General features: G+C 37.1%; 1 protein-coding gene across 1 annotated transcript; it reads right to left on the reverse strand.

Moving 5' to 3' along the window:
- Positions 1–22,430: 22,430 nt before the first annotated feature.
- On the reverse strand, positions 22,431–23,945 carry LOC149166767 (uncharacterized). The gene has a single exon (XM_089430244.1). The coding sequence runs from the start codon at positions 23,943–23,945 to the stop codon at positions 22,431–22,433; it is 1,515 nt and encodes a 504-aa protein (XP_089286370.1).
- Positions 23,946–72,089: the final 48,144 nt, after the last annotated feature.

The following is a 72,089-nucleotide window of genomic DNA, read 5'->3' on the forward strand; positions in this document are numbered from 1 at the left end:
AAGCAATTTATAGCAAGGTACACCCCACAGCAAAATGGAGTTGCTGAAAGGAAGAACAGGACCATCATGGATATGGCGAGGAGCATGTTGAAGGCAAAGCATTTGCTAAATGATTATTGGGCTGAAGCTGTAAATTGTGCTGTATATATCTTGAACAGGTGTCCTACAAAAGCTGTGATGAACAAAGTGCCGGAAGAAGCATGGAGTGGAAGAAAGCAAGGAGTCACCCACACGAGAGTTTTTGGATGTGTGGCTTATGCACACATTCCAGATCAGCTAAGGAAGAAGTTGGACAACAAAGGGGAGAAATGTGTCTTCATTGGATACAGTGAGGAATCAAAAGCTTACAGGTTGTATATCCCATCTACCAAGAAGTTCTTTGTGAGCAGAGATGTTCAGTTCATTGAGGAAGAAGCTTGGGATGGAAGCATAGAGAAAACAGTGAATGTTAAAAACTGTTTGTCTCATGATGAAGATGAGGAGGAGATGGTTGAAATACATCCCCAAACAGCAGCGCCAACACAAGGACAACAAGGAACACTCTTGAGGATAAATGAAAGTACTTCTCCAAGTACACCACAAGGAGGAGATTCAAGTGCATCTTCAAGCACTTGCACACCAAGTGAAAGAGGTAAGAAGTTTAGGAATCTAAGTGACATTTATAATGAAGGAATGAATTCCTTATTTGCGTTGTATTGTCATGTTGATGATCCTATTCATTTCGAAGATGCAATTAAAGATAAGAAATGGATAGAAGCTATGGATGAGGAGATGAATGCCATAGAAAGAAACAAGACATGGGATTTGGTAGAGCTACCAAAAGGCAAAGAGGTCATTGGAGTCAAATGGGTTTACAAGACTAAGAGCAATGCTGAAGGTAAAATAGAAAGACACAAGTCAAGGTTGGTTGTCAAAGGATACAAGCAGTAGTATGGAAGAGATTATGAGGAGACTTTCGCACCGGTTGCAAGAATGGAAACCGTGAGAGAAGTGCTGTCCATAGCAGCACAAAACAAATGGAAAGTCTACCAAATGGACGTGAAGTTAGCATTCCTAAATGGAGTGTTAAAGGAAGAGGTCTACATTGAGCAGCCTCTAGGCTATGAGAAAAAAGGCCAAGAACACAAGGTTTGCAAATTGAAGAAAGCTCTTTATGGGCTAAAGCAAGCGCCAAGAGCATGGTACAACAGGATAGATTCTTATCTATTGGATAATGAATTTGACAAGTGTGAAGGAGAACCCACCGTCTACATCAAAGAAAAGGATGGTAAAATTTTAATTGTTGTCTTGTATGTTGATGATGTGATTTTTACAGGTAATGATGACTACCTCATTGAAAATTTTAAATCAGTCATGAAAGAAGAGTTTGAGATGACTGACATGGGTTTGTTGAGATACTTCTTAGGAATAGAAGTAGATCAAAATGAAAAAGGAATCTTTATCACTCAAGCAAGATATGTAAATGAAGTATTGGAAAGATTCCACATGCAAGAATGCAAAGCAGCAACCACTCCCACGGTAATGGGATTAAAACTCAGCAAAGAGGACAGCAGCAAGGATTTTGATCCTAGTTTGTACAAGAGTATAGTTGGCAGCCTTATGTATTTAAATGCAACTAGGCCTGATATAATGTTTTCTGTTAGTTTAATTTCCAGATTCATGGAGAGGCCAAAGGAGGCACATTGGCAAGCAGCAAAGAGAATTCTGAGGTATGTCAAAGGTACAAAAAGATTTGGCATCTTATATACTTTTTCAGAAAGCTCAGATTTAGTTGGGTACACTGATAGCGATTGGGCTGGAAGTGTGGATGATCGGAAAAGCACATCCGGTTATCTTTTTCACATGGGTTCAGGAGCCACCTCATGGGCTTCCAAGAAACAGCCAATTGTGGCATTGTCTACAGCAGAGGCAGAGTACGTGGCAGCTACAGCAGCAGCATGTCAAGCAGTGTGGATGAGAAGAATGTTGAGGAGCTTAGGCCAAGAGCAGGGAAAAACAACAGTGATTTATTGTGACAATAGCTCTGCTATTGCCCTGTCCAAGAATTCTGTGTTTCACAAACGAACGAAACACATTGATACAAGGTTTCATTATATCAGAGAATTGGTAAGCAATGGAGAAATTAATTTGCAACATTGCAGGACTCAGGAACAGGTAGCAGATATTTTAACAAAGCCTTTGGATCAGAAAAGCTTCGAATTTTTGAGGAAGTGTTTGGGTATGATTGAATGCCCAACAGTTGAAATTAAAGGGGAGTGTTGAAAATATAATTTCAACTGTGCAACAGTTGAGCCATGCGGCAGCATGAGGACAATAAACCGTGCGTATCACCAAGGATCGGGAGAAAAATCGCTTCAAAAATAAATTTGCAGGCTTAAAGATCCGCTTTAACCTCAGCCGTCAGATCTAACTGATCAACGGTCTAGATCGTATCGGCGTATCGGCAAGTCGGCATATCGGTGGGTTGGAGCATCGGAGGCAGGCAACGGCAACAATATGAAATATTGCCGATGAGCGATCGCCGATATCGCATCGGCGAAGTTGCAGCGGAGGACTTACAAAGTGGTTTTGTTATTGTGCGATGAACGATCGCCGATATCGCATCGGCACATCGCTATCGGCAATGTCATAGGGTCGGGGCTTTTAACATGAGTAATGTTGCGATGCGACGGAGCGGACCCGACAACATTACAAATAGTCTTTGATAAACTTACAAGTCCACGCTCAGAGCATTTTCAATGTATTTTATGTATGTTTTCAAATATATGGAGAAACAGAGAATTGGCGCGGAGGCAGTTAAAGTGAGCATGGAACAGTACAGCATAGCAGGCAGAAGCTTTCAATTTATAGCATGGCTGAGAAGGAAGCAGGTTGCGTTCAAGCTCCTGCACATTGAATTTCCAGCGACCACAGTTAATGCTCAATTCAGCCGAGGACGAGAAGGACAGCCTCGAATAGTTCCCAGTATGGGACTCCATTTTTGTTCATTAAAACTATTCAGATTTTGCATGTAAGGAAGGTGTGTGCATTGTAGTTTTTAGTAGTGATAGTGTGTGACACAGGCGTAGCTCAGCAGCGCAAGTGAATGTTTTACGCAGCAGCGTAGACTGTAATGTAGTGTGTGTGTGTTTTTTCGGTGAATCCCTCTGAGCAGAAGAGGAAGAATATTGTATCAGGTTTTTCATTTTTTTTAATATAGATCTCTGTTTATGCATGCTGTACTCTGTTCTCAGAAACAATCTTTTAAACTTCCGCTGTGTTAAAGAACCTGTGTGTGAAGAACAGAGCATTGTTCTCTGTTCTGTGATTTTATATTGTGTTTTTGGGATTTTGACAGAAAAATCCCCAACAACCCTTTCGAGCTTGCGACCATGACAGAGATTGTGAAACCTTTTCACGAATTGCCTCAGAGATCTTAGGATGCAATCTCAAAGTACGTGTCACTTCCTCTATCTCGTTGTCTTCAATTTTGAAAAAGGTGGCCAGTTTGACGAAGATGCGTTCATTGATACGAAGGACCCCAGTGGTACAGACAGAGACTGATCCTAGTGCGCCGCAGATCAGTTTAGCTGCTAATTTCCTTGATTCTGAGAGATCAACCAACGTCCTGCTTAACTCGTCCAAAGACCATAGAACTGATGCCAAGAAGTGCCATAGGATTCCACAAGAACGTTCTTCATATAAAAAATACAAGACATTAAGGCAGTGTAGAAGAAAAGTAAATGGGCCAGGTGGTGGAAAACCTGGTAGAGCTTCTATTATTAGCTGACGAAGTGCCCCGACGTTCCTGAATTCGCTATTTGTTAAATAGTTCTTCAGAGTACAGACGAAATATAGAGGCCTTGCCTGCGACAGATCAGAGAAAGGATGCAATACCATGGATTTCTCGGTCGCCATGTGTTTTTAATTCATGTGAAAACTTTTCTATCACTGCTCCCACGTATGGCGTCTTGTGTTTTTAATTCAGGTGAAAACTTTTCTATCACTGCTCCCAACCTAATCTTGGTATACGTATGGCGTCTTGTGTTTTTAATTCAGGTGAAAACTTTTCTATCACTGCTCCCAACCTAATCTTGGTATAAGTATCGTCAGATGCCCCTCTTATGGTCTCTGCCCAGAGGAGAGGAGAGAGATAAGTCACAAACCAACACAGGAAAGAGGTATCGCAATTACTGTCGAACTGAAAGACACAGCCACAAAGGAAAGAAACAGCTGGTTCGTTTTTGAATAAATGTATTATTTAAATATTATTAATTATATGGTCAAGTCAAGAGGAGTTTTCTAGAAGGGTAACTTTTAACATTTTTTCCAAAAATAAATCTATATAAAAAATAAATAAAAATAATTAATGTAATTTAAAAGTAAAAATAAATAAAATATTAATAAAAATAAAAATAATTCATGGTATTAAAAATTCATAGAATCGATCCATGTTATTGATGTGAAAAATTCATAGTATCGACCTGGTATTGGTAATAACTAACGCACTTATTAAGAATATCAATATCATCCTTAAAAACAAGAAAAAATACTAGGATGAATTTGTTTATTATAAATATGATTTACTTGGAATATTATTTTAGGCATAAGACCCTATAACTATGAGGTAAGTCAAAGCCTTGTAACTCGCCATGTAATGAGAATATTATCCTTAAAACAAGGGGAAATTCCACGTATTTACTAGGAACACCATCCTTAAAACAAGGAAAATTGCCACCCATTTACTATGAATATCATCCTTAAACCATGGAAAAGTACATAAAACAAGGAAAAGTGTTGTAATGGACCAATTTATTCTAGATACCCAATATACTTTGAATACCATCTTTAATGATATATAATAATTAATAGATTGTTTATTTGTAAATACCTAACGTTACTTTGAATACCATCTTTATCCAATTCTAATTAACAACATATAGAGAATTATGTTAGTAAATAATTTATTACTGTAATGTTTAACATTTAACATTTTTAATCTAATGTCGGCCCTATTTAAAAATCAATAAATAAATAAAATATAAATATAAATAAACTAGAGATACGGGCCAAATACCATGGGACAAATAATTATTAATACCATGGGCCAAATACCATATTTATAAATGAGGTATGGTAAATAAATAAATATAAAAGAGCTATAAAGAGATATGATAAATAAATTATAATATATCAAATAGGATTAGAAATCAACATCTAATTATATTCCAAGCCTATGGGCCAAATACTATGGTAAATAAAAGAGATATGATAAATAAATATAAATATAAATAAACCACGCGTATGGTAAATAAATAAAACCTCTTTTTATATTTACTCCATAAACCTCTTTATACTTCCTAACACTCAAAAAATATGTTTTATTTATGTGATGCCTAAGGGCCAAATTATTATTAATACCATACCAAAAAAATATTATTAACCCTAACATTAATATTAAAATATTAATATTATTTTTATTGTTAAATATAATAATCATATTAATATATTATAATATTATTATTACTAGATTTAATAACTTTCGATTAATACAATATTAAATTTGTTATATTATAATATATATTAATATATCATGATATATATTAACTCTAGATATATATGGGAGGGATACAGGTGGAGAGATACGGGTAGTCACAAGGGAGAGATGGACATAAACTTAAGGATAGGGGAGAGGAGGAATGAAGAGAGAGAGAGAGAGAGGGAGATGAGTGAGAGATGTAGAGAAGGGTAAGAGAGGGAGAGGGAGACATAGAGATGGACGGGGAGAGAGAACGAGAGAGGAAGGGGGATAATGAGAGGATTGGAGGGCGGAGAGAGAGAGAGAGAGAGATGGGGGAGGAGAGAGGAAGGTAGGAGACAAAGGGAGAGAGAGGAATTGCAAGAGAGGAGGAGAGAGGGAGGGAAGAAGAAAGACATAGAGAGTGAGAATTGGAGAGAGAGTGAGTGACAAGGGAGAGATGGAGAGATAGAGAGTATGCTTAGGGGTGAGATAAATAGACAAAGAAAGAGGAATAGAGAGAAGCGGGGCAGAGAAGGAGAGAGGGAGGGATGTAGTAACATAGAGAGAGAGAGAGAGAGAGAGAGAGAGAGAGAGAAGAGAGAGGATTGTAGGGCAAAGAGAGAGAGTGATGGGGAAGAGAGAGGGAGGTAAGTGAGAAAGGGAGAGAGAGGAAGTACGAGAGAGTGGACTTGAGAGAGAGGAGGAGAGGGGGAGGGAAAAGAAATACGTAGAGAGTGAGAAGTGGAGAGAGAGAAGGAGAGAGGGAGGGAAGAAGAAATACATAGAGAGTGAGAAGTGGAGAGAGAGAGGGAGTGACAAGGTAGAGATGGAGAGAGAGTGTTTATGTTTGGGTTGAGATAAAGAGACAAAGAAGGTGAGATGGAGAGAATGGGGGAGAGGAGGAGAGAGGGAAGGATATAGTAACAGAGTTGGGGGGTGAAGAGAGTGAGAGAGAGAGAGAGAGAGAGAGAGAGAGAGAGGGAGGGAAAGAGAGATGGAGTTGGAGGGGGAGAAAGGGAGATAATGATCTCAAATGAGGGTTTGACATCTTGTTATACTTACAATAACCTCTCACTCCAAAGCTTAACAATTATTTGATCTAGCTTATGTTGACAATTGTGGAATTAAGTACTTGAAACAGGTGTATGTCTTTGTTTCCTTTTAACTGTTTAAGTGCTTTAAGTTGATTTGTTTCTACTGACATTAGACACACATAATATCCATATAATGCTGAAAATAAACATCAACACATAACCAGGACCCAATATTTAGGCCTTTGCTCAACCATTATTGGCTTAACAATACCCTGTGCATGTTTTCCCATTCCTTTTCCTTCATAGCCCATTTTGGACATTAACTTGGACCCTATGCCTCTTGTATGTTTTTCAAAATAACTAACATAAACATTCTTAGAGGAAATTGAAGACAAACTAGAATTGTTTACCTCTTCTTCAAGATGATACTTGTCTCTCCATTTCATGCAATTTTTAAGAAAGCAACTGATTGTCTTCCTTCATGGAATTCAATTGCTCTCGAAGTTCGGTGCTCATTTCTCTCACCATATCCATCATGATGAACAAGTCTTGCTTCAAGTCTTCATCAAAGAATCTTGTGAAAGAGAAGGATTTGGAAAACTAACTTGTAGAAGTTGTCATTATCAAAATGAACAAAATCACTTCAACAAAATTCTCAAATCTTTCAAAGAACTAATGACAAATTTCTGAACTAAATGATAGTAGAATCAAATCTTTATTCAAGCAGCCTTTTGTAAACAAACGATCTTATGCTTCAAGGATTGTGTTGAGGTCCTTTTGGGTAAGGTGAATGCCTTCACCCCTTCTTCCTTCTTGTCCTCTCCTGGACCTAGCTTATTAGTAGCTTTCCCTTCACCTTTGCAAACTCAAACAATAGTCAGTTTACAAATAATCAAACACTAGAATCCTTTGTACTGTTTAAACACCTATCAAGTCAAACAGGCAAATAGATTGCTCTGTCAATCAAGCATCCTGCTCTGATACCACCTGATCTGAAATGAGGGTTTAACATCTTGTTATGCTTACAACAACCTCTCACTCCAAAGCTTAACAATTATTTTATCTAGCTTATGTTGACAATTGCAGAATTAAGTACTTGAAACAGGTGTATGTCTTTGTTTTCTTTTAACTGTTTAAGTGCTTTAAGTTGATTTGTTTATGCTTATATTAGACACACATAACAACCATATAATGCAACAAATAAAGATCAATTTAATCTAGGAGTTCACTCGAATATTGTGGGCTACGTCTCCTTGAGCTTCTGTCAAATTGACTTGGCTCTTTGGGATTATGGCTTCAATTCTTTTACAAGTTCCACACTTAACTCCAATGATTATTCACTGAACCAATGGTCTTAGAAAACCATCTGAATCCCTGTCATGGCTGTCATCATTCTGCAAACAGATCTAAGATCCCTTAGACTTGATTCCTTCAATCGATGCACTAAGCTTCCCTGAGCTTCTTGATGGCACAAACTCCTTTAGAATTCTTCAAATGTCTCTGAAACCTCTTCTACCATCTCCAGCACATATCAAACATCAATAATAGACTATTCATTTTCTCAAATGGAGCACTGCATCCCCGATCTAAGCCCTCCTCCACGGATGGCACTTTGCTGCCTTAAACTTCCCTATAGCATCTCGACCTTTAGAAGTCTTTAGATGCTTCTTTAAACCCTTGCAATGGATTAATAAGGCTCATTACAGTTAAGAATGACTATTGGTTCATTGAGAGCGGATACTGGTAGCTCCTGCAACTGCCTCCAACCCCTGGTGGCCCTGAGCTCCAAAATCTCCCTAGATGAAAATCTCCTTGAAGATGGCTTCTTCAACTTCTCTAGACTATTCCATTGGCTTCAAAAGGCCTCAATTAGCCTAGCTAGCCTCTTGGTTCACTCTCTTAGGTCGAAAATCACTTATGGAGTGCATTTAATCATTAACTCCTAGTGATCCTCCACTAAATTTGGCTAACTGGAGTTAACTGTAAATAAATTTGGCATAACCACCCTTTTTTGGCGCTCTGCCAAGCTTGACCACCAAGGCTGACCGTAACTATCGGCTTCGGGCATGCATGTGACAGGTATCTCTTGGCGATTAGGGATAAGGCCAACGGTTTACACGCAACCGCGTGGTTTGAACTGTTGTAATAATGTGTGACATGTGACCGGTATTACTGTCAGCTCTTAGGGATATGTTTAGGCTCCATGGTCAAGATGAAAACCATGTGGTTTATGTCAATCGGCGGGCATGTGACCAAACTTATGGGGACCACTGTCGAGTAAGACTACTGGCGGTCCCAACCCCCAAACTGCTGAGCGTTAAATCTTAAATAAAACATTTGACTATTATGTGTTAAGAAACATGGTAGCAGAGGTGGTAGCGTGCGGTCCTGTCTTGCCGTAGGTCATGGGTTTGATCCCCTTGAACCCCAAACATAATTTTACAACACCATTCCAGGGCCACGTGGCAGCCTCCGGGCTTGCCACGTGTTAGCTCTTGATTGGTCACCCGAAAGGAATATTCTAGGGAATATTCCAAGGAATATTCTAGGGAATATTCCAAGGAATATTATTTTTTTAATATTTTCCAAAAATCAATTTATCATTGGAAATTGCAGTTTATTGGACTTTTTAAAATGGCGATAACTTCTTCATATGGTGTTAATTTTTTGAACTATTCACGGCACTGGAATCAGGAAGATGAGATCTATCCGGTCATTCAGGTTTGACACTCTTTCAAACACTTTCAAATTTGAGCTATCGTTAAAGTCTTGGATCAATATCTGATCAGGTAAGAATAAAGAAGTAGAGAAAGAAAGGTGGAGAGAGAGAGGGAGTGATAAGAAATATGGAGAGAAAGGGAGAGAGGAAAACAAGAGGGTAGAGAGATGAAAGTGGGGGAGAGGGAGAGAAGGGGAAGAGACAGGGAGGGAGGGAGGGAGGAGGGAGAGATAGAAAGATAGATTGAAGAAAGAGAGTGTATGTTTTGGGGGTGATATAGAGAGACAAAGGGAGATAGATATATAGATGGAAAGTGAAGAGAGGGAAGAAGAGAGGGAAGAAGAGAGAGGGGGAGGGATAGAGAGATTGATAGATATGGAGTGAGAGAGCATGTGTGTTTGGGGGGTTGAGATAGAGAGACAAAGAAGAAGAGATGGAGGGATATATATATAGATGGAGGGGGGAGAGAGGCAAGAATATTAATTGCACTAGATGTATTTATTTAAGTTTAGATGGTGATTTCTAATTCTATTTCATTGCTTGAACTAGATGCATTGATTTTAGTGTAGTTGTTGATTTCTAATTATATTTGATTGCTTTAATAGGATGCATTGATTTCAATGTAGATGATTTGTAATCCTATTTGGTTACTTTCACTAAATGCATTGATTTCAGTGTAGATGGAAATTTCTAATCATATTTGATAGCTTGCACTAGATGAAATCAATTTATCTAGTGCAAGGTATTAAATAGGATTATAAATTAACATCTATGCTAAAATCAATGCATCTAGTGTAAGAAATCAAATAAGATTAGAAATCAATATCTACACTGAAACCAATACATCATGTGGAAGCAATCAAATAGGATTATAAATCAACATCGACAAAGAAATCAATGCATCTGGTGTAAGGTATTAAATAGGATTATAAATCGACATCTACACTGAAATCAATGCATATAGGGCATGTGATCAAATAGGATTATAAACAAACAACTACATTGAAATCCATACATCTATTTTAGTGGAAATCCAAAATATTCATGACTTTCTAGATCTAACTTCTATGTTTGTATTTCACTCTGTGTATTTCTTTTTTCTTCCCTCTTTCTCCACCTTCTACTCTATGTCTATCTCCCTCCCACTCTCCTTCTATTTCTTCCCCTCCATCTCTCCCCGTCTCTCTCTATTTGCCCCTCACTCCCTTTCTCTATCTTTCTCTTCTTCCCTTTCTCCCATTTCCATTTATATCTATACCTCCCTCCATATTTGTTTATTTGTATCTCTATCTATTGGGTGTGGAGCCTGATTATATTTTGTATTCAAAGGTTTCAGCCGAATGTATGCCCCAGGAAGACTGTACACCCCTCCATGCGGGAGGGGGTGCAGGGGCCAGCGGTCCCCCGGTGGGGGTTCGGGTGTAGCACCCCCAAAGCTAAAAATAGATGTAAAATTGCCTTGTAAAAGTCTAGTAATTTCTAGTCAATCTGGGCCGTTCATTAGGCGGATGATCTAACAATAGAGGTTATATTTAATTTAGGTTTTTTTTTCCCTAGAAGGCAACCCCTCACTATATATGAGGGAATTGTATTGTGTCTATGGATATCTGGATTCTGAGTGAGGAAGAGAGAGGAGATTGAGAGCGAAGAGGGTGTTATAGCGGATCTACTGTAGGTTGTATCTCTTATATTTGTTAGATAATATAAAAGGAAGGACTGGTTGTTTCTCCGTGGACGTAGCCCAAACTGGGTGAACCACATATATCTGTGTCTCTCTTGTTTTATGAGTTTTCTGTATTTATATTTCTGCAATATTTTATGTGTTCCATTGCTCTGTAATATATAATTTTGTAACAACTGGTATCAGAGCCGAGGGTCTATTTGGATGATAAACTCGCAGGAGAGAAGGGTTCCTGGTTCAGTGGGAGCAATGGCGGAAGATGGTAGGTTTAGGGTCGAAAAAATCAACGACCAAAACTAATAGCTGTGGAAGATGCAGATGGAAGATTATTTGTATCAGAGAGATCTGTACCTACCATTGAGCGGAAAGACAAATAAGCCAACGAGTATGATAGACACAGAATGGGATAGTCTCGACAGAAAGCCACTTGAAACAATACCACTGTGCCTAGCGGCGTCAGTAACATTTAATATTTCAAAGGAAAAGACAACATAGGGTTTAATGTCAGCATTGGCCAACAGAGGGGGTGCAGGGGCCAGCGGTCCCCGGTGGGGGTTCGGGTGTAGCACCCCCAAAGCTAAAAATAGATGTAAAATTGCCTTGTAAAAGTCTAGTAATTTCTAGTCAATCTGGGCCGTTCATTAGGCGGATGATCTAACAATAGAGGTTATATTTAATTTAGGTTTTTTTTTCCCTAGAAGGCAACCCCTCACTATATATGAGGGAATTGTATTGTGTCTATGGATATCTGGATTCTGAGTGAGGAAGAGAGAGGAGATTGAGAGCGAAGAGGGTGTTATAGCGGATCTACTGTAGGTTGTATCTCTTATATTTGTTAGATAATATAAAAGGAAGGACTGGTTGTTTCTCCGTGGACGTAGCCCAAACTGGGTGAACCACATATATCTGTGTCTCTCTTGTTTTATGAGTTTTCTGTATTTATATTTCTGCAATATTTTATGTGTTCCATTGCTCTGTAATATATAATTTTGTAACAACTGGTATCAGAGCCGAGGGTCTATTTGGATGATAAACTCGCAGGAGAGAAGGGTTCCTGGTTCAGTGGGAGCAATGGCGGAAGATGGTAGGTTTAGGGTCGAAAAAATCAACGACCAAAACTAATAGCTGTGGAAGATGCAGATGGAAGATTATTTGTATCAGAGAGATCTGTACCTACCATTGAGCGGAAAGACAAATAAGCCAACGAGTATGATAGACACAGAATGGGATAGTCTCGACAGAAAGCCACTTGAAACAATACCACTGTGCCTAGCGGCGTCAGTAACATTTAATATTTCAAAGGAAAAGACAACATAGGGTTTAATGTCAGCATTGGCCAAACTATATGAAAAACCCTTGGCCTCAAATAAGGTATTTCTTATGAAGCATTTATTTAATATGAAGATGTCAGAAGGTGGATCTGTTGCAAGTCATTTAAATGCTTTTAATACAGTTACAAGTTAGTTAAGTTCTGTAGGGGTAAATTTTGATGATGAAGTTAGGGCTCTATTATTTCTTTGCTCATTGCCAGAAAGTTGGAATGGCTTAGTTATGGCCATTAGTAACTCTATCTCTGGATCTAGTACTTTAAAGTTTGATGATGTTGTCAATGCAATCCTTAGCGAGGAAATGCGACGGAAAAGCTTTGGTGAGGCATCAGATAATGCTTTGACTGCAGAGACTAGGGGAAGAAAAATGGAAAGAGGAAAGAGCCAAAGATATCGCAGTAAGTCAAGAAAAGGTAGATCCAAGTCCAGATCGGGGATAGTGTTATGGAAATGCGGGAAGAAAGGACACCTGAAGAAACATTGCAAGTCTCGGAAGGGAAAAGAAGGAGATGTGCAACAAGAAACTAATCATGAAGCGAATGTAACAGGTGATGTGTTGCAAGATGCTTTGATTATTTCATTAGAAAATATTATTGATGCCTGGGTGGTAGATTCAGGGGCCTCATTCCATGCCACACCTAATAGGAAGCATTTTCATGATTGTGTTCAAGGAGATTTTGGACAGGTTCGATTGGGTGATGATAAATCCTGTAAAATCGTTGGAATGGGTACAGTTTTCATAAAACAACAGAATGGAAATCAATGGCTATTGAAGGAGGTAAGGCATGTTCCAGATCTGAAGAAAAATATGATTTCAATAAGGCAGTTTGGAGGTGAAGGTTGCGTAAGTACTTTCGCTAATAAAACCTGGAAAATCACTAAAGGGTCCTTGGAAATAGCGAAAGGAGAAAAGGTTGGTACATTGTATTTATGCAATGGTATTTCTAACTCTGTTAATGCTTTAACTTCCAAAGGAGCAAATGCAGCATTATGGCATCATAGGCTCGGACACATGAGTGAGAAGGGGATTAAGATCCTTCGCTCAAGGAATTTGTTGCCAGGTTTGAAGAATGTTGATTTGGACTTCTGTGAGAATTGCATTTATGGAAAATAGAAGAGAGTCAAATTTCTCAGAGTTGGGAAAGAAAAGAAGAGTGAAAAATTAGAGCTTGTGCATACAGATGTATGGGGAGCTGCTCAGGTATCATCTCTCGGTGGCTCTCATTATTATGTTACTTTATTAATGATGCAACTATAAAAACTTGGATTTATTGTATTAAGAATAAATCTGATGTATTTGATACTTTCAAGAAATGGAAAGCTTTGGTTGAGATTGAGACAGGGAAGAAATTGAAGTGTCTTAGATCAGAAAATGGAGGTGAATATTGCAACAACGATTTTGATAGGTACTGTTCAGAGCATGGAATTCGCAGAGAGAAGACAGTTCCAAGAACACCACAAGAGAATGGTGTGTGAGAAAGGATGAACAGAACAATCATGGAGTGTGCAAGGTGCATGAGATTGCATGCAAGATTGCCTTTACAATTTTGGGCAGATGTTGTAGATACTGTTGTTTATCTAATAAACAGAGGGCCTTCAAGTTCCTTGGATGGTGGTATTCCATAGGAGGCATGGACAGGTAAAAAGGTAAACTACTCATTTTTGAAGACTTTTTGTTGTGAAGCCTTTGTCCACTTTAACAAAGAAAATAGAACAAAGGTTGAGGCAAAATCAAAGAAATGTACCTTTATTGGATATGGTGTTAATGATTTTGGTTATCGCTCCTATGATTATGAAAATCACAAAATCATTAGGAGCAGAGACGTAATATTCAATGAAAAGGTCTTGTATAAGAATCAGTTGCAGGAAAAGAAACTGGAAAAAGAAAATAGAGAATACATAGTGCTTGATGATATCATAGGAAAAGTGATGGTGCCTGAAAATCATAATGATCAACAACCAGAACAACAATCACGACAGCAACAAGCACTTCAAACACCTGAAAGTGGTGTTCGAAGATCTACGAGGATAAGTAGACCCCCTGAACGATACTCTCCTTCATTATATTCTGTATTGTTGACTGATTCTGGTGAACCAAAATGTTATGAAGAAGCAGTGCAGGTAGAAAACATTAAGAAGTGGGAGCACACCATGAAAGAAGAGATGGAATTCTTAGCACATAACAAGACTTAGGACTTAGTCAGGTTGCCTGCAGGTAAAACAACATTGTATAATAAATGGGTTTACAGGTTGAAGGAAGAAGATGGAGGAAAACAGAGGTACAAAGCTAGACTTGTGGTGAAGGGGTTTGCACAGAAGAAAGGTATTGATTTTGATGAAATATTTTCTCCTGTTGTTAAAATGACTTCAATCAGAACTATTTTAAGTCTAGTAGCAGCTGAAGATTTTCATCTTGAGCAGTTAGATGGAAAAACAACCTTTATCCATGGGGATTTGTAGGAAGAGATATATATGCAGCAACCATAAGGATATGAGGTAAAAGGGAAGGAGAAACTAGTGTGTAGGTTGAAAAATAGCTTGTATGGCTTAAAACAGGCTTCAAGGCAGTGGTATCTAAAATTTAACAGGTTTATGTCTGAACAAGGTTATACTAGATGTCACTCTAATCATTGTGTTTATCTCAAAAGGAAAAATGATGGTAGCTATATTATATTGTTATTGTATGTAGATGATATGCTTGTTGCAGGTTCTAACATGCAGGAAATAAATCTGCTCAAAAGGAAATTGGCAAACTCATTTGCAATGAAGGATTTGGGTGCTACAAAACAAATCCTTGGTATGAGAATAACTAGAGACAAGAAGAATCGAAAATTAACATTGTCTCAAAGTGAGTACATAGAAAAGGTGTTGAAAAGGTTTAATATGAAGAATGAAAAACTAGTTAGTATACCTTTGGCTAGCCATTTCAAATTAAGTAAGGAGGCATGTCCCAAGACTCAGGAAGAAATGGCTCATATGTCTAAAATTCCATATGCATCAGCAGTTGGAAGCTTAATGTATGAAATGGTCTGCACAAAGATTGTTATTGCACATGCAGTGGGAGTTGTAAGAAGGTACATGAACAATCTAGGAAAAGAACATTGGATGGTAGTGAAGTGGATTCTCAGGTATTTGAGAGGTACCACAAATCAATCATTATGCTTTGGCGGTTCAAACATCTCTCTACAGGGATATGTTGATGCAGATATGGTAGGTGACAGAGATAGAAGGAGGAGCACTATAGGATATGTATTCACTGTAGGTGGAACAACTGTCAGTTGGGTTTCAAAAATCGAAAGTGTTTTTGTACTTTTAACAATAGAAGCAGAGTATGTTGATGCTATAGAGGCTAGTAAAGAAATGATTTGGTTACAAAGGTTTCTGGATAAATTGGGTAAGAAGCAGGAATTGAGCAGGTTATATAGTGATAGCCAGAGTGTCATACATCTTGCAAAGAACTCTAAATTTCATTCCAAGACTAAACATATACAACTCAAGTACCATTTCATACTGTCAACATTGGAAGATGGACAGTTGAAGCTAGAAAAGATACACACTAGCCAAAATCCTGCAGATATGCTAACAAAAGTTGTAACCAGGGAGAAACTGAGAACCTACTTAGTTTCAATTGGTCTTCAAGTATGATGAAAAAGATGAGAAACATCCAGGTCCAAAGTGGAGTCATTGTCTAGCAAATGAGGCAGCGGTGGAGTTGCTATAATCAGTTTCCAAGTGGGAAATTGTTGGGTGTGGAGCCTGATTGTGAGTGATTTTTACATATTTAGATGAGGATATTCTATTACATAGGTTATTAGTGTTATTTTTCACCAAACAATTACCAATGCATAAACAATAAAGAGGCAAGAGACACATAATGTAGGCTATCCACCAGGGTCAAAACCTCTTCCACTTGAGAGGAAAACCTGAAAAAATTCTTATTCTTATAGAGCCTTCAATTGATGAATACCAAGACCAAGACCCTTGACCTATTTTATACTCAAAGACCAAGCCACAAAGCCCTTTTCCTCTTCCTTGGGTCAAAGATTCAAACCCTTTGCTTCTCCTTCTTCTTGAATTTCCTTCAAAATTTCAACCCCTTCGTTTCAGTCTACAAATTTTGTTTCCAAATCAGAAACCCTATTTTTTATAGACGACCAACTTTGAACCTTAAGTAGCCTCTCTCTAGAAAGAGTCTCCTTCCTTTTAATACAGAAAGAGTCTCCTTCCTTTTAATACAGCTTCCATTTGAGTACATGTCCTTCACCCAACTTGGTTACCTTTAGGTGACTGTATCCTTCTCGACCTCCTTTCTACAATAGACAAGTATGCAACTTCACACGTGTGGAAAATACTTAGCCCAAAATAGTCCCAAAACAATGTTGAAATACTTCTCTCTTTATTTGATCATATCGGCCAAAATAAAAATTTAAAGAAGTATAACAATAAAAATAATTTATTTAAATAATTTATATAGTTATTAAAATTCAACGTATATGCCAAAATAGCTATTAAACGCATAAGATAATTGTATTGCAATACAATTATCTTATGCCTTTAATAGTTATTTAATCATATACATTGAATTTGAATGGATAATAAGGTGTCTATAAGTTCTCAACAATAATAAATTTACCTTCAACAAACATTTTACAAAGATTCAAACCTTCACAATTTTAACCTCTTGATATCGGCCTACAACTTTTGGTTCCAAATCTGAAACCCTAGTTTGTATAGATGAACAACTTTGAACATTAACTAGCCTCTCTTTAGAAAGAGACTCCTTCCTTTTAATTCAGCTTCTCTTTGACATGTCCTTCACTCAACTTGGTTACCTTTAGATGACTGTAACCTTCTCACCTCCTTGCTACAATAGACAAGTTTGCAACTTCGAACTGTGGAGATTACTTAGCTCAAAACAGTCCCAAACAATGTTGGAACACTTGGCCTCCTTGCTACAATAAGTCTACAACTTTGCATGTGTGGAGATTACTTAACCATCAACAGTGCAACTTCACACGTGTGGAGATTACTTAGCCCACAACAGTCCGAAAATAGTGCTGAAACACTTCGCTCTCTCTCACTCTCTCCTCGCTGGTTATAGGTCTTCTTCTTGTTGCAAAAAGAGGCACATTCTATATCCCAATATGATGTGTAAGCGAGTTCATCCATCATTAAAGTTGAAATATTTCTCATGTCCGCCAAAATAAAATTTTTAAAAAATATAAAAATAAAAATAATTAATTTAAATGTTTTATATAGCTATTCAAATTCAAAGTATATGATAAAATAACTATTAAACAAACAAGATAATTGTATCACAATACAATTATTTATCTTAAACAAACATTTTACCACATTAAAATTCCAAATCACTTAAAATTTTAAGATTTACTGTTTACTAAAGTCAATAACATTTCAACACAAAGAATCCAAAATCTTGCTACAAAATCGTTTAATATTTCTTTTAATTAAATATTTGTAAAATGAATCAAGGAATATTAAAATTTGTAAAGACATAAATATTAATTGTAATATTTGAAAATTTTGTTATTATGCTATGTAAAAATATCATTAAATTTAATATTAGTATTAATATACTATAAATTTAGTAACTTAGGATTAATTGAATATTAAATTTGTTATATTATAATATATATTAATATATCATGATATATATTAACTAGAGATATATATGGGAGGGAAGAACAAAGATAGAGCAATAGAGGTGGAAAGATAGAGGGAGTGAGAGGAACAGATAGAAATAGAGAGAGGGGAAGGATGAGAGAGGACTTGAGAGGAAGGAGTAGAGAGGGATGGATAGATAAATGGAGTTTGAAGCAAAGAGAGGGAGGGAAGAAGAATCAGAGAGAGAGAGAGAGAAGTGGAGAGAGAGGAAGAGGGAGTGACAAGGGAGAGATTGAGAGAGAGTGTATATGTTTGGGGGTGATATAGAGAGAAGAGGGGGAGTGAAGAAGATATAATGATGGAGTTGAAGGGAGAGAGAGAGAAAGATAAAGAGATAAGGGGGAGTGACAAAGGGAGGTAGGAGATGAAGGGAGAGAGAGGAAGGAAGATAGCTAATTTTCTTAAGATTGACCTACATAAAGCCTTTGATAGCATTGATGGGGAGTTTCTGCGAATGATTCTTCATAAGGTCAGCATTCCCAATATTAGCTAGATCATGGCATGTTCTGAGTCTACTAATTTCGCGATGATCATTAATGGATATTTGACGAATTTCTTCAGGGCCCATAGGGGAACTCGGAAAGGCTGTACCTTATCGCCTTTGGTCTTCTTGCTGGTCATGGACTGTCTCAGCTGTAGGATTGGTACTAAAAGGGTTGCTTGTAAGTTCCATGGTGTAAAGATTAACATAAAAATTCATATTTATCACCTCATGTTTGTAGACGACCTGCTTTTCGGTGACATGAACATCATCGAGGAATGGGTGGTCTTACATAACATCATTAACACTTTTAGTGTGGCCTCAAGGTTATATATGAACAAAACCAAATCTATGGTGATTTCGAGTGACATAGAGGAGCCTAGATGCAGGGAAATCTATTTGCTTTTGGATATTACTGTTGTAACTCTCGACGAGGGATTTACTTACCTTGGTTTTCATCTCAAACCCAACAATTACGACAATAAGGATTGGGGCTCGCTGATTGAAAAATTCAAAAATAAATTCATTGGATGGTCAAACAGGTGGTTAAGTATTGGAGGTAGGTCGACTCTCATCAAATCTAATTTGCAGAACATCTTTGTCTTTTGGATGCAAATTTTTATGTTTCCCATGGATATTTGTCATAAATTGGATGCCATTAAGACTAATTTCATTTGTCCAGGGTCGAGTTTAAAGGGCAAGCTCGACCTAGTGAGATGGAAAGTCATTGCCAGGCCAATTGATGATGGTGATTAGGGTATATTGGACACCCACATCTAATAGGGCATTGCTTATTAATAATTTGTGTAGGACAGTGACAGAAGACAACATTTGGGTTCCCCTAATCAAGGAGAAATATATGTAGGGAAGGCCATTCACTCTATGGCTTAGGGATGAGGCAAGGAGGACCAACATTTCTTCTTACATATGGCGGGGCATGACAAAAAACAGAAAATTAATGTTGGGTTTCATGAGATGGGAGGTGGTGGATGGAAGAGAGGTGGAGATCGATCTGGATGCTCTCAAATCCTTTTAGGGTAACCATACATTATCAATTGACCTCATAACCACCTTGCACAACATGGGCATTCGCCATTTTTCTCAGATAAGTAGGAATAATGACAATACACCTCTGCTACAATACTCGGTAAAGGCAAACGTGCTTGGATTAATCAGTCAGAATGCTATTGACTGGGATGTCTACCTCACACATCTTTTTGATGCCGACATCTCCATCTATGAAGGGGATGATATATTGTTGTGGGAGGGTAACATGAAGAAAGGAAAGCCAAGTGTCAAAGACATATACAACAAGATTCCATTAGCAGAGCGAGATTTTGATAATAAAAATTGGTTCCAAGCTGCATGGAGACGGGTGATCCCATCCAAACTCATTTTCTTTTGCTGGCTAGCATTACACAACAAGGTTGTTACTTGGAATATTTTGAAGTGTAGGGGATTCCATGGCCCCGGCATTTTCCCCCTCTACTGGAATCACAACGAAGAGATTAGCCACCTCTTGCTGCATTTCCCCTTCGCTAACAAGGTATGGGCAGGTGTATTGGAATGCCTGCATCTAGGTCCTCCAAGTGCAAAACAAGCTCTGTATTCATGCCTACGTTTTTTGCTCAGGAAAGGTAATAAGTATCATGCATTACCCTTCTACATCATTTGGTGTATTGGGAGGTTATTATGAAGGCTATTAAATATTTTTCAGAGATCGGTCCCATAAAGAGATAATGAAAAGAAAGATAACAATAAAGGAAATAAAGGGAAAATATCCAATTCGTCTTTTCGATGGGGCATGGCAACGAAGGAGTTGTGGTTTTGGAGTTGTCATCATACTGGAACTTGGGAGACTTTATGACTTCTGGTGGAAGGGATGACAGGGCCGAGATCATAACACTTTGGGGCGCTCTTTAGTTTGCAAAATGGTTAAGACAAGAACAAATTTACATTCATGGATATGCCAAAAGCATCATAGAATGGGTCAGGGATCACTCCTCTTTCAACCCTCCTATCCTCTCCAATTGGATGGGGAGTATTAGGAGACTGACTAAAACTTTCATAACATTACATATGCCCACATCTATAGAGAGCAGAATTGGCAGACCTGCTCTCAAAGGGGTTTTCACTCCGATCCAAGTAGGTTTTTTTTACATCTTACGTACATGACGAGCTCTTGAACTCCGGGTCCTTCTCCTCTTTATAGTGTACATGCTCTATGGACACATCATTCTGGGCTTATTTTAACTCTGTTATTCCATGGAGAATTTATGTAACAGCTCCTAGATTTTATGCTCACTAGCTACATCTTTTTGTAATTTTTCACTGTGCTCTATTGTTGTAAAACTACTATTTGTAGACTTTTCTGTAGCTCACTGCTATTTGTGGACTTTTGTATCTCTATCAAACATATATGATTGTAAAACAAGAGAACAAAAATGGAACAAGAGAGCAAAGATAGAAAAACATGGAAAAAAATGAAAAACCAAAAAATAAAAGAAAAACTCCAAAAATATATTCTGTTTTTTAATAATACAAAAAAAAAGTTTTTCTTCATTAAAAAAAACACTTCTAGGATTAACATCACCCTGGGATCAAACTTGTCATAATCCATTTTCTGCTGCTTTCCTCAAAACTTAACATGCAATTTAGACCCTTTAACCAAACAAAACCATATGTCTGGTCAGCAAACACAGGGGACATTAATGACAAAGCTTTTGTAAATCGAATTCCATGAATCGCAGGAATTTGGTGTTCTGTTATTTTTATCAACAATTAATTCTCCGATAATTCAACAATTCAACGTATTTATAAGATAGAAGTAAGAATTTCAGACGGCCAAGAAAATATTGGTTTTCGATCTTGAATATTTTCAATTGCCAGAGCTATAGCTGGTTTGGTCTGAATTCAATCCAGGGTTTGATAATTCAATTTCTTTATACCATTTATATAAATATGATTTTCATGTTGATTTTAGAATCAATGTGTCTTTATATTTTTTTGAAATTTTTTTTGGTGGTTATACCGATTTAATTTTCTTAAAATCTAGCAGAAATTTATTGAAATAAAAAATTTGATAAGTAATCCTGCACAATCCAAGTGTCTTAAGAGTTTTTCAACGTGTTTAACCTATATATAATCCAAATCAAGATTTCACCTCAAAATTATTCAGACACTAGAAAATCCAAAAAATCACACTAAAACCAACTCTTTTTAGAATTAGAAGTTACAGTATTTTTAATCATTAAAATATTTGTAACTAAGAAGATTTTATCACAGTTACTAGATAATTGGTAATAAAATTGATTCTTCACAATAAGATTTATTGTGACAATGAGCCAATCTAAAGCTGGCATTATAAAATTCCTCGATTTTGCCAAAAAAAAGAAAATTTATTAGAATTTTATGTCTTTAAATAGATTATATTATATAAAAATATCATGAAAAAACTATAAATTATAAAAATTCTAATTTAAAAAGCCAAAATATTTACCAAACAAAACATTACAACATTCCATAACCCTAAATTATAAAAGTCATAACTCAAAAACTCAAAATAATATATAACACACAAAACATTACAACATCTATTCCATAATGAGCTCAATACTACTCACTCCCTTTCTTTCCTTTCATCATCCAAAACTAAATTTACTCAGTGAAAAAAAAATATCAAAAACCTAAATCTAAATGCTACTTCTAATTCAAACATATTTAATGAAAATTCCTATGCAAAATAATAACTAAATTTACTCAGTGAAAAAAAATATCAAAAACCTAAATCTAAATGCTACCTCTAATTCAAACATATTTAATGAAAATTCCTATGCAAAATAATATTTGTGCAGATAATGTACGCTATATAACTCCATGCTGCCTATAAGTGACGAAGTAACAGTACGTAGTAATTCCGTGAAAATAACCTGAAAGTCTTTATTATGGAAGTTTATATGAAATCAAAAAGAAGCTATGCAATTTTGAGTCTGGATTAACTTGCTAACAATACCAGGATCTGAGTTTGGATTTCACGCTATCCTTGCCCAGTTTCTTCAGAGCTATTTTGAACATAGCAATCTGAACGACAGCATCAAGAGCTGCGTACTGCATCTGACTGCGGCTCAAGGGACGTTGCCCCCAGTCACTCATTTGATATGATTTGTCTAAACGCCCATTCAAAAGCTGTTCCGCTACGCCAGAAAGGGCCCCTCGAAGGTGTGCGTAAATCCTTTGAAAGTCTAAAGTGGGTTTACACAAGCTAAAACACTCCAGATGTTCATAGGAACCGTAAAGTTGGTTCATATCGTTGTTGAGAGCATAACCCACCTTCCAAACCCTAGGAGAATGGAACATTGGTTTGAGGCAGTCACTCAAGGCATCTGGTTCTGTCCGTGATAGCCTTAACATGTCAAATATGAACACCTTTTCCTCCGTGGCAATCTGCAAAATTGAAACCTTATATTGCTGACGCGACTCAGAAGTTTCTATCCACTCGCTATCTATTCCAACTACCTCAACCTCACCAAAATGCATTTTAGCCCCTGTGAGTACATCTTTTCTGTCAACCCATATAACGTTTTCTTCTGAAACAAATTCTTCCAATTCTAAATTTCGACTCTCAGAAACACGGGCAGGCATTTTTGGGACTGTAACAGGACAAAAACTTCTTGTTGAACGGGCAGGCATTTTAGGGACTGCAACAGTACAAAAGCTTGTTGAACCGGCAGGCATTTTAGGGACTGCAACAGTACAAAAGCTTGTTGAACCGGCAGGCATTTGCCGGACTGTAGCGGCAGAAAAAGTAGTTTTGCAACAACATGTGCATATCTCCGCTGCCTTTTCTGCATTGCCCATTTCAAGTGCCAGATTAACCAGGAAATCAACAAGCTCAGGAATATTCTGAGCTATATTCACTACAATATTCCAACATCCTTTCCCTGCATTTATCCTCAGTTTGTTTTCCATATCACCATTTCGAGCTTGCGACCATGACAGAGATCGTGAAACTTTTTCACGAATTGCCTCAGAGATCTTAGGATGCAATCTCAAAGTACGTGTCACTTCCTCTATCTCGTTGTCTTCAATTTTGAAAAAGGTGGCCAGTTTGACGAAGATGCGTTCATTGATACGAAGGACCCCAGTGGTACAGACAGAGACTGATCCTAGTGCGCCGCGGATCAGTTTAGCTGCTAATTTCCTTGATTCTGAGAGATCAACCAACGTCCTGCTTAACTCGTCCAAAGACCATAGAACTGATGCCAAGAAGTGCCATAGGATTCCACAAGAACGTTCTTCATATAAAAAATACAAGACATTAAGGCAGTGCAGAAGAAAAGTAAATGGGCCAGGTGGTGGAACACCTGGTAGAGCTTCTATTATTAGCTGACGAAGTGCCCCGACGTTCCTGAATTCGCTGTTTGTTAAATAGTTCTTCAGAGTACAGACGAAATATAGAGGCCTTGCCTGCGACAGATCAGAGAAAGGATGCAATACCATGGATTTCTCGGTAGCCATGTGTTTTTAATTCACGTGAAAACTTTTCTATCACTGCTCCCACGTATGGCGTCTTGTGTTTTTAGTTCAGGTGAAAACTTTTCTATCACTGCTCCCAACCTAATCTTGGTATAAGTATCGTCAGATGCCCCTCTTATGGTCTCTGCCAACCAACCAACACAGGAAAGAGGTATCGCAATTACGGTCGAACTGAAAGACACAGCCACAAAGGAAAGAAACAGCTGGTTCGTTTTTGAATAAATGTATTATTTAAATATTATTAATTATATGGTCAAGTCAAGAGGAGTTTTCTTGAAGGGTAACTTTTAACATTTTTTCCAAAAATAAATCTATATAAAAAATAAATAAAAATAATTAATGTAATTTAAAAGTAAAAATAAATAAAATATTAATAAAAATAAAAATAATTCATGGTATTAAAAATTCATAGAATCGATCCATGTTATTGATGTGAAAAATTCATAGTATCGACCATGGTATTGGGAATAACTAACGCACTTACTAAGAATATCAATATCATCCTTAAAAACAAGAAAAAATACTAGGATGAATTTGTTTATTATAAATATGATTTACTTGGAATATCATTTTAGGCATAAGACCCTATAACTATGAGGTAAGTCAAACCCTTGTAACTGGCCCATGTAATGAGAATATTATACTTAAAACAAGGGGAAATTCCACCTATTTACTACCAACACCATCCTTAAAACAAGGAAAATTGCCACCCATTTACTATGAATATCATCCTTAAACCATGGAAAAGTACATAAAACAAGGAAAAGTGTTGTAATGGACCAATTTATTCTAGATACCCAATATACTTTGAATACCATCTTTAATGACATATACTAATTAATAGATTGTTTATTTGTAAATACCTAAAGTTAATTTGAATACCATCTTTATCCAATTCTAATTAACAACATATAGAGAATTATGTTAGTAAATAATTTATTACTGTAATGTTTAACATTTAACATTTTTAATCTAATGTGGGCCCTATTTAAAAATCAATAAATAAATAAAATATAAATATAAATAAACTAGAGATACGGGCCAAATACCATGGGACAAATAATTATTAATACCATGGGCCAAATACCATATTTATAAATGAGGTATGGTAAATAAATAAATATAAAAGAGCTATAAAGAGATATGATAAATAAATTATAATATATCCAATAGGATTAGAAATCAACATCTAATTATATTCTAAACCTATGGGCCAAATACCATGGTAAATAAGAGAGATATGATAAATAAATATAAATATAAATAAACCACGCGTATGGTAAATAAATAAAACCTCTTTTTATATTTACTCCATAAACCTCTTTATACTTCCTAACACTCAAAAAATATGTTTTATTTATGTGATGCCTAAGGGCCAAATTATTATTAATACCATACCAAAAAAATATTATTAACCCTAACATTAATATTAAAATATTAATATTATTTTTATTGTTAAATATAATAATCATATTAATATATTATAATATTATTATTACTAGATTTAATAACTTTCGATTAATACAATATTAAATTTGTTATATTATAATATATATTAATATTTCATGATATATATTAACTCTAGATATATATGGGAGGGATATAGGTGGAGAGATGCGGGTAGTCACAAGGGAGAGATGGACATAAACTTAAGGATAGGGGAGAGGAGGAATGAAGAGAGAGAGAGAGAGGGAGATGAGTGAGAGATGTAGAGAAGGGTAAGAGAGGGAGAGGGAGACATAGAGATGGAGGGGGAGAGAGAACGAGAGAGGAAGGGGGATAATGAGAGGATTGGAGGGCGGAGAGAGAGAGAGAGAGAGATGGGGGAGGAGAGAGGAAGGTAGGAGACAAAGGGAGAGAGAGGAATTGCAAGAGAGGAGGAGAGAGGGAGGGAAGAAGAAAGACATAGAGAGTGAGAAGTGGAGAGAGAGTGAGTGACAAGGGAGAGATGGAGAGATAGAGAGTATGCTTAGGGGTGAGATAAAGAGACAAAGAAAGAGGAATAGAGAGAAGCGGGGCAGAGAAGGAGAGAGGGAGGGATGTAGTAACATAGAGAGAGAGAGAGAGAGAGAGAGAGGAGGAGAGTGATGGAGAAGAGAGAGGATTGTAGGGCAAAGAGAGAGAGTGATGGGGAAGAGAGAGGGAGGTAGGAGAGAAAGGGAGAGAGAGGAAGTACGAGAGAGTGGACTTGAGAGAGAGGAGGAGAGGGGGAGGGAAAAAGAAATACGTAGAGAGTGAGAAGTGGAGAGAGAGAAGGAGAGAGTAAGGGAAGAAGAAATACATAGAGAGTGAGAAGTGGAGAGAGAGAGGGAGTGACAAGGTAGAGATGGAGAGAGAGTGTTTATGTTTGGGTTGAGATAAAGAGACAAAGAAGGTGAGATGGAGAGAATGGGGGAGAGGAGGAGAGAGGGAAGGATATAGTAACAGAGTTGGAGGGTGAAGAGAGTGAGTGAGAGAGAGAGAGAGAGAGAGAGAGAGGATGTGAGAGAGTGGAGAGAGGGAGGGAAAGAGAGATGGAGTTGGAGGGGGAGAAAGGGAGATAATGATCTGAAATGAGGGTTTAACATCTTGTTATACTTACAATAACCTCTCACTCCAAAGCTTAACAATTATTTGATGTAGCTTATGTTGACAATTGTGGAATTAAGTACTTGAAACAGGTGTATGTCTTTGTTTCCTTTTAACTGTTTAAGTGCTTTAAGTTGATTTGTTTCTGCGGACATTAGACACACATAATATCCATATAATGCAGAAAATAAACATCAACACATAACCAGGACCCAAATATTTAGGCCTTTCCTCAACCATTATTGGCTTAACAATACCCTGTGCATGTTTTCCCATTCCTTTTCCTTCATAGCCCATTTTGGACATTAACTTGGACCCTATGCCTCTTGTATGTTTTTCAAAATAACCAACATAAACATTCTTAGAGGAAATTGAAGATAAACTAGAATTGTTTACCTCTTCTTCAAGCTGATACTTGACTAAGGCTTCTTTGGCAGCAAGGAGTTGTGTCTCCAACTCATGCATCCTTTCTAGATCCATATTTGCAATATGAAGTTGTCTCTCCATTTCCTGCAATTTTTCAGAAAGCAACTGCTTCTCTTCCTTCATGGAATTCAATTGCTCTCGAAGTTCGGTGCTCATTTCTCTCACCATATCCATCATGATGAACAAGTCTTGCTTCAAGTCTTCATCAAAGAATCTTGAGAAAGAGGAGGATTTGGAAAACTCACTTGTAGAAGTTGACATTATCAAAATGAACAAAATCACTTCAACAAAATTCTCAAATCTTTCAAAGAACTAATGACAAATTTTTGAACTAAATGATAGTAGAATCAAATCTTTATTCAAGCAGCCTTTTGTAAACAAATGATCTTATGCTTCAAGGATTTTGTTGAGGTCCTTTTGGGTAAGGTGAATGCCTTCACCCCTTCTTCCTTCTTGTCCTCTCCTGGACTTATCTTATTAGTAGCTTTCCCTTCACCTTTGCAAACTCAAACAATAGTCAGTTTACAAATAATAAAACACTAGAATCCTTTGTACATTTTAAACACCTATCAAGTCAAACAGGCAAATAGATTGCTCTGTCAATCAATCATCCTGCTCTGATACCACCTGATCTGAAATGAGGGTTTAACATCTTGTTATGCTTACAAGAACCTCTCACTCCAAAGCTTAACAATTATTTGATCTAGCTTATGTTGACAATTGCAAAATTAAGTACTTGAAACAGGTGTATGTCTTTGTTTTCTTTTAACTGTTTAAGTGCTTTAAGTTGATTTGTTTATGCTTATATTAGAAACACATAAAAACCATATAATGCAACAAATAAAGATCAACACATAACAACAAATTTAATCTAGGAGTTCACTCGAATATTGTGGGCTACGTCTCCTTGAGCTTCTGTCAAATTGACTTGGCTCTTTGGGATCATGGCTTCAATTCTTTTACAAGTTCCACACTTAACTCCAATGGTTATTCACTGAACCAATGGTCTTAGAAAACCATCTCAATCCCTGTCATGGCTGTCATCATTCTGCAAACAGATCTAAGATCCCTTAGACTTGATTGCTTCAATCGATTCACTAAGCTTCCCTGAGCTTCTTGATGGCACAAACTCCTTTAGAATTCTTCAAATGTCTCTGAAACCTCTTCTACCATCTCCAGCACATATCAAACATCAATAATAGACTATTCATTTTCTGAAATGGAGCACTGCATCCCCAATCTACTCCCTCCTCTTTAGATGCTTCTTTAAACCCTTGCAATGGATTAATAAGGCTTATTACAGTTAAGAATGACTATTGGTTCACTGAGAGCGGATACTGGTAGCTCCTGCAACTGCCTCCAACCCCTGGTGGCCCTGAGCTCCAAAATCTCCCTAGATGAAAATCTCCTTGAAGATGGCTTCTTCAACTTCTCTGAACTTTTCCATTGGCTTCAAAAGGCCTCAATTAGCCTGGCTAGCCTCTTGGTTCACTCTCTTAGGTCGAAAATCACTTATGGAGTGCATTTAATCATTAACTCCTAGTGACCCTCCATTAAATTTGGCTAACTGGAGTTAACTGTAACTAAATTTGGCATAACCACCCTTTTTTGGCGCTCTGCCAAGCTCGACCACCAAGGCTGACCGTAACTATCGGCTTCGGGCATGCATGTGACAGGTATCTCCTGGCGATTAGGGATAAGGCCAACGGTTTACACGCAACCGCGTGGTTTGAACTGTTGTAATAATGTGTGACATGTGACCGGTATTACTGTCAGCTCTTAGGGATATGGTTAGGCTCCATGGTCAAGATGAAAACCTTGTGGTTTATGTCAATCGACGGGCATGTGACCAAAGTTATGGGGACCGCTGTCGAGTAAGACTACTGGCGGTCCCAACCCCCAAACTGCCGAGTGTTAAATCTTAAATAAAACATTTGACTGTTATGTGTTAAGAAACATGGTAGTAGAGGTGGTAGCGTGCGGTCCTGTCTTGCCGTAGGTCATGGGTTTGATCCCCTTGAACCCCAAACATAATTTTACAACACCATTCCAGGGCCACATGGCAGCCTCCGGGCTTGCCACGTGTTAGCTCTTGATTGGTCACCCGAAAGGAATATTCCAAGGAATATTATTTTTTTAATATTTTCCAAAAATCAATTTATCATTGGAAAAATTCAGTTTATTGGACCTTTTCAAATGGTGATAACTTCTTCATACGGTGTCAATTTTTTGAACTATTCACGGCACTGGAATCAGGAAGATGAGATCTATCCGGTCATTCAGGTTTGACACTCTTTTAAACACTTTGAAATTTGAGCTATCGTTAAAGTCTTGGATCAATATCTGATCAGGTAAGAATAAAGAAGTAGAGAAAGAAAGGTGGAGAGAGAGAGGGAGTGATAAGAAATATGGAGAGAGAGGGAGAGAGGAAAACAAGAGGGTAGAGAGATGAAAGTGGGGGAGAGGGAGAGAAGGGGAAGAGAGAGGGAGGGAGGGAGAGGAGGAGGGAGAGATAGAAAGATAGATTGAAGAAAGAGAGTGTATGTTTTGGGGGTGATATAGAGAGACAAAGGGAGATAGAGATATAGATGGAAAGTGAAGAGAGGGTAGAAGAGAGGGAAGAAGAGGGAGGGGGAGGGATAGAGAGATTGATAGATATGGAGTGAGAGAGCATGTGTGTTTGGGGGGTTGAGATAGAGAGACAAAGAAGAAGAGATGGAGGGATATATATATAGATGGAGGGGGGAGAGAGGCAAGAATATTAATTGCACTAGATGTATTTATTTAAGTTTAGATGGTGATTTCTAATTCTATTTCATTGCTTGCACTAGATGCATTGATTTTAGTGTAGTTGTTTATTTCTAATTATATTTGATTGCTTTAACAGGATGCATTGATTTCAATGTAGATGATTTGTAATCCTATTTGGTTACTTTCACTAAATGCATTGATTTCAGTGTAGATGGAAATTTCTAATCATATTTGATAGCTTGCACTAGATGAAATCAATTTATCTAGTGCAAGGTATTAAATAGGATTATAAATTAACATCTACGCTTAAATCAATGCATCTAGTGTAAGAAATCAAATAAGATTAGAAATCAATATCTACACTGAAACCAATACATCATGTGGAAGCAATCAAATAGGATTATAAATCAACATCGACAAAGAAATCAATGCATCTGGTGTAAGGTATTAAATAGGATTATAAATCGACATCTACACTGAAATCAATGCATATAGGGCATGTGATCAAATAGGATTATAAACAAACAACTACATTGAAATCCATACATCTATTTTAGTGGAAATCCAAAATATTCATGACTTTCTAGATCTAACTTCTATGTTTGTATTTCACTCTGTGTATTTCTTTTTACTTCCCTCTTTCTCCACCTTCTACTCTATGTCTATCTCCCTCCCACTCTCCTTCTATTTCTTCCCCTCCATCTCTCCCCTGTCTCTCTCTATTTGCCCCTCACTCCCTTTCTCTATCTTTCTCTTCTTCCCTTTCTCCCATTTCCATTTATATCTATACCTCCCTCCATATTTGTTTATTTGTATCTCTATCTGTTGGGTGTGGAGCCTGATTATATTTTGTATTCAAAGGTTTCAGCCGAATGTATGCCCCAGGAAGACTGTACAACCCTCCATGCGGGAGGGGGTGCAGGGGCCAGCGGTCCCCCGGTGGGGGTTCGGGTGTAGCGCCCCCAAAGCTAAAAATAGATGTAAAATTGCCTTGTAAAAGTCTAGTAATTTCTAGTCAATCTGGGCCGTTCATTAGGTGGATGATCTAACAGTAGAGGTTATGTTTAATTTAGGTTTTTTTTTTCCCTAGAAGGCAACCCCTCACTATATATGAGGGAATTGTATTGTGTCTATGGATATCTGGATTCTGAGTGAGGAAGAGAGAGGAGATTGCGAGCGAAGAGGGTGTTATAGCGGATCTACTGTAGGTTGTATCTCTTCAATTTGCTAGATAATATAAAAGGAAGGACTGGTTGTTTCTCCGTGGACGTAGCCCAAACTGGGTGAACCACATATATCTGTGTCTCTCTTGTTTTATGAGTTTTCTGTATTTATATTTCTGCAATATTTTATGTGTTCCATTGCTCTGTAATATATAATTTTCTAACGACTGGTATCAGAGCCGAGGGTCTATTTGGATGATAAACTCGCAGGAGAGAAGGGTTCCTGGTTCGAGTGGGAGCAATGGCGGAAGATGGTAGGTTTAGGGTCGAAAAAATCAACGACCAAAACTACTAGCTGTGGAAGATGCAGATGGAAGATTATTTGTATCAGAGAGATCTGTACCTACCATTGAGCGGAAAGACAAATAAGCCGACGAGTATGATAGACACAGAATGGGATATTCTGGACAGAAAGCCACTTGAAACAACACCACTGTGCGTGGTGGCGTCAGTAACATTTAATATTTCAAAGGAAAAGACAACACAGGGTTTAATGTCAGCATTGGCCAAACTATATGAAAAACCCTTGGCCTCAAATAAGGTATTTCTTATGAAGCGTTTATTTAATATGAAGATGTCAAAAGGTGGATCTGTTGCAGGTCATTTAAATGATTTTAATACAGTTACAAGTTAGTTAAGTTCTGTAGGGTAAATTTTGATGATGAAGTTAGGGCTCTATTACTTCTTTGCTCATTGCCAGAAAGTTGGAATTGCTTAGTTATGGCCTTTAGTAACTCTATCTCTGGATCTAGTACTTTAAAGTTTGATGATGTTGTCAATGCAATCCTTAGCGAGGAAATGCGACGGAAAAGCTTTGGTGAGGCATCAGATAATGCTTTGACTGCAGAGACTAGGGGAAGAAAAATGGAAAGAGGAAAGAGCCCAAGATATCGCAGTAAGTCAAGAAAAGGTAGATCCAAGTCCAGATCAGGGATAGTGTGCTGGAAATGCGGGAAGAAAGGACACCTGAAGAAAAATTGCAAGTCTCGGAAGGGAAAAGAAGGAGATGCGCAACAAGAAACTAATCATGAAGCGAATGTAACAGGTGATGTGTTGCAAGATGCTTTGATTATTTCATTAGAAAATATTATTGATGCCTGGGTGGTAGATTCAGGGGCCTCATTCCATGCCACACCTAATAGGAAGCATTTTCATGATTGTGTTCAAGGAGATTTTGGACAAGTTCGATTGGGTGATGATAAATCCTGTAAAATCGTTGGAATGGGTACAGTTTTCATAAAACAACAGAATGGAAATCAATGGCTATTGAAGGAGGTAAGGCATGTTCCAGATCTGAAGAAAAATATGATTTCAACAAGGCAGTTGGGTGGTGAAGGTTGCGTAAGTACTTTCGCTGATAAAACCTGGAAAGTCACTAAAGGGTCCTTGGAAATAACGAAAGGAGAAAAGGTTGGTACATTGTATTTATGCAATGGTATTTCTAACTCTGTTAATGCTTTAACTTCCAAAGGAGCAAATGCAGCATTATGGCATCATAGGCTCGGACACATGAGTGAGAAGGGGATGAAGATCCTTCGCTCAAGGAATTTGTTGTCGGGTTTGAAGAATGTTGATTTGGACTTCTGTGAGAATTGCATTTATGGAAAATAGAAGAGAGTCAGATTTCTCAGAGTTGGGAAAGAAAAGAAGAGTGAAAAATTAGAGCTTGTGCATACAGATGTATGGGGAGCTGCTCAGGTATCATCTCTCGGTGGCTCTCATTATTATGTTACTTTTATTGATGATGCAACTATAAAAACTTGGATTTATTGTATTAAGAATAAATCTGATGTATTTGATACTTTCAAGAAATGGAAATCTTTGGTTGAGATTGAGATAGGGAAGAAATTGAAGTGTCTTAGATGAAAAAATGGAGGTGAATATTGCAGCAACGATTTTGATAGGTACTGTTCAGAGCATGGAATTCGCAGAGAGAAGACAGTTCCAAGAACACCACAAGAGAATGGTGTGTCAGAAAAGATGAACAGAACAATTATGGAGTGTGCGAGGTGCATCAGATTGCATGCAAGATTGCCTTTACAATTTTGGGCAGATGTTGTAGATACTGTTGTTTATCTAATAAACATAGGGCTTTCAAATTCCTTGGATGGTGGTATTCCATAGGAGGCATGGACAGGTAAAAAGGTAAACTACTCATTTTTGAAGACTTTTGGTTGTGAAGCCTTTGTCCACATTAACAAAGAAAATAGAACAAAGGTTGAGGCAAAATCAAAGAAATGTACCTTTATTGGATATGGTGTTAATGATTTTGGTTATCGCTTATATGATTATGAAAATCACAAAATCATTAGGAGCAGAGACGTAATATTCAATGAAAAGGTCTTGTATAAGAATCAGTTGCAGGAAAAGAAATAGGAAAAAGAAAATAGAGAATACATAGTGCTTGATGATATCATAGGAAAAGTGATGGTGCCTGAAAATCATAATGATCAACAACCAGAACAACAATCGCGACAACAACAAGCACTTCAAAGACCTGAAAGTGGTGTTAGAAGATCTACGAGGATAAGTAGACCCCCTGAACGATACTCTCCTTCATTATATTATGTATTGTTGACTGATTCTGGTGAACCAGAATGTTATGAAGAAGCAGTGCAGGTAGAAAACAGTAAGAAGTGGGAGCACACCATGAAAGAAGAGATGGAATTCTTTGCACATAACAAGACTTAGGACTTAGTCAGGTTGCCTGCAGGTAAAACAACATTGTAGAATAAATGGGTTTACAGGTTGAAGCAAGAAGATGGAGGAAAACAGAGGTACAAAGCTAGACTTGTGGTGAAGGGGTTTGCACAGAAGAAAGGTATTGATTTTGATGAAATATTTTCTCCTGTTGTTAAAATGACTTCAATCAGAACTATTTTAAGTCTAGTAGCAGCTGAAGGTTTTCATCTTGAGCAGTTAGATATAAAAACAACCTTTATCCATGGGGATTTGTAGGAAGAGATATATATGCAGCAGCCATAAGGATATGAGGTAAAAGGGAAGGAGAAATTAGTGTGTAGGTTGAAAAATAGCTTGTATGGCTTGAAACAGGCTTCAAGGCAGTGGTATCTAAAATTTAACAGGTTTATGTCTGAACAAGGTTATACTAGATGTCACTCTGATCATTGTGTTTATCTCAAAAGGAAAAATGATGGCAGCTATATTATATTGTTATTGTATGTAGATGATATGCTTGTTGCAGGTTCTAACATGCAGGAAATAAATGTGCTCAAAAGGAAATTGGCAAACTCATTTGCAATGAAGGATTTGGGTGCTACAAAACAAATCCTTGGTATGAGAATAACTAGAGACAAGAAGAATCGAAAATTAACATTGTCTCAAAGTGAGTACATAGAAAAGGTGTTGAAAAGGTTTAATATGCAGAATGAAAAACCAATTAGTGTACCTTTGGCTAGCCATTTCAAATTAAGTAAGGAGGCATGTCCCAAGGCTCAGGAAGAAACGGCTCATATGTCTAAAGTTCCATATGCATCAGCAGTTGGAAGCTTAATGTATGAAATGGTCTGCACAAAGATTGATATTGCAAATGCAGTGGGAGTTGTAAGAAGGTACATGAACAATCCAGGAAAAGAACATTGGATGGTAGTGAAGTGGATTCTCAGGTATTTGAGAGGTACCACAAATCAATCATTATGCTTTGGCGGTTCAAACATCTCTCTACAGGGATATGTTGATGCAGATATGGTAGGTGACAGAGATAGAAGGAGGAGCACTATAGGATATGTATTCACTGTAGGTGGAACAACTGTCAGTTGGGTTTCAAAAATCCAAAGTGTTTTTGTACTTTTAACAATAGAAGCAGAGTATGTTGATGCTATAGAGGCTAGTAAAGAAATGATTTGGTTACAAAGGTTTCTGGATAAATTGGGTAAGAAGCAGGAGTTGAGCAGGTTATATAGTGATAGCCAGAGTGTCATACATCTTGCAAAGAACTCTACATTTCATTCCAAGACTAAACATTTACAACTCAAGTACCATTTCATACTGTCAACATTGGAAGATGGACAGTTGAAGCTGGAAAAGATACACACTAGCCAAAATCCTGCAGATATGCTAACAAAAGTTGTAACCAGGGAGAAACTGAGAACCTGCTTAGTTTCAATTGGTCTTCAAGTATGATGAAAAAGATGAGGAACATCCAGGTCCAAAGTGGAGTCATTTTCTAGCAAATGAGGCAGTGGTGGAGTTGCTATCATCAGTGTCCAAGTGGGAAATTGTTGGGTGTGGAGCCTAATTGTGAGTGATTTTTACATATTTAGATGAGGATATTCTATTGCATAGGTTATTAGTGTTATTTTTCACCAAACAATTATCAATGCATAAACAATAAAGAGGCAAGAGACACATAATGTAGGCTATCCACCAGGGTCAAAAACTCTTCCACTTGAGAGGAAAACCTGAAAAAATTCTTATTCTTATAGAGCCTTCAATTGATGAATACCAAGACCAAGACCCTTGACCTATTTTATACTCAAAGACCAAGCCACAAAGCCCTTTACCTCTTCCTTGGGTCAAAGATTCAAACCCTTTGCTTCTCCTTATTCTTGAATTTCCATCAAAATTTCAACCCCTTCGTTTCAGTCTACAAATTTTGTTTCCAAATCAGAAACCCTATTTTTTATAGACGACCAACTTTGAACCTTAAGTAGCCTCTCTCTAGAAAGAGTCTCCTTCCTTTTAATACAGAAAGAGTCTCCTTCCTTTTAATACAGCTTCCATTTGAGTACATGTCCTTCACCCAACTTGGTTACCTTTAGGTGACTGTATCCTTCTCGGCCTCCTTTCTACAATAGACAAGTATGCAACTTCACACGTGTGGAAATTACTTAGCCCAAAATAGTCCCAAAACAATGTTGAAAGACTTCTCTCTTTATTTGATCATATCGGCCAAAATAAAAATTTAAAAAAGTATAATAATAAAAATAATTTATTTAAATAATTTATATAGTTATTAAAATTCAACGTATATGCCAAAATAACTATTAAACGCATAAGATAATTGTATTGCAATACAATTATCTTATGCCTTTAATAGTTATTTAATCATATACATTGAATTTGAATGGATAATAAGGTGTCTATAAGTCCTCAACAATAATAAATTTACCTTCAACAAACATTTTACAAAGATTCAAACCTTCACAATTTTAACCTCTTGATATCGGCCTACAACTTTTGGTTCCAAATCAGAAACCCTATTTTGTATAGATGACCAACTTTGAACATTAACTAGCCTCTCTTTAGAAAGAGACTCCTTCCTTTTAATTCAGCTTCTCTTTGACATGTCCTTCACTCAACTTGGTTACCTTTAGATGACTGTAACCTTCTCGCCTCCTTGCTACAATAGACAAGTTTGCAACTTCGAACGTGTGGAGATTACTTAGCTCAAAACAGTCCCAAACAGTGTTGGAACACTTGGCCTCCTTGCTACAATAAGTCTACAACTTTGCATGTGTGGAGATTACTTAACCATCAACAGTGCAACTTCACACGTGTGGAGATTACTTAGCCCACAACAGTCCGAAAATAGTGCTGAAACACTTCGCTCTCTCTCACTCTCTCCTCGCTGGTTATAGGTCTTCTTCTTGTTGCAAAAAGAGGCACATTCTATATCCCAATATGATGTGTAAGCGAGTTCATCCATCATTAAAGTTGAAATATTTCTCATGTCCGCCAAAATAAAATTTTTAAAAAATATAAAAATAAAAATAATTAATTTAAATGTTTTATATAGCTATTCAAATTCAAAGTATATGATAAAATAACTATTAAACGAACAAGATAATTGTATCACAATACAATTATTTATCTTAAACAAACATTTTACCACATTAGAATTCCAAATCACTTAAAATTTTAACATTTACTCTTTACTAAAGTCAATAACATTTCAACACAAAGAATCCAAAATCTTGCTACAAAATCGTTTAATATTTCTTTTAATTAAATATTTGTAAATTGAATCAAGGAATATTAAAATTTGTAAAGACATAAATATTAATTGTAATATTTGAAAATTTTGTTATTATGCTATGTAAAAATATCATTAAATCTAATATTAGTATTAATATACTATAAATTTATTAACTTAGGATTAATAGAATATTAAATTTGTTATATTATAATATATATTAATATATCATGATATATATTAACTAGAGATATATATGGGAGGGAAGAACAAAGATAGAGCAATAGAGGTGGAAAGATAGAGGGAGTGAGAGGAACAGATAGAAATAGAGAGAGAGGAAGGATGAGAGAGGACTTGAGAGGAAGGAGGAGAGAGGGATGGATAGATAAATGGAGTTTGAAGCAAAGAGAGGGAGGGAAGAAGAATCAGAGAGAGAGAGAGAGAAGTGGAGACAGAGGAAGAGGGAGTGACAAAGGAGAGATTGAGAGAGAGTGTATATGTTTGGGGGTGATATAGAGAGATAAAGGAAATATAGAGAGAAGAGGGGGAGAGAAGAAGATATAATGATGGAGTTGAAGGGGGGAGAGAGAGAAAGATAAAGAGATAAGGGGGAGTGACAAAGGGAGGTAGGAGATAAAGGGAGAGAGAGTAAGGAAGATAGCTAGTTTTCTTAAGATTGACCTACATAAAGCCTTTGATAGCATTGATGGGGAGTTTCTGCGAATGATTCTTCATAAGGTCAACATTCCCAATATTAGCTGGATCATGGCATGTTCTGAGTCTACTAATTTTGCGATGATCATTTATGGATATTTGACGAATTTCTTCAGGGCCCATAGGGGACCTCGGAAAGGCTGCACCTTATCGCCTTTGGTCTTCTTGCTGGTCATGGACTGTCTCAGCTGTAGGATTGGTACTGAAAGGGTTGCTTGTAAGTTCCATGGTGTAAAGATTAACATAAAAATTCATATTTATCACCTCATGTTTGTAGACGACCTGCTTTTCGGTGACATGAACATCATCGAGGAATGGGTGGTCTTACATAACATCATTAACACTTTTAGTGTGGCCTCAAGGTTATATATGAACAAAACCAAATCTATGGTGATTTCGAGTGACATAGAGGAGCCTAGATGCAGGGAAATCTGTTTGCTTTTGGATATTACTGTTGTAACTCTCGACGAGGGATTTACTTACCTTGGTTTTCATCTCAAACCCAACAATTACGACAATAAGGATTGGGGCTCGCTGATTGAAAAATTCAAAAATAAATTCATTGGATGGTCAAACAGGTGCTTAAATATTGGAGGTAGGTCGACTCTCATCAAATCTAATTTGCAGAACATCTTTCTCTTTTGGATGCAACTTTTTATGTTTCCCATGGATATTTGTCATAAATTGGATGCCATTAAGACTAATTTCATTTGTCCAGAGTCGAGTTTAAAGGGCAAGCTCCACCTAGTGAGATGGAAAGTCATTGCCAGGCCAATTGATGATGGTGATTAGGGTATATTGGACACCCACTCATCTAATAGGGCATTGCTTATTAATAATTTGTGTAGGACAGTGCCAGAAGACAACATTTGGGTTCACCTAATCAAGGAGAAATATATGCAGGGAAGGCCATTCACTCTATGGCTTAGGGATGAGGCAAGGAGGACCAACATTTCTTCTTACATATGGTGGGGCATGACAAGAAACAGAAAATTAATGTTGGGTTTCATGAGATGGGAGGTGGTGGATGGAAGAGAGGTGGAGATCGATCTGGATGCCTTGAAATCCTTTTAGGGTAACCATACATTATCAATTGACCTCATAACCACCTTGCACAACATGGGCATTCGCCATTTTTCTCAGATAAGTAGGAATAATGACAATACACCTCTGCTACAATACTCGGTAAAGGCAAACGTGCTTGGATTAATCAGTCAGAATGCTATTGAATGGGATGTCTACCTCACACATCTTTTTGATGCTGACATCTCCATCCATGAAGGGGATGATATACTGTTGTGGGAGGGTAACATGAAGAAAGGAAAGCCAAGTGTCAAAGACATATACAACAAGATTCCATTAGCAGAGCGAGATTTTGATAATAAAAATTGGTTCAAGCTGCATGGAGACGGGTGATCCCATCCAAACTCATTTTCTTTTGCTGGCTAGCATTACACAACAAGGTTGTTACTTGGAATATTTTGAAGTGTAGGGGATTCCATGGCCCGGGCATTTTCCCCCTCTACTGGAATCACAACGAAGAGATTAGCCACCTCTTGCTGCATTGCCCCTTCGCTAACAAGGTATGGGCAGGTGTATTGGAATGCCTGCATCTGGGTCCTCCAGGTGCAAAACAAGCTCTGTATTCATGCCTACGTTTTTTGCTCAGGAAAGGTAATAAGTATCATGCATTACCCTTCTACATCATTTGGTGTATTGGGAGGTTATTATGAAGGCTATTAAATATTTTTCAGAGATCGGTCCCATAAAGAGATAAAGAAAAGAAAGATAACAATAAAGGAAATAAAGGGAAAATATCCAATTCGTCTTTTCGATGGGGCAAGGCAACGAAGGAGTTGTGGTTGTGGAGTTGTCATCATACTGGAACTTGGGAGACTTTATGACTTCTGGTGGAAGGGAGGACAGGGCCGAGATCATAACACTATGGGGCGCTCTTTAGTTTGCAAAATGGTTAAGACAAGAACAAATTTACATTCATGGATATGCCAAAATCATCATAGAATGGGTCAGGGATCACTCCTCTTTCAACCCTCCTATCCTCTCCAATTGGATGGGGAATATTAGGAGACTGACTAAAACTTTCATAACATTACATATGCCCACATCTATAGAGAGCAGAATCAAGTGGCAGACCTGCTCTCAAAGGGGTTTTCACTCCGATCCAAGTAAGTTTTTTTTACATCTTACGTACATGACGAGCTCTTGAACTCCGGGTCCTTCTCCTCTTTATAGTGTACATGCTCTATGGACACATCATTCTGGGCTTATTTTAACTCTGTTATTCCAGGGAGAATTTATGTAATAGCTCCTAGATTTTATGCTCACTAGCTACATCTTTTTGTAATTTTTCACTGTGCTCTATTGTTGTAAAACTACTATTTGTAGACTTTTCTGTAGCTCACTGCTATTTGTGGACTTTTGTATAACTCTATCAAACATATATGATTGTAAAACAAGAGAACAAAAATGGAACAAGAGAGCAAAGATAGAAAAACATGGAAAAAAATGAAAAACCAAAAAAGAAAAGAAAAACTCCAAAAATATATTCTGTTTTTTAATAATACAAAAAAAATTGTTTTTCTTCCTTAAAAAAAACACTTCTAGGATTAACATCACCATGGGATCAAACTTGTCATAATCCATTTTCTGCTGCTTTCCTCAAAACTTAACATGCAATTTCAACCCTTTAACCAAACAAAACCATATGTCTGGTCCGCAAACACAGGGGACATTAATGACAAAGCTTTTGTAAATCGAATTCCATGAATCATAGGAATTTGGTCTTCTGTTATTTCTACCAACAATTAATTCTCCGATAATTCAACAATTCAACGTATTTATAAGATAGAAGTAAGAATTTCAGACGGCCAGGAAAATATTGGTTTTCGATCTTGAATATTTTCAATTGCCAGAGCTATAGCTGTTTTGGTCTGAATTCAATCCAGGGTTTGATAATTCAATTTATTTATACCATTTATTTAAATATGATTTTCATGCTGATTTTAGAATCAATGTGTCTTTATATTTTTTTGAATTTTTTTTTTGGTGGTTATTCCAATTTAATTTTCTTAAAATCTAGCAGAAATTTATTGAAATCAAAAATTTGATAAGTAATCATGCACAATCCAAGTGTCTTAAGAGTTTTTCAAGGTGTTTAACCTATATATAATCCAAATCAAGATTTCACCTCAAAATCAAAATTATTCAGACACTAGAAAATCCAAAAAATCACACTAAAACCATCTCTTTTTAGAATTAGAAGTTACAGTATTTTTAAACATTAAAATATTTGTAACTAAGAAGATTTTATCACAGTTACGAGATAATTGGTAATAAAATTGATTCTTGGTAATAAGATTTATTGTGACAATGAGCCAATCTATAGCTGGCATTATAAAATTCCTCGATTTTGCCAAAAAAAAGAAAATTTATTAGAATTTTATGTCTTTAAATAGATTATATTATATAAAAATATCATGAAAAAACTATAAATTATAAAAATTCTAATTTAAAAAGCCAAAATATTTACCAAACAAAACATTACAACATTCCATAACCCTAAATTATAAAAGTCATAACTCAAAAACTCAAAATAATATATAACACACAAAACATTACAACATCTATTCCATAATGAGCTCAATACTACTCACTCCCTTCCTTTCCTTTCATCATCCAAAACTAAATTTACTCAGTGAAAAAAAAATATCAAAAACCTAAATCTAAATGCTACTTCTAATTCAAACATATTTAATGAAAATTCCTATGCAAAATAATAACTAAATTTACTCAGTGAAAAAAAATATCAAAAACCTAAATCTAAATGCTACCTCTAATTCAAACATATTTAATGAAAATTCCTATGAAAAATAATATTTGTGCAGATAATGTACGCTATATAACTCCATGCTGCCTATAAGTGACGAAGTAACAGTACGTAGTAATTCCGTGAAAATAACCTGAAAGTCTTTATTATGGAAGTTTATATGAAATCAAAAAGCTTACAAAATGTCAGCCAATAATAACCATTCAGAAACAATATATAGTAGTGCCCAGAGAAATTGTAAAAGAAGCTATGCAATTTTGAGTCTGGATTAACTTGCTAACAATACCAGGATCTGAGTTTGGATTTCAAGCTATCCTTGCCCAGTTTCTTCAGAGCTATTTTGAACATAGCAATCAGAACGACAGCATCAAGAGCTGCGTACTGCATCTGACTGCGGCTCAAGGGACGTTGCCCCCAGTCACTCATTTGATATGATTTGTCTAAACGCCCATTCAAAAGCTCTTCCGCTACGCCAGAAAGGCCCCCTCGAAGGTACAAAGCTAGACTTGTGGTGAAGGGGTTTGCACAGAAGAAAGGTATTGATTTTGATGAAATATTTTCTCCTGTTGTTAAAATGACTTCAATCAGAACTATTTTAAGTCTAGTAACAGCTGAAGATTTTCATCTTGAGCAGTTAGATGTAAAAAAAACCTTTATCCATGGGGATTTGTAAGAAGAGATATATATGCAGCAACCATAAGGATATGAGGTAAAAGGGAAGGAGAAACTAGTGTGTAGGTCGAAAAATAGCTTGTATGGCTTAAAACAGGCTTCAAGGCAGTGGTATCTAAAATTTAACAGGTTTATGTCTGAACAAGGTTATACTAGATGTCACTCTGATCATTGTGTTTATCTCAAAAGGAAAAATGATGGCAGCTATATTATATTGTTATTGTATGTAGATGATATGCTTGTTGCAGGTTCTAACATGCAGGAAATAAATCTGCTCAAAAGGAAATTGGCAAACTCATTTGCAATGAAGGATTTGGGTGCTACAAAACAAATCCTTGGTATGAGAATAACTAGAGACAAGAAGAATCGAAAATTAACATTGTCTCAAAGTGAGTACATAGAAAAGGTGTTGAAAAGGTTTAATATGCAGAATGAAAAACCAGTTAGTATAACTTTGGCTAGCCATTTCAAATTAAGTAAGGAGGCATGTCCCAAGACTCAGGAAGAAATGGCTCATATGTCTAAAGTTCCATATGCATCAGCAGTTGGAAGCTTAATGTATGAAATGGTTTGCACAAAGATTGATATTGCAAATGCAGTGGGAGTTGTAAGAAGGTACATGAACAATCCAGGAAAAGAACATTGGATGGTAGTGAAGTGGATTCTCAGGTATTTGAGAGGTACCATAAATCAATCATTATGCTTTGGCGGTTCAAACATCTCTCTACAGGGATATGTTGATGCAGATATGGTAGGTGACAGAGATAGAAGGAGGAGCACTATAGGATATGTATTCACTGTAGGTGGAACAACTGTCAGTTGGGTTTCAAAAATCCAAAGTGTTTTTGTACTTTTAACAATAGAAGCAGAGTATGTTGATGCTATAGAGGCTAGTAAAGAAATGATTTGGTTACAAAGGTTTCTGGATAAATTGGGTAAGAAGCAGGAGTTGAGCAGGTTATATAGTGATAGCCAGAGTGTCATACATCTTGCAAAGAACTCTACATTTCATTCCAAGACTAAACATATACAGCTCAAGTACCATTTCATACTGTCAACATTGGAAGATGGACAGTTGAAGGTGGAAAAGATACACACTAGCCAAAATCCTGCAGATATGCTAACAAAAGTTGTAACCAGGGAGAAACTGAGAACCTGCTTAGTTTCAATTGGTCTTCAAGTATGATGAAAAAGATGAGAAACATCCAGGTCCAAAGTGGACTCATTGTCTAGCAAATGAGGCAGCGGTGGAGTTGCTATCATCAGTGTCCAAGTGGGAATTTGTTGGGTGTGGAGCCTGATTGTGAGTGATTTTTACATATTTAGATGAGGATATTCTATTACATAGGTTATTAGTGTTATTTTTCACCAAACAATTACCAATGCATAAACAATAAAGAGGCAAGAGACACATAATGTAGGCTATCCACCAGGGTCAAAACCTCTTCCACTTGAGAGGAAAACCTGAAAAAATTCTTATTCTTATAGAGCCTTCAATTGATGAATACCAAGACCAAGACCCTTGACCTATTTTATACTCAAAGACCAAGCCACAAAGCCCTTTTCCTCTTCCTTGGGTCAAAGATTCAAACCCTTTGCTTCTCCTTATTCTTGAATTTCCTTCAAAATTTCAACCCCTTTGTTTCAGTCTACAAATTTTGTTTCCAAATCAGAAACCCTATTTTTTATAGACGACCAACTTTGAACCTTAAGTAGCCTCTCTCTAGAAAGAGTCTCCTTCCTTTTAATACAGAAAGAGTCTCCTTCCTTTTAATACAGCTTCCATTTGAGTACATGTCCTTCACCCAACTTGGTTACCTTTAGGTGACTGTATCCTTCTCGGCCTCCTTTCTACAATAGACAAGTATGCAACTTCACACGTGTGGAAATTACTTAGCCCAAAATAGTCCCAAAACAATGTTGAAAGACTTCTCTCTTTATTTGATCATATCGGCCAAAATAAAAATTTAAAGAAGTATAATAATAAAAATAATTTATTTAAATAATTTATATAGTTATTAAAATTCAACGTATATGCCAAAATAGCTATTAAACGCATAAGATAATTGTATTGCAATACAATTATCTTATGCCTTTAATAGTTATTTAATCATATACATTGAATTTGAATGGATAATAAGGTGTCTATAAGTTCTCAACAATAATAAATTTACCTTCAACAAACATTTTACAAAGATTCAAACCTTCACAATTTTAACCTCTTGATATCGGCCTACAACTTTTGGTTCCAAATCAGAAACCCTAGTTTGTATATATGACCAAATTTGAACATTAACTAGCCTCTCTTTAGAAAGAGACTCCTTCCTTTTAATTCAGCTTCTCTTTGACATGTCCTTCACTCAACTTGGTTACCTTTAGATGACTGTAACCTTCTCGCCTCCTTGCTACAATAGACAAGTTTGCAACTTCGAACGTGTGGAGATTGCTTAGCTCAAAACAGTCCCAAACAGTGTTGGAACACTTGGCCTCCTTGCTACAATAAGTCTACAACTTTGCATGTGTGGAGATTACTTAACCATCAACAGTGCAACTTCACACGTGTGGAGATTACTTAGCCCACAACAGTCCGAAAATAGTGCTGAAACACTTCGCTCTCTCTCACTCTCTCCTCGCTGGTTATAGGTCTTCTTCTTGTTGCAAAAAGAGGCACATTCTATATCCCAATATGATGTGTAAGCGAGTTCATCCATCATTAAAGTTGAAATATTTCTCATGTCCGCCAAAATAAAATTTTTAAAAAATATAAAAATAAAAATAATTAATTTAAATGTTTTATATAGCTATTCAAATTCAAAGTATATGATAAAATAACTATTAAACGAACAAGATAATTGTATCACAATACAATTATTTATCTTAAACAAACATTTTACCACATTAAAATTCCAAATCACTTAAAATTTTAACATTTACTCTTTACTAAAGTCAATAACATTTCAACACAAAGAATCCAAAATCTTGCTACAAAATCGTTTAATATTTCTTTTAATTAAATATTTGTAAAATGAATCAAGGAATATTAAATTTTGTAAAGACATAAATATTAATTGTAATATTTGAAAATTTTGTTATTATGCTATTTAAAAATATCATTAAATTTAATGTTAGTATTAATATACTATAAATTTAGTAACTTAGGATTAATAGAATATTAAATTTGTTATATTATAATATATATTAATTTATCATGATATATATTAACTAGAGATATATATAGGAGGGAAGAACAAAGATAGAGCAATAGAGGTGGAAAGATAGAGGGAGTGAGAGGAACATATAGAAATAGAGAGAGAGGAAGGAAGAGAGAGGACTTGAGAGGAAGGAGGAGAGAGGGATGGATAGATAAATGGAGTTTGAAGCAAAGAGAGGGAGGGAAGAAGAATCAGAGAGAGAGAGAGAGAAGTGGAGAGAGAGGAAGAGGGAGTGACAAGGGAGAGATTGAGAGAGAGTGTATATGTTTGGGGGTGATATAGAGAGATAAAGGAAATATAGAGAGAAGAGGGGGAGAGAAGAAGATATAATGATGGAGTTGAAGGGGGGAGAGAGAGAAAGGAAGATAGCTAGTTTTCTTAAGATTGACCTACATAAAGCCTTTGATAGCATTGATGGGGAGTTTCTGCGAATGATTCTTCATAAGGTCAGCATTCCCAATATTAGCTGGATCATGGCATGTTCTGAGTCTACTAATTTCGCGATGATCATTAATGGATATTTGACGAATTTCTTCAGGGCCCATAGGGGACCTCAGAAAGGCTGCACCTTATCGCCTTTGGTCTTCTTGCTGGTCATGGACTGTCTCAGCTGTAGGATTGGTACTGAAAGGGTTGCTTGTAAGTTCCATGGTGTAAAGATTAACATAAAAATTCATATTTATCACCTCATGTTTGTAGATGACGTGCTTTTCGGTGACATGAACATCATCGAGGAATGGGTGGTCTTACATAACATCATTAACACTTTTAGTGTGGCCTCAAGGTTATATATGAACAAAACCAAATTTATGGTGATTTCGAGTGACATAGAGGAGCCTAGATGCAGGGAAATCTGTTTGCTTTTGGATATTACTATTGTAACTCTCGACGAGGGATTTACTTACCTTGGTTTTCATCTCAAACCCAACAATTACGACAATAAGGATTGGGGCTCGCTGATTGAAAAATTCAAAAATAAATTCATTGGATGGTTAAACAGGTGGTTAAGTATTGGAGGTAGGTCGACTCTCATCAAATCTAATTTGCAGAACATCTTTGTCTTTTGGATGCAACTTTTTATGTTTCCCATGGATATTTGTCATAAATTGGATGCCATTAAGACTAATTTCATTTGTCCAGGGTCGAGTTTAAAGGGCAAGCTCCACCTAGTGAGATGGAAAGTCATTGCCAGGCCAATTGATGATGGTGATTAGGGTATATTGGACACCCACTCATCTAATAGGGCATTGCTTATTAATAAATTGTGTAGGACAGTGACAGAAGACAACATTTGGGTTCACCTAATCAAGGAGAAATATATGCAGGGAAGGCCATTCACTCTATGGCTTAGGGATGAGGCAAGGAGGACCAAAATTTCTTCTTACATATGGCAGGGCATGACAAAAAACAGAAAATTAATGTTGGGTTTCATGAGATGGGAGGTGGTGGATGGAAGAGAGGTGGAGATCGATCTGGATGCTCTCAAATCCTTTTAGGGTAACCATACATTATCAATTGACCTCATAACAACATTGCACAACATGGGCATTCGCCATTTTTCTCCGATAAGTAGGAATAATGACAATACACCTCTGCTACAATACTCGGTAAAGGCAAATGTGCTTGGATTAATCAGTCAGAATGCTATTGAATGAGATGTCTACCTCACACATCTTTTTGATGCCAACATCTCCATCTATGAAGGGGATGATATACTGTTGTGGGAGGGTAACATGAAGAAAGGAAAGCCAAGTTTCAAAGACATATACAACAAGATTCCATTAGCAGAGCGAGATTTTGATAATAAAAATTGGTTCCAAGCTGCATGGAGACGGGTGATCCCATCCAAACTCATTTTCTTTTGCTGGCTAGCATTACACAACAAGGTTGTTACTTGGAATATTTTGAAGTGTAGGGGATTCCATGGCCCGGGCATTTTCCCCCTCTAATGGAATCACAACGAAGAGATTAGCCACCTCTTGCTGCATTTCCCCTTCGCTAACAAGGTATGGGCAGGTGTATTGGAATGCCTGCATCTGGGTCCTCCAAGTGCAAAACAAGCTCTGTATTCATGCCTACGTTTTTTGCTCAGGAAAGGTAATAAGTATCATGCATTACCCTTCTACATCATTTGGTGTATTGGGAGGTTATTATGAAGGCTATTAAATATTTTTCAGAGATCGTTCCCATAAAGAGATAAAGAAAAGAAAGATAACAATAAAGGAAATAAAGGGAAAATATCCAATTCGTCTTTTCGATGGGGCAAGGCAACGAAGGAGTTGTGGTTGTGGAGTTGTCATCATACTGGAACTTGGGATACTTTATGACTTCTGGTGGAAGGGAGGACAAGGCCGAGATCATAACACTATGGGGCGCTCTTTAGTTTGCAAAATGGTTAAGACAAGAACAAATTTACATTCATGGATATGCCAAAAGCATCATAGAATGGGTCAGGGATCACTCCTCTTTCAACCCTCCTATCCTCTCCAATTGGATGGGGAGTATTAGGAGACTGACTATAACTTTCATAACATTACATATGCCCACATCTATAGAGAGCAGAATCAAGTGGCAGACTTGCTCTCAAAGGGGTTTTCACTCCGATCCAAGTAAGTTTTTTTTACATCTTACGTACATGACGAGCTCTTGAACTCCGGGTCCTTCTCCTCTTTATAGTGTACATGCTCTATGGACACATCATTCTGGGCTTATTTTAACTATGTTATTCCAGGGAGAATTTATGTAACTGCTCCTAGATTTTATGCTCACTAGCTACATCTTTTTGTAATTTTTCACTGTGCTCTATTGTTGTAAAACTACTATTTGTAGACTTTTCTGTAGCTCACTGCTATTTGTGGACTTTTGTATAACTCTATCAAACATATATGATTGTAAAACAAGAGAACAAAAATGGAACAAGAGAGCAAAGATAGAAAAACATGGAAAAAAATGAAAAACCAAAAAAGAAAAGAAAAACTCCAAAAATATATTCTGTTTTTTAATAATACAAAAAAAAATGTTTTTCTTCCTTAAAAAAAACACTTCTAGGATTAACATCACCCTGGGATCAAACTTGTCATAATCCATTTTCTGCTGCTTTCCTCAAAACTTAACATGCAATTTCAACCCTTTAACCAAACAAAACCATATGTCTGGTCCACAAACACACGGGACATTAATGACAAAGCTTTTGTAAATCGAATTCCATGAATCGCAGGAATTTTGGTCTTCTGTTATTTCTATCAACAATTAATTCTCCGACAATTCAACAATTCAACGTATTTATAAGATAGAAGTAAGAATTTCAGACGGCCAGGAAAATATTGGTTTTCGATCTTGAATATTTTCAATTGCCAGAGCTATAGCAGGTTTGGTCTGAATTCAATCCAGGGTTTGATAATTCAATTTCTTTATACCATTTATTTAAATATGATTTTCATGCTGATTTTAGAATGAATGTGTCTTTATATTTTTTTGAATTTTTTTTGGTGGTTATTCCGATTTATTTTTCTTAAAATCTAGCAGAAATTTATTGAAATCAAAAATTTAATAAGTAATCCTGCACAATCCAAGTGTCTTAAGAGTTTTTCAAGGTGTTTAACCTATATATAATCCAAATCAAGATTTCACCTCAAAATTATTCAGACACTAGAAAATCCAAAAAGTCACACTAAAACCAACTCTTTTTAGAATTAGAAGTTACAGTATTTTTAATCATTAAAATATTTGTAACTAAGAAGATTTTATCACAGTTACTAGATAATTGGTAATAAAATTGATTCTTCACAATAAGATTTATTGTGACAATGAGCCAATCTATAGCTGGCATTATAAAATTCCTCGATTTTGCCAAAAAAAAGAAAATTTATTAGAATTTTATGTCTTTAAATAGATTATATTATATAAAAATATCATGAAAAAACTATAAATTATAAAAATTCTAATTTAAAAAGCCAAAATATTTACCAGACGAAACATTACAACATTCCATAACCCTAAATTATAAAAGTCATAACTCAAAAACTCAAAATAATATATAACACACAAAACATTACAACATCTATTCCATAATGAGCTCAATACTACTCACTCCTTTCCTTTCCTTTCATCATCCAAAACTAAATTTACTCAGTGAAAAAAAATTATCAAAAACCTAAATCTAAATGCTACTTCTAATTCAAACATATTTAATGAAAATTCCTATGCAAAATAATAACTAAATTTACTCAGTGAAAAAAATATCAAAAACCTAAATCTAAATGCTACCTCTAATTCAAACATATTTAATGAAAATTCCTATGCAAAATAATATTTGTGCAGATAATGTACGCTATATAACTCCATGCTGCCTATAAGTGATGAAGTAACAGTACGTAGTAGTTCCGTGAAAATAACCTGAAAGTCTTTATTATGGAAGTTTATATGAAATCAAAAAGCTTACAAAATGTCAGCCAATAATAACCATTCAGAAACAATACATAGTAGTGCCCAGAGAAATTGTAAAAGAAGCTATGCAATTTTGAGTCTGGATTAACTTGCTAACAATACCAGGATCTGAGTTTGGATTTCAAGCTATCCTTGCCCAGTTTCTTCAGAGCTATTTTGAACATAGCAATCAGAACGACAGCATCAAGAGCTGCGTACTGCATCTGACTGCGGCTCAAGGGACGTTGCCCCCAGTCACTCATTTGATATGATTTGTCTAAACGCCCATTCAAAAGCTCTTCCGCTACGCCAGAAAGGCCCCCTCAAAGGTGTGCGTAAATCCTTTGAAGGTCTAAAGTGGGTTTACACAAGCTAAAACACTCCAGATGTTCATAGGAACCGTAAAGTTGATTCAAATCGTTGTTGAGAGCATAACCCACCTTCCAAACCCTAGGAGAATGGAACATTGGTTTGAGGCAGTCACTCAAGGCATCTGGTTCTGTCCGTGATAGCCTTAACATGTCAAATATGAACACCTTTTCCTCTGTGCCAATCTGCAAAATTGAAACCTTATATTGCTGCCGGGACTCAGAAGTTTCTATCCACTCGCTATCTATTCCAACTACCTCAACCTCACCAAAATTCATTTTAGCCCCTGTGAGTACATATTTTCTGTCAACCCATATAACGTTTTCTTCTGAAACAAATTCTTCCAATTCTAAATTTCGACTCTCAGAAACACGGGCAGGCATTTTTGGGACTGTAACAGGACAAAAACTTCTTGTTGAACGGGCAGGCATTTTAGGGACCGCAATAGTACAAAAGCTTGTTGAACCGGCAGGCATTTTAGGGACTGCAACAGTACAAAAGCTTGTTGAACTGGCAGGCATTTGCCGGACTGTAGCGGAAGAAAAAGTAGTTTTGCAACAACATGTGCATATCTCCGCTGCCCTTTCTGCATTGCCCATTTCAAGTGCCAGATTAACCAGGAAATCAACAAGCTCAGGAATATTCTGAGCTATATTCACTACAATATTCCAACATCCTTTCCTTGCATTTATCCTCAGTTTGTTTTCCATATCACCATTGTTGAAAATATAATTTCAACTGTGCAACAGTTGAGCCATGCGGCAGCATGAGAACAATAAACAGTGCGTATCACCAAGGATCGGGAGAAAAATCGCTTCAAAATAAATTTGCAGGCTTAAAGATCCGCTTTAACCTCAGTCGTCAGATCTAACTGATCAACGGTCTAGATCGTATCGGCGTATCGGCAAGTCGGCATATCGGCGGGTTGGAGCATCGGAGGCAGGCAGCGGCAGCAATATGAAATATCGCCGATGAGCGATCGCCGATATCGCATCGGCGAAGTCGCAGCGGAGGACTTACAAAGTGGTTTTGTTATTGTGCAATGAACGATCGCTGATATCGCATCGACACATTGCTATCGGCAATGTCATAGGGTCGGGGCTTTTAACTTGAGTAATGTTGCGATGCGACGGAGCGGACCCGACAACATTACAAATAGTCTTTGATAAACTTACAAGTCCGTGCTCAGAGCATTTTCAATGTATTTTATGTATGTTTTCAAATATATGGAGAAACAAAGAATTGGCGCGGAGGCAGTTAAAGTGAGCATGGAACAGTACATCATAGCAGGCAGAAGCTTTCAATTTATAGCATGGTTGAGAAGGAAGCAGGTTGCGTTCAAGCTGCTGCACATTGAATTTCCAGCGACCACAGTTAATGCTCAATTCAGCCGAGGACGAGAAGGACAGCCTCGAATAGTTCCCAGTATGGGACTCCATTTTTGTTCATTAAAACTATTCAGATTTTGTATGTAAGTTAGGTGTGTGCATTGTAGTTTTTAGTAGTGATAGTGTGTGACACAGGCGTAGCGCAGCAGCGCAAGTGAATGTTTTACGCAGCAGCGTAGACTGTAATGTAGTGTGTGTGTGTTTTTTTTGGTGAATCCCTCTGAGCAGAAGAGGAAGAATATTGTATCAGGTTTTTCATTTTTTTTAATACAGATCTCTGTTTATGCATGCTGTACTCTATTCTCAGAAACAATCTTTTAAACTTCCGCTGTGTTAAAGATCCTATGTGTGTGAAGAACAGAGCATTGTTCTTTGTTATGTGATTTTATATTGTGTTTTTGGGATTTTGACAAAAAAATCCCCAACAGTGGTATCAGAGCTAGTTCTGGCTCTTTGAAGGGTTCAAAGAAGCTGAAGGAAGGATTCCTACTGCAGTAACTTCTCTAGCAGAGCGAAGTCTCAAGCAAAAGAATCCAAGTAAAGTATTCGAAGCATAGTCAAGTAGTGCAAGAATGGCTGGCACAAGCACCAGTAATAGTATGGGTATGCAGCTCCCACTATTTGATGGTAAAAATTACGACTATTGGGCAATAACAATGAAAGCCTTGTTTGCTTCCCAAGACTTATGGGAAATAGTTGAAGACGGTTTTGAACAACCAGCGGATGAAAATGAGTTTAATGCATTAACTCAGGGAGAGAAGGATCTATTAAAGAGCCACAAGAAGAAGGACTCAAAAGCCCTCTTCTTCTTGTATCAAGCAGTGCATGGAAGCGTGTTTCCAAGGTTAGCAGCAGCTAAGACATCCAAAGATGCATGGCAAACTCTTAAAACAGCCTGTCAAGGCATGGAGAGAGTGAAGACAACAAAACTACAGTTGTTGAGGAAAGATTTTGAGAACCTGTGCATGAAGGAGTCAGACAATATTGACTCATTCTTCACTCAAGTAATTGGCCTAGTCACACAAATAAGATCTCATGGTGAGATACTTGAAGAAAGGAGGATTGTGGAGAAACTATTGAGGTGCCTACCCTCAAGGTTCCATGTGATTGTCACCACCATAGAAGAGACAAAGGATCTCTCAAACTTTTCAGTTGATGAGCTTCATGCATCACTGATCACACATGAGCAGAGGTTGAGTAGAAATGAAAACTCATCTCTAGAGCAAGCCTTCAAGACCCAGATGTCCTTTGGAAGAGGAAGAGGTCAAGGCAGAGGAAACAAGAGAGGAAGAGGCAGAAGCCAAAACAGAGGTGGAAGGAACAGTCCAGCAAATGCTCAAGGAAGAAGCAGCGATCCAAATCAGAACCAAGGCCAAGGCAGCAACCAACAAAGTGGACAACATCATGCTCAACAACAAAGGTATGAAAAATCCAATGTCCAATGTTATTATTGTAAAAAATATGGGCATTATGCCAGTGAATGTAGGAAGAAGCAGCATGATGTGAGTAATAGATCTAGTGCAAATATCACTAGAGAAAATATCAGCCAAGATAATGTATTGTTAGCTTGTAATATGGCTGAAACAAATAGTGAAGATATATGGTTTCTAGACTCCGGTTGCAGCAACCATATGACAGGAAACATAGCTTTGTTTTCTGCTTTAGATCAAAGTGTGAAGTCACAAGTGACACTTGGGACTGATAGCAAAATTTCTGTTATGGGTAAAGGTGAAGTTAAAATATTTACAAAACAAGGTGTAAAGAAAACCATAGCAGATGTCTATTATGTTCCTGGAATGAGATGTAACCTCTTAAGTATTGGACAACTTGTCCAAAAAGGTTACAATATCTTCTTTGAAAATGATGTATGCACCATCATGGATATAGCACCCAGCAAAAGATGCATTGCTGAAGTGAAGATGACAAGGAACAGGATGTTCCCTCTTAGACTAAGAGCAGATCTGAAAAATAAAGAAGAAATTGCAGCAGTTACCCAAGAGGCCTTCCAAAGTGTGCCAAAGGATGAAAATTGGTTGTGGCATTTGAGATTTGGACATCTCAATTTTGGAGGTCTAAACTTGTTGAGCAGGAAAGGAATGGTAAGAGGGTTACCATTGATAGAGAAACCGGACAGCCTTTGTGAAGGCTGTATATTGGGAAAACAACACAGAGAAAGTTTTCCAAGCGGGAAAAGCATAAGGGCAAAAGCACCCTTAGAGATTGTCCACTCAGACTTATGTGGACCGATGCAAAGTTCATCTTTAGCAGGCAGCCAGTATTTCCTAACATTTATTGATGATTTTACAAGGAAGACTTGGGTTTATTTCTTGAAGAACAAATCGGAAGTGTTTGAAAAATTCCGAAATTTCAAAGCACTTGTGGAAAATCAGAGTGGGCTGCGCATCAAAGTTTTGAGAACAGACAGAGGAGGTGAGTATATCTCCAAGGAATTCCTACGGTTTTGCAGAGAAAGTGGAATTCACAAGCAATTTACAGCAAGGTACACCCCACAGCAAAATGGAGTTGCTGAAAGGAAGAACAGGACCATCATGGATATGGCGAGGAGCATGTTGAAGGCAAAGCATTTGCCAAATGATTATTGGGCTGAAGCTGTAAATTGTGCTGTATATATCTTGAACAGGTGTCCTACAAAAGCTGTGATGAACAAAGTGCCGGAAGAAGCATGGAGTGGAAGAAAGCAAGGAGTCACCCACATGAGAGTTTTTGGATGTGTGGCTTATGCACACATTCCAGATCAGCTAAGGAAGAAGTTGGACAACAAAGGGGAGAAATGTATCTTCATTGGATACAGTGAGGAATCCAAAGCTTACAGGTTGTATATCCCATCTACCAAGAAGTTCTTTGTGAGCAGAGATGTTCAGTTCATTGAGGAGGAAGCTTGGGATGGAAGCATAGAGAAAACAGTGAATGTTAAAAACTGTTTGTCTCATGATGAAGATGAGGAGGAGATGGTTGAAATACATCCCCAAACAGCAGCGCCAACACAAGGACAGCAAGGAACATCCTTGAGGATAAATGAAAGTACTTCTCCAAGTACATCACAAGGAGGAGATTCAAGTGCATCTTCAAGCACTTGCACACCAAGTGAAAGAGGTAAGAAGTTTAGGAATCTAAGTGACATTTATAATGAAGGAATGAATTCCTTATTTGCCTTGTATTGTCATGTTGATGATCCTATTCATTTCGAAGATGCAATTAAAGATAAGAAATGGATAGAAGCTATGGATGAGGAGATGAATGCCATAGAAAGAAACAAGACATGGGATTTGGTAGAGCTACCAAAAGGCAAAGAGGTCATTGGAGTCAAATGGGTTTACAAGACTAAGAGCAATGCTGAAGGTAAAATAGAAAGACACAAGTCAAGGTTGGTTGTCAAAGGATACAAGCAGTAGTATGGAAGAGATTATGAGGAGACTTTCGCACCGGTTGCAAGAATGGAAACCGTGAGAGCAGTGCTGTCCATAGCAGCACAAAACAAATGGAAAGTCTACCAAATGGACGTGAAGTCAGCATTCCTAAATGGAGTGTTAAAGGAAGAGGTCTACATTGAGCAGCCTCTAGGCTATGAGAAAAAAGGCCAAGAACACAAGGTTTGCAAATTGAAGAAAGCTCTTTATGGGCTGAAGCAAGCGCCAAGAGCATGGTACAACATGATAGATTATTATCTATTGGATAATGAATTTGACAAGTGTGAAGGAGAACCCACCGTCTACATCAAAGAAAAGGATGGTAAAATTTTAATTGTTGTCTTGTATGTTGATGATGTGATTTTTACAGGTAATGATGACTACCTCATTGAAAATTTTAAATCAGTCATGAAAGAAGAGTTTGAGATGACTGACATGGGTTTGTTGAGATACTTCTTAGGAATAGAAGTAGATCAAAATGAAAAAGGAATCTTTATCACTCAAGCAAGATATGTAAATGAAGTATTGGAAAGATTCCACATGCAAGAATGCAAAGCAGCAACCACTCCCACGGTAATGGGATTAAAACTCAGCAAAGAGGACAGCAACAAGGATTTTGATCCTAGTTTGTACAAGAGTATAGTTGGCAGCCTTATGTATTTAACTGCAACTAGGCCTGATATAATGTTTGCTGTTAGTTTAATTTCTAGATTCATGGAGAGGCCAAAGGAGGCACATTGGCAAGCAGCAAAGAGAATTCTGAGGTATGTCAAAGGTACAAAAATATTTGGCATCTTATATACTTTTTCAGAAAGCTCAGACTTAGTTGGGTACGCTGATAGCGATTGAGCTGGAAGTGTGGATGATCGGAAAAGCACATCCGGTTATCTTTTTCACATGGGTTCAGGAGCCACCTCATGGGCTTCCAAGAAACAGCCAATTGTGGCATTGTCTACAGCAGAGGCAGAGTACGTGGTAGCTACAGCAGCAGCATGTCAAGCAGTGTGGATGAGAAGAATGTTGAGGAGCTTAGGCCAAGAGCAGGGAAAAGCAACAGTGATTTATTGTGACAATAGCTCTGCTATTGCCCTGTCCAAGAATTCTGTGTTTCACAAACGAAAGAAACACATTGATACAAGGTTTCATTATATCAGAGAATTGGTAAGCAATGGAGAAATTAATTTGCAACATTGCAGGACTCAGGAACAGGTAGCAGATATTTTAACAAAGCCTTTGGATCAGAAAAGCTTCGAATTTTTGAGGAAGTGTTTGGGTATGATTGAATGCCCAACAATTGAAATTAATGCAACAGTTGAGCCATGCGGCAGCATGAGAACAATAAACAGTGCGTATCACCAAGGATCGGGAGAAAAATCGCTTCAAAAATAAATTTTCAGGCTTAAAGATCCGCTTTAACCTCAGCCGTCAGATCTAACTGATCAACAGTCTAGATCGTATCGGCGTATCGGCAAGTCGGCATATCAGTGGGTTGGAGCATCGGAGGCAGGCAGCGGCAGCAATATGAAATATCGCCGATGAGCGATCGCCAATATCGCATCGGCGAAGTCGCAACGGAGGACTTACAAAGTGGTTTTGTTATTGTGCGATGAACGATCGCCGATATCGCATCGGCACATCGCTATCGGCAATGTCATAGGGTCGGGGCTTTTAACTTGAGTAATGTTGCGATGCGACGGAGCAGACCCGACAACATTACAAATAGTCTTTGATAAACTTACAAGTCCGCGCTCAGAGCATTTTCAATGTATTTTATGTATGTTTTCAAATATATGGAGAAACAGAGAATTGGCGCGGAGGCAGTTAAAGTGAGCATGGAACAGTACAGCATAGCAGGCAGAAGCTTTCAATTTATAGCATGGCTGAGAAGGAAGCAGGTTGCGTTCAAGCTCCTGCACATTGAATTTCCAGCGACCACAGTTAATGCTCAATTCAGCCGAGGACGAGAAGGACAGCCTCGAATAGTTCCCAGTATGGGACTCCATTTTTGTTCATTAAAACTATTTAGATTTTGCATGTAAGTAAGGTGTGTGCATTATAGTTTTTAGTAGTGATAGTGTGTGACACAGGCGTAGCTCAGCAGCGCAAGTGAATGTTTTACGCAGCAGCGTAGACTGTAATGTAGTGTGTGTGTTTTTTCTGGTGAATCCCTCTGAGCAGAAGAGGAAGAATATTGTATCAAGTTTTTCATTTTTTTTAATACAGATCTCTGTTTATGCATGCTGTACTCTGTTCTCAGAAACAATCTTTTAAACTTCCGCTGTGTTAAAAATCCTGTGTGTGTGAAGAACAGAGCATTGTTCTCTGTTCTGTGATTTTATATTGTGTTTTTGGGATTTTGACAGAAAAATCCCCAACAACCATTTCGAGCTTGCGATCGTGAAACTTTTTCACGAATTGCCTCATAGATCTTAGGATGCAATCTCAAAGTACGTGTCACTTCCTCTATCTCGTTGCCTTCAATTTTGAAAAAGGTGGCCAGTTTGACGAAGATGCGTTCATTGATACGAAGGACCCCAGTGGTACAGACTGAGACTGATCCTAGTGCGCCGCGGATCAGTTTAGCTGCTAATTTCCTTTATTCTGAGAGATCAACCAACGTCCTGCTTAACTCGTCCAAAGACCATAGAACTGATGCCAAGAAGTGCCATAGGATTCCACAAGAACGTTCTTCATATAAAAGATACAAGACATTAAGGCAGTGCAGAAGAAAAGTAAATGGGCCAGGTGGTGGAACACCTGGTAGAGCTTCTATTATTAGCTGACGAAGTGGCCCGACGTTCCTGAATTTGCTGTTTGTTAAATAGTTCTTCAGAGTACAGACGAAATATAGAGGCCTTGCCTGCGACAGATCAGAGAAAGGATGCAATACCATGGATTTCTCGGTCGCCATGTGTTTTTAATTCATGTGAAAACTTTTCTATCACTGCTCCCACGTATGGCTTCTTGTGTTTTTAATTCAGGTGAAAACTTTTCTATCACTGCTCCCAACCTAATCTTGGTATACGTATGGCGTCTTGTGTTTTTAATTCAGGTGAAAACGTTTCTATCACTGCTCCCAACCTAATCTTGGTATAAGTATCGTTAGATGCCCCTCTTATGGTCTCTGCCCAGAGGAGAGGAGAGAGATAAGACACAAACCAACACAGGAAAGAGGTATCGCAATCACTGTCGAACTGAAAGACACAGCCACAAAGGAAAGAAACAGCTGGTTCGTTTTTGAATAAATGTATTATTTAAATATTATTAATTATATGGTCAAGTCAAGAGTAGTTTTCTAGAAGGGTAACTTTTAACATTTTTTCCAAAAATAAATCTATATAAAAAATAAATAAAAATAATTAATGTAATTTAAAAGTAAAAATAAATAAAATATTAATAAAAATAAAAATAATTCATGGTATTAAAAATTCATAGAATCGATCCATGTTATTGATGTGAAAAATTCATAGTATCGACTTGGTATGGGTAATAACTAACGCACTTACTAAGAATATCAATATCATCCTTAAAGACAAGAAAAAATACTAGCATGAATTTGTTTATTATAAATATGATTTACTTGGAATATCATTTTAGGCATAAGACCCAATAACTATGAGGTAAGTCAAAGCCTTGTAACTGGCCCATGTAATGAGAATATTATCCTTAAAACAAGGGGAAATTCCACCTATTTACTAGGAACACCATCCTTAAAACAAGGAAAATTGCCACCCATTTACTACGAATATCATCCTTAAACCATGGAAAAGTACATAAAACAAGGAAAAGTGTTGTAATGGACCAATTTATTCTAGATACCCAATATACTTTGAATACCATCTTTAATGACATATAATAATTAATAGATTGTTTATTTGTAAATACCTAACGTTACTTTGAATACCATCTTTATCCAATTCTAATTAACAACATATAGAGAATTATGTTAGTAAATAATTTATTACTGTAATGTTTAACATTTAACATTTTTAATCTAATGTCGGCCCTATTTAAAAATCAATAAATAAATAAAATATAAATATAAATAAACTAGAGATACGGGCCAAATACCATGGGACAAATAATTATTAATACCATGGGCCAAATACCATATTTATAAATGAGGTATGGTAAATAAATAAATATAAAAGAGCTATAAAGACATATGATAAAGAAATTATAATATATCAAATAGGATTAGAAATCAACATCTAATTATATTCCAAGCCTATGGGCCAAATACCATGGTAAATAAAAGAGACATGATAAATAAATATAAATATAAATGAACCACGCGTATGGTAAATAAATAAAACCTCTTTTTATATTTACTCCATAAACCTCTTTATACTTCCTAACACTCAAAAAATATGTTTTATTTATGTGATGCCTAAGGGCCAAATTATTATTAATACCATACCAAAAAAATATTATTAACCCTAACATTAATATTAAAATATTAATATTATTTTTATTGTTAAATATAATAATCATATTAATATATTATAATATTATTATTACTAGATTTAATAACTTTCGATTAATACAATATTAAATTTGTTATATTATAATATATATTAATATATCATGATATATATTAACTCAGATATATATGGGAGGGATACAGGTGGAGAGATACGGGTAGTCACAAGGGAGAGATGGACATAAACTTAAGGATAGGGGAGAGGAGGAATGAAGAGAGAGAGAGAGAGAGAGGGAGATGAGTGAGAGATGTAGAGAAGGGTAAGAGAGGGAGAGGGAGACATAGAGATGGACGGGGAGAGAGAACGAGAGAGGAAGGGGGATAATGAGAGGATTGGAGGGCGGAGAGAGAGAGAGAGAGATGGGGGAGGAGAGAGGAAGGTAGGAGACAAAGGGAGAGAGAGGGATTGCAAGAGAGGAGGAGATAGGGAGGGAAGAAGAAAGACATAGAGAGTGAGAAGTGGAGAGAGAGTGAGTGACAAGGGAGAGATGGAGAGATAGAGAGTATGCTTAGGGGTGAGATAAATAGACAAAGAAAGAGGAATAGAGAGAAGCAGGGCAGAGAAGGAGAGAGGGAGGGATGTAGTAACATAGAGAGAGAGAGAGAGAGAGAGAGAGAGTGATGGAGAAGAGAGAGGATTGTAGGGCAAAGAGAGAGAGTGATGGGGAAGAGAGAGGGAGGTAGGAGAGAAAGGGAGAGAGAGGAAGTACGAGAGAGTGGACTTGAGAGAGAGGAGGAGAGGGGGAGGGAAAAAGAAATACGTAGAGAGTGAGAAGTGGAGAGAGAGAAGGAGAGAGGGAGGGAAGAAGAAATACATAGAGAGTGAGAAGTGGAGAGAGAGAGGGAGTGACAAGGTAGAGATGGAGAGAGAGTGTTTATGTTTGGGTTGAGATAAAGAGACAAAGAAGGTGAGATGGAGAGAATGGGGGAGAGGAGGAGAGAGGGAAGGATATAGTAACAGAGTTGGAGGGTGAAGAGAGTGAGTGAGAGAGAGAGAGAGAGAGAGAGAGAGAGGATGTGAGAGAGTGGAGAGAGGGAGGGAAAGAGAGATGGAGTTGGAGGGGGATAAAGGGAGATAATGATCTGAAATGAGGGTTTAACATCTTGTTATACTTACAATAACCTCTCACTCCAAAGCTTAACAATTATTTGATCTAGCTTATGTTGACAATTGTGGAATTAAGTACTTGAAACAGGTGTATGTCTTTGTTTCCTTTTAACTGTTTAAGTGCTTTAAGTTGATTTGTTTCTACTGACATTAGACACACATAATATCCATATAATGCTGAAAATAAACATCGACACATAACCAGGACCCAATATTTAGGCCTTTGCTCAACCATTATTGGCTTAACAATACCCTGTGCATGTTTTCCCATTCCTTTTCCTTCATAGCCCATTTTGGACATTAACTTGGACCCTATGCCTCTTGTATGTTTTTCAAAATAACCAACATAAACATTCTTAGAGGAAATTGAAGACAAGCTAGAATTGTTTACCTCTTCTTCAAGATGATACTTGTCTCTCCATTTCATGCAATTTTTAAGAAAGCAACTGATTGTCTTCCTTCATGGAATTCAATTGCTCTCGAAGTTCGGTGCTCATTTCTCTCACCATATCCATCATGATGAACAAGTCTTGCTTCAAGTCTTCATCAAAGAATCTTGTGAAAGAGGAGGATTTGGAAAACTCACTTGTAGAAGTTGTCATTATCAAAATGAACAAAATCACTTCAACAAAATTCTCAAATCTTTCAAAGAACTAATGACAAATTTCTGAACTAAATGATAGTAGAATCAAATCTTTATTCAAGCAGCCTTTTGTAAACAAACGATCTTATGCTTCAAGGATTGTGTTGAGGTCCTTTTGGGTAAGGTGAATGCCTTCACCCCTTCTTCCTTCTTGTCCTCTCCTGGACTTAGCTTATTAGTAGCTTTCCCTTCACCTTTGCAAACTCAAACAATAGTCAGTTTACAAATAATCAAACACTAGAATCCTTTGTACTGTTTAAACACCTATCAAGTCAAACAAGCAAATAGATTGCTTTGTCAATCAAGCATCCTGCTCTGATACCACCTGATCTGAAATGAGGGTTTAACATCTTGTTATGCTTACAACAACCTCTCACTCCAAAGCTTAACAATTATTTTATCTAGCTTATGTTCACAATTGCAGAATTAAGTACTTGAAACAGGTGTATGTCTTTGTTTTCTTTTAACTGTTTAAGCGCTTTAAGTTGATTTGTTTATGCTTATATTAGACACACATAACAACCATATAATGCAACAAATAAAGATCAACACATAACAACAAATTTAATCTAGGAGTTCACTCGAATATTGTGGGCTACGTCTCCTTGAGCTTCTGTCAAATTGACTTGGCTCTTTGGGATTATGGCTTCAATTCTTTTACAAGTTCCACACTTAACTCCAATGGTTATTCATTGAACCAATGGTCTTACAAAACCATCTCAATCCCTGTCATGGCTGTCATCATTCTGCAAACAGATCTAAGATCCCTTAGACTTGATTCCTTCAATCGATTCACTAAGCTTCCCTGAGCTTCTTGATGGCACAATCTCCTTTAGAATTCTTCAAATGTCTCTGAAACCTCTTCTACCATCTCCAGCACATATCAAACATCAATAATAGACAATTCATTTTCTCAAATGGAGCACTGCATCCCCGATCTAAGCCCTCCTCCATGGATGGCACTTTGCTGCCTTAAACTTCCCTGTAGCATCTCGACCTTTAGAAGTATTTAGATGCTTCTTTAAACCCTTGCAATGGATTAATAAGGCTCATTACAGTTAAGAATGACTATTGGTTCACTGAGAGCGGATATTGGTAGCTCCTGCAACTGCCTCCAACCCCTGGTGGCCCTGGGCTCCAAAATTTCCCTAGATGAAAATCTCCTTGAAGATGGCTTCTTCAACTTCTCTGGACTTTTCCATTGGCTTCAAAATGCCTCAATTAGCCTAGCTAGCCTCTTGGTTCACTCTCTTAGGTCGAAAATCACTTATGGAGTGCATTTAATCATTAACTCCTAGTGACCCTCCACTAAATTTGGCTAACTGGAGTTAACTGTAACTAAATTTGGCATAACCACCCTTTTTTGGCGCTCTGCCAAGCTTGACCACCAAGGCTGACCGTAACTATCGGCTTCGGGCATGCATGTGACAGGTATCTCCTGGCGATTAGGGATAAGGCCAACGGTTTACACGCAACCGCGTGGTTTGAACTGTTGTAATAATGTGTGACATGTGACCTGTATTACTGTCAGCTCTTAGGGATATGGTTAGGCTCCATGGTCAAGATGAAAACCATGTGGTTTTTGTCAATCGGCGGGCATGTGACCTTCTCGCCTCCTTGCTACAATAGACAAGTTTGCAACTTCGAACGTGTGGAGATTACTTAGCTCAAAACAGTCCCAAACAATGTTGGAACACTTGGCCTCCTTGCTACAATAAGTCTACAACTTTGCATGTGTGGAGATTACTTAACCATCAACAGTGCAACTTCACACGTGTGGAGATTACTTAGCCCACAACAGTCCGAAAATAGTGCTGAAACACTTCGCTCTCTCTCACTATCTCCTCGCTGGTTATAGGTCTTCTTCTTGTTGCAAAAAGAGGCACATTCTATATCCCAATATGATGTGTAAGCGAGTTCATCCATCATTAAAGTTGAAATATTTCTCATGTCAGCCAAAATAAAATTTTTTAAAAATATAAAAATAAAAATAATTAATTTAAATGTTTTATATAGCTATTCAAATTCAAAGTATATGATAAAATAACTATTAAACAAACAAGATAATTGTATCACAATACAATTATTTATCTTAAACAAACATTTTACCACATTAAAATTCCAAATCACTTAAAATTTTAACATTTACTCTTTACTAAAGTCAATAACATTTCAACACAAAGAATCCAAAATCTTGCTACAAAATCGTTTAATATTTCTTTTAATTAAATATTTGTAAAATGAATCAAGGAATATTAAAATTTGTAAAGACATAAATATTAATTGTAATATTTGAAAATTTTGTTATTATGCTATGTAAAAATATCATTAAATCTAATATTAGTATTAATATACTATAAATTTAGTAACTTAGGATTAATAGAATATTAAATTTGTTATATTATAATATATATTAATATATCATGATATATATTAACTAGAGATATATATGAGAGGGAAGAACAAAGATAGAGCAATAGAGGTGGAAAGATAGAGGGAGTGAGAGGAATAGATAGAAATAGAGAGAGAGGAAGGATGAGAGAGGACTTGAGAGGAAGGAGGAGAGAGGGATGGATAGATAAATGGAGTTTGAAGCAAAGAGAGGGAGGGAAGAAGAATCAGAGAGAGAGAGAGAGAAGTGGAGAGAGAGGAAGAGGGAGTGACAAGGGAGAGATTGAGAGAGAGTGTATATGTTTGGGGGTGATATAGAGAGATAAAGGAAATATAGAGAGAAGAGGGGGAGAGAAGAAGATATAATGATGGAGTTGAAGGGGAGAGAGAGAGAAAGATAAAGAGATAAGGGGGAGTGACAAAGGGAGATTGGAGATAAAGGGAGAGAGAGAAAGGAAGATAGCTAGTTTTCTTAAGATTGACCTACATAAAGCCTTTGATAGCATTGATGGGGAGTTTCTGCGAATGATTCTTCATAAGGTCAGCATTCCCAATATTAGCTGGATCATGGCATGTTCTGAGTCTACTAATTTCGCGATGATCATTAATGGATATTTGACGAATTTCTTCAGGGCCCATAGGGGACCTCGGAAAGGCTACACCTTATCGCCTTTGGTCTTCTTGCTGGTCATGGACTGTCTCAGCTGTAGGATTGGTACTGAAAGGGTTGCTTGTAAGTTCCATGGTGTAAAGATTAACATAAAAATTCATATTTATCACCTCATGTTTTTAGACGATGTGCTTTTCGGTGACATGAACATCATCGAGGAATGGGTGGTCTTACATAACATCATTAACACTTTTACTGTGGCCTCAAGGTTATATATGAACAAAACCAAATCTATGGTGATTTCGAGTGACATAGAGGAGCCTAGATGCAGGGAAATCTGTTTGCTTTTGGATATTATTGTTGTAACTCTCGACGAGGGATTTACTTACCTTGGTTTTCATCTCAAACCCAACAATTACGACAATAAGGATTGGGGCTCGCTGATTGAAAAATTCAAAAATTAATTCATTGGATGGTCAAACAGGTGGTTAAGTATTGGAGGTAGGTCGACTCTCATCAAATCTAATTTGCAGAACATCTTTGTCTTTTGGATGCAACTTTTTATGTTTCCCATGGATATTTGTCATAAATTGGATGCCATTAAGACTAATTTCATTTGTCCAGGGTCGAGTTTAAAGGGCAAGCTCCACCTAGTGAGATGGAAAGTCATTGCCAGGCCAATTGATGATGGTGATTAGGGTATATTGGACACCCACTCATCTAATATGGCATTGCTTATTAATAATTTGTGTAGGACAGTGACAGAAGACAACATTTGGGTTCACCTAATCAAGGAGAAATATATGCAGGGAAGGCCATTCACTCTATGGCTTAGGGATGAGGCAAGGAGGACCAAAATTTCTTCTTACATATGGCGGGGCATGACAAAAAACAGAAAATTAATGTTGGGTTTCATGAGATGGGAGGTGGTGGATGGAAGAGAGGTAGAGATCGATCTGGATGCTCTCAAATCCTTTTAGGGTAACCATACATTATCAATTGACCTCATAACCACCTTGCATAACATGGGCATTCGCCATTTTTCTCAGATAAGTAGGAATAATGACAATACACCTCTGCTACAATACTCGGTAAAGGCAAACGTGCTTGGATTAATCAGTCAGAATGCTATTGAATGGGATGTCTACCTCACACATCTTTTTGATGCCGACATCTCCATCTATGAAGGGGATGATATACTGTTGTGGGAGGGTAACATGAAGAAAGGAAAGCCAAGTGTCAAAGACATATACAACAAGATTCCATTAGCAGAGCGAGATTTTGATAATAAAAATTGGTTCCAAGCTGCATGGAGACGGGTGATCCCATCCAAACTCATTTTGTTTTGCTGGCTAGCATTACACAACAAGGTTCTTACTTGGAATATTTTGAAGTGTAGGGGATTCCATGGCCCGGGCATTTTCCCCCTCTACTGGAATCACAACGAAGAGATTAGCCACCTCTTGCTGCATTGCCCCTTCGCTAACTAGGTATGGGCAGGTGTATTGGAATGCCTGCATCTGGGTCCTCCAGGTGCAAAACAAGCTCTGTATTCATGCCTACGTTTTTTGCTCAGGAAAGGTAATAAGTATCATGCATTACCCTTCTACATCATTTGGTGTATTGGGAGGTTATTATGAAGGCTATTAAATATTTTTCAGAGATCGGTCCCATAAGGAGATAAAGAAAAGAAAGATAACAATAAAGGAAATAAAGGGAAAATATCCAATTCGTCTTTTCGATGGGGCAAGGCAACGAAGGAGTTGTGGTTGTGGAGTTGTCATCATACTGGAACTTGGGATACTTTATGACTTCTGGTGGAAGGGAGGACAGGGCCGAGATCATAACACTATGGGGCGCTCTTTAGTTTGCAAAATGGTTAAGACAGGAACAAATTTACATTCATGGATATGCCAAAAGCATCATAGAATGGGTCAGGGATCACTCCTCTTTCAACCCTCCTATCCTCTCCAATTGGATGGGGAGTATTAGGAGACTGACTAAAACTTTCATAACATTACATATGCCCACATCTATAGAGAGCAGAATCAAGTGGCAGACCTGCTCTCAAAGGGGTTTTCACTCCGATCCAAGTAAGTTTTTTTTACATCTTACGTACATGACGAGCTCTTGAACTCCGGGTGCTTCTCCTCTTTATAGTGTACATGCTCTATGGACACATCATTCTGGGCTTATTTTAACTATGTTATTCCAGGGAGAATTTATGTAACAGCTCCTAGATTTTATGCTCACTAGCTACATCTTTTTGTAATTTTTCACTGTGCTCTATCGTTGTAAAACTACTATTTGTAGACTTTTCTGTAGCTCACTGCTATTTGTGGACTTTTGTATAACTCTATCAAACATATATGATTGTAAAACAAGAGAACAAAAATGGAACAAGAGAGCAAAGATAGAAAAACATGGAAAAAAATGAAAAACCAAAAAATAAAAGAAAAACTCCAAAAATATATTCTGTTTTTTAATAATACAAAAAAAAAATGTTTTTCTTCCTTAAAAAAAACACTTCTAGGATTAACATCACCCTGGGATCAAACTTGTCATAATCCATTTTCTGCTGCTTTCCTCAAACCTTAACATGCAATTTCAACCCTTTAACCAAACAAAACCATATGTCTGGTCCGCAAACGCAGGGGACATTAATGACAAAGCTTTTGTAAATCGAATTCCATGAATTTGGTTTTTTGTTATTTCTATCAACAATTAATTCTCCGATAATTCAACAATTCAACGTATTTATAAGATAGAAGTAAGAATTTCAGACGGCCAGGAAAATATTGGTTTTCGATCAAGAATATTTTCAATTGCCAGAGCTATAGCTGGTTTGGTCTGAATTCAATCCAGGGTTTGATAATTCAATTTCTTTATACCATTTATTTAAATATGATTTTCATGCTGATTTTAGAATCAATGTGTCTTTATATTTTTTTTAAATTTTTTTGGGTGGTTATTCCGATTTAATTTTCTTAAAATCTAGCAGAAATTTATTGAAATCAAAAATTTGATAAGTAATCCTGCACAATCCAAGTGTCTTAAGAGTTTTTCAAGGTGTTTAACCTATATATAATCCAAATCAAGATTTCACCTCAAAATTATTCAGACACTAGAAAATCCAAAAAATCACACTAAAACCAACTCTTTTTAGAATTAGAAGTTACAGTATTTTTAATCATTAAAATATTTGTAACTAAGAAGATTTTATCACAGTTACTAGATAATTGGTAATAAAATTGATTCTTCACAATAAGATTTATTGTGACAATGAGGCAATCTATAGCTGGCATTATAAAATTCCTCGATTTTGCCAAAAAAAAGAAAATTTATTAGAATTTTATGTCTTTAAATAGATTATATTATATAAAAATATCATGAAAAAACTATAAATTATAAAATTCTAATTTAGAAAGCCAAAATATTTACCAAACAAAACATTACAACATTCCATAACCCTAAATTATAAAAGTCATAACTCAAAAACTCAAAATAATATATAACACACAAAACATTACAACATCTATTTCATAATGAGCTCAATACTACTCACTCCTTTCCTTTCCTTTCATCATCCAAAACTAAATTTACTCAGTGAAAAAAAATATCAAAAACCTAAATCTAAATGCTACTTCTAATTCAAACATATTTAATGAAAATTCCTATGCAAAATAATAACTAAATTTACTCAGTGAAAAAAATATCAAAAACCTAAATCTAAATGCTACCTCTAATTCAAACATATTTAATGAAAATTCCTATGCAAAATAATATTTGTGCAGATAATGTACGCTATATAACTCCATGCTGCCTATAAGTGACGAAGTAACAGTACGTAGTAATTCCGTGAAAATAACCTGAAAGTCTTTATTATGGAAGTTTATATGAAATCAAAAAGCTTACAAAATGTCAGCCAATAATAACCATTCAGAAACAATACATAGTAGTGCCCAGAGAAATTGTAAAATAAGCTATGCAATTTTGAGTCTGGATTAACTTGCTAACAATACCAGGATCTGAGTTTGGATTTCAAGCTATCCTTGCCCAGTTTCTTCAGAGCTATTTTGAACATAGCAATCAGAACGACAGCATCAAGAGCTGCGTACTGCATCTGACTGCGGCTCAAGGGACGTTGCCCCCAGTCACTCATTTGATATGATTTGTCTAAACGCCCATTCAAAAGCTTTTCCGCTACGCCAGAAAGGCCCCCTCGAAGGTGTGCGTAAATCCTTTGAAAGTCTAAAGTGGGTTTACACAAGCTAAAACACTCCAGATGTTCATAGGAACCGTAAAGTTGATTCAAATCGTTGTTGAGAGCATAACCCACCTTCCAAACCCTAGGAGAATGGAACATTGGTTTGAGGTAGTCACTCAAGGCATCTGGTTCTGTCCGTTATAGCCTTAACATGTCAAATATGAACACCTTTTCCTCCGTGGCAATCTGCAAAATTGAAACCTTATATTGCTGCCGCGACTCAGAAGTTTCTATCCACTCGCTATCTATTCCAACTACCTCAACCTCACCAAAATGCATTTTAGCCCCTGTGAGTACATCTTTTCTGTCAACCCATATAACGTTTTCTTCTGAAACAAATTCTTCCAATTCTAAATTTCGACTCTCAGAAACACGGGCAGGCATTTTTGGGACTGTAACAGGACAAAAACTTCTTGTTGAACGGGCAGGCATTTTAGGGACTGCAACAGTTTAGGGACTGCAACAGTACAAAAGCTTGTTGAACCGGCAGGCATTTGCCGGACTGTAGCGGAAGAAAAAGTAGTTTTGCAACAACATGTGCATATCTCCGCTGCCTTTTCTGCATTGCCCATTTCAAGTGCCAGATTAACCAGGAAATCAACAAGCTCAGGAATATTCTGAGCTATATTCACTACACTATTCCAACATCCTTTCCCTACATTTATCCTCAGTTTGTTTTCCATATCACCATTTCGAGCTTGCGACCATGACAGAGATCGTGAAACTTTTTCACGAATTGCCTCAGAGATCTTAGGATGCAATCTCAAAGTACGTGTCACTTCCTCTATCTCGTTGTCTTCAATTTTGAAAAAGGTGGCCAGTTTGACGAAGATGCGTTCATTGATACGAAGGACCCCAGTGGTACAGACAGAGACTGATCCTAGTGCGTCGCGGATCAGTTTAGCTGCTAATTTCCTTGATTCTGAGAGATCTGTTGAAAATATAATTTCAACTGCGATCGCCGATATCGCATCGGCAAAGTTGAAGTGAAGGAATTATAAAGGAGCTTTTGTGGTTGCGATGAGCGATCGCCGATATCGCATCGGCACATCGCTATCGGCAATATCATAGGGTCGGGGTCTTTAACATGAGTTTATTTGCGATGCGATCCGATCGCATATCGCAGATCGCAACATATGTGTGTGCCCCAACTTTGTGTTCCGATTAAATGGATTTTGCGATGCGATCTAATTAAAGTCAAAGGGTGAAGTATGGGCCAGCATTAAATGAATTATACGTGAAGTAAAAGTTTTTCACTTACCGCCAGTAAATGTCAGTAAAACAGTAAATGCTATTTACTGTGGGTTGGTAAGTTTTGATGAAGTTTTTAATTTTGTTTCAGCCGGAGTATGGGCACAAGTAAAGCCTGATAAAAACATTTAATTTTTTTTTGTTCATTTTTTTTACGGAAGCATGGCAAGTGGAGACGTATGTAAGTCTTTTTATTTTATTGCCATGAATATATATGTAATGTTTTTGTGTGAGTGTGAAAAAAAAGTGTGAAGAGCCAGAGGGTGAATGCACAGCAGTGCACAAATGTATTTGGTAATGTTTTGTGAGGCATTGTAAAACAGAGGAATAGCAAAAACCATGTGTGGTTTTGCACAAAGGAAATGGTGGAGCGATTTTTGTAAGCCTGAGTAAATTTGTTTTACAGCAGTAAACTTATGTAAATTTTTATATTACAGCAGTAAAGTTTTTGTTACAGCAGTTAACCCAGTAATTTCTCAGAAATCTTTTATGGTGTTGAAATACTCTGTCTGTCAGTGAATTTTTTTTAAGTTTTCTGTGCACAAAAGGATCCTAGAGAAAAGTAAAAACAGAGCATTGCCTCTGTGTGTTTGAATGTTAGGTTTTTGGTATTTTCTCCAAAAAAAAAAAAAAAAAATACCCAACAGTGGTATCAGAGCCAGGTTTAGGCTCTTTGAAGGTGACAAAGAAGCTGAAAGAAGGACCTGTTGCAGCAGTAAAACTTCTCAAGCAAAGTGAAGGCTCAGTCAAGAGAATACTCAGGTATTTCACAAAGTTTTTTTGTGTTGCTAAAAAAAAAAAAAAAACAGTCAGCTGTTTAAACACACAGTCAAGGATTTAGTGGCATAAATCAGAATACAAGGAATGACCAGCACAAGCACTGGTATGGGTTTGTTTAACACCCAGCTCCCACAGTTTAATGGGAAGAACTATGATTATTGGTCAATAACTATGACAGCCCTGCTTGCCTCCCAAGACTTATGGGAAATAGTTGAAGATGGCTTTGAAGAACCAGCAGATGAAACTGAGTTCAATGCATTAACTCAGGGAGAGAAGGATCTGCTTAAGAACAATAGGAAGAAGGATTCAAAAGCCCGAGTGTTGTTGTATCTAGCAGTAGACCAGAGTATGTTTCCAAGGTTAGCAGCAGCTAAGACAGCCAATGAAGCATGGCAAACCCTCAAGACAGCCTATCAAGGCATGGAGAGAGTGAAGACAGCAAAACTTCAATTGCTGAGGAAGGATTTTGAGAATCTGAACATGAAAGAGTCAGATAACATTGACTCATTCTTCACTCATGTGATTGGTGTAATCACACAAATGAGAACTCATGGAGAAACCATTGAAGATAGAAGGATTGTGGAGAAAATATTGAGGGTCTTACCCTCAAAGTTTGATGCCACTGTCACCACCATTGAAGAGACAAAGGATCTCTCAAGATTTTCAGTTGATGAGCTACATGCATCACTGATAACACATGAGCAGAGCTTGAGTAGGAATGAAAACTCATCTCTTGAGCAAGCCTTCAAGACCCAGATGTCCTTTGGAAGAGGAAGAGGTCAAGGCAGAGGAAACAAGAGAGGAAGAGGCAGAAGCCAGAACAGAGGTGGAAGGAACAGCCCATCAAATGCACAAGGAAGAGGCAGCAATCCAAATCAGAACCAAGGCCAAGGCAGCAGCCAACAAGGAGGACAATATCATGCTCAAGGACAAAGGTATGATAAATCTAATGTTCAATGCTATTATTGCAAAAAGTATGGACATTATGCAAGTGATTGTAGAAAGAAACAACATGATATGAACACTAGACAAAATGCAAATGTTACTAGGGAAAACAGCAGCCAAAATAATGTGTTGTTAGCATGTAACATGGCTGAAACACATAGTGAAGACATATGGTTTTTAGACTCAGGTTGCAGCAACCATATGACAGGGAATATAACCCTCTTCTCAGCCTTAAATCAAAACTTGAAGTCAGAGGTCACACTAGGAACTGATAGTGAAGTGTCTGTTATGGGAAAAGGGGAGGTAAAAATATTTACAAAACAAGGAGAAAGGAAAACCATAGCAGATGTCTACTATGTCCCCGGAATGAGATGTAACCTATTGAGTGTTGGACAGCTTATCCAAAAGGGTTACAATGTTTATTTTGTAAATGATGTGTGCACCATCATGGATATACCACCCAGCAAAAGATGCATTGCTGAAGTGAAGATGACAAGGAACAGGATGTTCCCTCTCCGGATCCGGGCAGACTTGAAGAACAAGAAGGAAATGGCAGCAGTCACCCAAGAGGCCTTCCAAAGCGTGCCAAAGGATGAGAACTGGTTATGGCACTTGAGATTCGGGCATCTAAATTTTGGAGGTCTAAACTTGTTGAGCAGAAAAGGAATGGTAAGAGGATTACCATTGATA

The sequence above is a fragment of the Pinus tabuliformis genome, chromosome 5_1 (assembly GCF_031772625.1).
Source record: "Pinus tabuliformis cultivar Carrire ecotype Pingquan chromosome 5_1, CPIR1, whole genome shotgun sequence".
NCBI lineage: Eukaryota > Viridiplantae > Streptophyta > Pinopsida > Pinales > Pinaceae > Pinus > Pinus tabuliformis.

What these genes read in the sequence shown, in the direction of transcription:
- LOC149166767 (XM_089430244.1), bottom strand. Translation starts at nt 23,945, where the DNA reads ATGGCTACCGAGAAATCCATGGTATTGCATCCTTTCTCTGATCTGTCG.